This window comes from Mobula birostris, chromosome 26, assembly GCF_030028105.1.
Source record: "Mobula birostris isolate sMobBir1 chromosome 26, sMobBir1.hap1, whole genome shotgun sequence".
Classification (NCBI taxonomy): domain Eukaryota; kingdom Metazoa; phylum Chordata; class Chondrichthyes; order Myliobatiformes; family Myliobatidae; genus Mobula; species Mobula birostris.
Window position 1 is genome coordinate 51,394,439 of NC_092395.1, and position 72,089 is coordinate 51,466,527.

General features: G+C 43.9%; 1 protein-coding gene across 1 annotated transcript; it reads left to right on the top strand.

The window, feature by feature from the left end:
- The first annotated feature begins 29,834 nt into the window (after positions 1-29,834).
- LOC140188114 (solute carrier family 46 member 2-like) lies at positions 29,835-52,647 on the top strand. The gene is made up of 4 exons (XM_072244075.1): positions 29,835-31,035; positions 44,836-44,919; positions 48,528-48,684; positions 49,162-52,647. The coding sequence occupies exons 1-4, from the start codon at positions 30,072-30,074 to the stop codon at positions 49,280-49,282; spliced, it is 1,326 nt and encodes a 441-aa protein (XP_072100176.1). The 5' UTR covers positions 29,835-30,071; the 3' UTR covers positions 49,283-52,647.
- The last annotated feature ends 19,442 nt before the right edge of the window (positions 52,648-72,089 follow it).

Consider the following 72,089-nt stretch of genomic DNA (forward strand, 5'->3'; position numbering starts at 1 on the left):
CCCCCTCCCCCTTTTCTTTCTCCCTGGGCCTCCTGTCCCGTGATCCTGTCATGTCCCTTTTGCCGATCAACTGTCCAGCTCTCGGCTCCATCTCTCCCCCTCCTGTCTTCTATCATTTTCGATCTCCCCCTCACCCTCCCACTTTCAAATCTCTTACTAGCTGTTCTTTCAGTTAGTCCTGACGAAGGGTCTCGGCCCGAAACGTCGACTGTACCTCTTCCTAGAGATGCTGCCTGGCCTGCTGCGTTCACCAGCAACTTTGATGACTGTTGCTTCAATCATGTCGTGATCACTGGCTCTAAGGGTTCCTTTACTTTAAGCTCTCTAATCACCTCCTGTTCATTACATAACACCCAGTCCAGTATAGCTGATCCCCTAGTAGTCTCAACGACAAACTGCGCTAAAAAGTCATCTCATAGGCATTCAACAAATTCACTCTCTTGAGATTCATTAACAACCAATTTTTCCAATCTAACTGCATGTTAAAATCTCCCATGACGATCATAATATTGCCCTTTTGATACGACTTTTCTATTTCCCATTGTAATCTGTGGTCCATATCCTAGCTACTGTGGGGAGGCCTGTATATAACTGCCATCAGGGTCCTGTTACCCTTGTAGTTTCTTAATTCAACCCACAAGGATTCAACATCTTCCAATCCTATGTCACATCTTTTTAATGATTTGATGCCATTCTTTACCAGCAGTGCCACGCCACCCCCTCTGCCTACCTTCCTACTCCTCTGATACAATGTGTAACCTTGGACATTCTACTTCCACAGTCATCCTTCAGCCACAACATCATGCCTGTCAATCTGTAAAAGTGCAACAGGATATCCACCTTATTTCTTATACTTCATGCACTGAGATATAACATGTTGAGCATTATATTTGCTACCCTTTTTGATTCTGCATCCCTAATATACTGAGACTCATCCTGCTCTCTGCAATTTTATCCTATCATCTGCCTGCCCTTCCTATCAGTCTGGCTGCACACTATCTTTGCTATTTTACCATCTGTCCTATCCTGTGTCCCTTCATTCCTGTTTCCATCCCCCTGCCAAATTAGACTTATTGGAATACGAATGGGGAAAGGAATTAAGCTGGCTGGTCACTGGGAAATTCTACTTCTGGCCGATGGAATGGAGGTGCTTGACAAAACAGACTCCAAATTTATGTCGGATCTCACCAATGTAGAGGAGGCCTTATCGGGAGCACTGGATACAATAGACGACTCCAACGGACTTGCAGGTGCAGTGTTGCTTCATCTGGAAGATCTATTTTGGGCCCTGAATGGAGGTGAGGGAGGAGGTGAATGGGTAGGTGTAGCATTTTCTCTGCTTGCAAGGGTAAGTCCCTGGAGGGAGATCAGTGGGGAAGATAAATGGATTAGGAAACCACGGGGAGAGTAATTCCAACTGAAGGCACAGAGTGGTGGGGAAGTAAAGATGTGTTCAGCGATAGGATCCCATTGAAGATGGTGGAAGTTGCAAAGAATGAAGTTTTGGATGCGGGGGCTCATGGGGTGGTAGGTGAGGATGAGAGGAACTCTATCCCTGTTAGGCATGGAAAAATGGGGTAAGTGTGGATGTCCTGGAGATGCAGCTGAGGGCAGCCACACTACCAGTTTTAAGAACAGCTACTTCCCTTCAACCATTCAGTAACTGAACCAACCAGCACAACCCTATTTAATAGTTTAGCAACACTTTTCTTTTGCTTTTTCCAAAGGAGATTTATTCAGTGATTACAGAATCACATCATACAATATTATTTCACTTTGTAGGTTCAAATTTAGACATGGTCATGAGACATAGGAGCAGAATCAGGCCTTTCAGCCCATCAAGTCTGCTCCGTCATTCCATCATGGCCGATCCCAGATCCCACTCAACCCCATATACCTCCCCTCTCACTATATCCTTTGATGCCCCAACCGATCAGAAAAGTATCAACTTCTGCCTTAAATACACCCATGGACTTGGCCTCCACCACAGTCTGTGGCGGAGCATCCCACACATTCACTACTCTCTGGCTAAAAAATTCTTCTTTACTTCTGTTCTAAAAGGTCACCCCACAATTTTGAGACTGTGCCCTCTAGTTCTGGATACCCCCACTGTAGGAAATATCCTCTCCCCAGCCACCCTATCTAGTCCTTTCATTATTCAGGAGGTTTCAATGAGATCCCCCATACTTTCTTCTAAATTCCAGTGAGTACAGGACCAAAGCTGCCAAAAGCTCCTCATATGTTAACCGCTTCATACCCAGAATCATCCTTATGAACCTCCTCTGGACTCTCTCCAATGACAACACATCCTTTTTGAGATATGGGACCCAAGACTGTTGACAATACTCTAAGCGAGGCCTGACTAGTGTCTTATAAAGCTTCAGCACTATCTCCTTGTTTTTATATTCTATTCACGTTGAAATAAATGCCAACATTACCACAGACTCAACCTGCAAATGAATCTTCTGGGAGTCTTGCATGAGGACTCCTAAGTCCCTCTGCCCCTCTGATGTTTGAATCTTCTCCCCATTTAGATAATAATCCACACTATTACTTCTTTTACTAAAATGCATTATCATTATCATATTTACTAAAATGCACTCACGCCAGCCGTGCCCCCTGACACTCCTTCTCTGCCACCTATCGGGAGGAGAAGATGGCAGCACGACGCAGTGCACGCAGCTCTCCAGTGAAATGATATCGTATCTGTTAAATAAGGGCCGTGGACAATTCTGATTTGATGGAGACAGATGTGAAAGCACAGAGGAACATCTGGAGAAATTTCCGAAATGCCGGTTCGCTGCCGCTGCTACTGTGCAATCAAGAATCTCCAGAGGGAAGGACCCAAAATCCCCGGCTTTGCCTGCTGCTGGCAACCGAGGCTGAGGTCGAAGTGTTCAGATAGAGATAGCGCTCGGTACTCGGTGTCGGAGGGCTGATCAGAGCTCGAAGTTTTCGGACGACTCAGAGTCGGACTGTGGTCGGGCATGGCAGGTAGAGTTTTCTTCCTTCTCCCGTCTGCGTGAGATGTGGGACTTTCGAGAGACTTTGAACTTTTTTACTGTGCCATGGCCTGTTCTTAATCAAGTTATGGTACTGTTGCACTGTTGTAACTATATGTTATAATTATATGGTTTCTGTTAGTTTTTCAGTCTTGGTCTGTCCTGTGATATCAGGACAGACCAAGACTTGTTTCTGTGATATCACACTGGAGGAATATTGTATCATTTCTTAATGCATGCATTACTAAATGACAATAAAAGAGGACTGCGTGTCCTCATAATCTAATCTAATCTAATACATTTTCCAACACTGTATTCCATCTGCAACTTTTTTGCCCATTCTTCCAATTTGTCTAAATCCTGCTGCAATCACAATGCTTCCTCAGCACTACCTATCCTTCCACTTATCTTCGTATCATCCACAAACGTTGCCACTAAGCCATCAGTTTTATTATCCAAATCAGTGACAAACAATGTGAAAAGTAGCGGTCCCAATGCTGACCCCCAAGGAGCAGTACTACTAGTCACTGGCAGCCAACCAGAAAAGTCTCCTGCCTCTCAGCCATTCCTATCCGTGCCGGCATCTTTCCTGTAACACCATAGAATTTTATCTTGTTAAGTAGCCTCATGTATAGCACCTTATCAAATGTTGTCTGAAAATCCAAGTAAATGACATCCACTGCCTCTCCTTTGTTCACCCTGATTGTTACTTCGTCGAAGAACTCTAACAGATTTGTCAGGTAAGATTTCTCTTTTCAGAAACCATGCTGACTTTCACTTATTTTATCATTAGTTTCCAAGTACCCCAAACCTCATCCTTAATAATAGACTCCAACACTTTCCCAACCACTGAGGTTAGGCTAACTGCCCTATAATTTCATTTCTTTTGCCTTCCACCATTCTTAAAGAATGGAGTGATATTTGAAATCTTCCAGTCCTACAGGACCATGCCAGAATCAAGTGATTCTTGAAAGATCATGACCAATGCATCTGTTATCTCTTCAGCATCTCTCTTAGGTCTCTGGGATGTAGTCCATCTGGTCCAGGTGATTTATCCACTTTTAGACCTTTGAGTTTGCCCAGCACTTTTTCCTTTATAATAGTGATGGCACTCACTCCTGCTCCCTGACACTCACAGACCTCTGGCACATTGCCAGTGTCTTCCACAGTGAAACCAGATGCAAAGTACCCATTAAGTTCATCTGCCATTTCTTTGCTCCCTGTTATTATCTCACCAGCATGATTTTCCAGTGGTGCAATATCAACTCTCACCTCCCTTTGACTCTTTATATAACTGAAAAAACTTTAAATATCCTACTTTATATTATTGTCTAGTTTGCCCTCATATTTCATCTTTTCCCTTCTTATAACATTTTAGTTGCCTTTTGTTGGATTTTCAAAGCTTCCCAATCATCCAACTTCCCACTCACTTTTGCTACCTTATATGTCCTTTCCTTGGATTTTATGCAGTCCTTGACTTCCCTTGTCAGCCACAGTGACCTACCCCTGTCATTTGAGAACTTCCTCTTCTGTGGAACATATCTATCCTGCGCCTTGTGAACTATTCCCAGAAACTTTAGCCACCTCTACTCTGCCATCACGCCTACCAGTCTCCTCCTCCAATTCACCTGGACAAGCTCCTCTCTCATACCTCTGTAATTCCCTTTATTCCATTGTGATACTGATACATATGACTTATGCTTCTCCTTCTGAAACTGCAGTATGAATTTAATCATATGGTGATCACTGCATCCTGACGTCAATACTCGGCTCTTTAACTTTGTTGGCTTTAGTTGTTGTTGCGGCACCATGCAGCCAGATGTTCTATCCCGCTCCAGTAGGCTGACCCACCAGCGTGGTGTTGTCAGTGAACTTGTATATGGCATTACAGCTGTGCTTAGCCTCACAGTCAAGCAGTGGGGTAAGCATGCGGTCTTGAGGTGTTGATGATCAATGAGTTAGCAATCCTCAATGACTGAAGTCCGCTGATGAGAAAGTCGTGGATCCAATTTCAAAGGGAGCTACAGAGGACCAGGACATGAAGATCGATGAATCCGGGAAATTATAGGCCGGTGAGTTTAACGTCAGTAGTAGGTAAGTTATTGGAGGGAGTACTAAGAGACAGAATCTACAAGCATTTGGATAGACAGGGGCTTATTAGGGAGAGTCAACATGGCTTTGTGCGTGGTAGGTCATGTTTGACCAATCTGTTGAAGTTTTTCGAGGAGGTTACCAGGAAAGTGGATGAAGGGAAGGCAGTGGATATTGTCTACATGGATTTCAGTAAGGCCTTTGACAAGGTCCCGCATGGGAGGTTAGTTAGGAAAATTCAGTCGCTAGGTATACATGGAGAGGTGATAAATTGGATTAGACATTGGCTCGATGGAAGAAGCCAAAGAGTGCTAGAGAGCCAAAGAGTAGAGAATTGCTCCTCTGAGTGGAGGCCTGTGACTAGTGGTGTGCCACAGGGATCAGTGCTGGGTCCATTGTTATTTGTCATCTATATCAATGATCTGGATGATAATGTGGTAAATTGGACCAGCAAATTTGCTGATGATACAAAGATTGGGGGTGTAGTGGGCAGAGAGGAAGGTTTTCAAAGCTTGCAGAGGGATTTGGACCAGCTGGACAAATGGGCTGAAAAATGGCAGATGGAGTTTAATATAGACAAGTGTGAGGTATTGCACTTTGGAAGGACAAACCAAGATAGAACATGCAGGGTAAATGATAAGGCACTGAGGAGTGCAGTAGAACGGATAGATCTGGGAATACAGACACAAAATTCCTTAAAAGTGGCGTCACAGCTAGATAGGGTCATAAAGAGAGCTTTTGGTACATTGGCCTTTATAAATCAAAGTATTAAGTATAAGAGTTGGAATGTTATGGTGAGGTTGTATAAGGCATTGGTGAGGCCGAATTTGGAGTATTGTGTTCAGTTTTGGTCACCAAATTACAGGAAGGATATAAATAAGGTTGAAAGAGTGCAGAGAAGATTTACAAGGATGTTGCAGGGACTTGAGAAACTCAGTTACAGAGAAAGGTTGAATAGGTTAGGACTTTATTCCCTGGAGCGTAGAAGAATGAGGGGAGATTTGATAGAGGTATATAAAATTATGATAGGTACAGATAGAGTGAATGCAAGCAGGCTTTTTCCACTGAGGCAAGGGGAGAAAAAAACCAGAGGACATGGGTTAAGGGTGAGGGGGGAAAAGTTTAAAGGGAACATTAGGGGGGGCTTCTTCACACAGAGAGTGGTGGGAGTATGGAATGAGCTGCCAGACGAGGTGGTAAATGCGGGTTCTTTTTTAACATTTAAGAATAAATGGGACAGATACATGGATGGGAGGTGTATGGAGGGATATGGTCCGTGTGCAGGTCAGTGGGACTAGGCAGAAAATGGTTCGGCACAGCCAAGAAGGGCCAAAAGGTCTGTTTCTGTGCTGTAGTTTCTATGGTTTCTATGGAATGAGTTTGGACGGGGTAATGGTGCTGAACTCCAAACTGTAGTCAGTGAGCAGCAACCTCACATGTGAGTTCCCATTGTCCAGCTGGTCCAAGATATAGCAAAGAGCCAGAGAGATCATATCTGCTGTTGACCTGTTGTGACAGTAAGCAAATTGGAATGGATCCATGAGACGCAACATGCTCAACCTTTTGATTTCTGACTTTGTCTGAGGTTTTAACAACACCTGTCTCCACAACTTCTCTGTTCTGGTACTCGGGTTCCCATTCCCCGGCAGATCTAGTTTAACCAACTCCACCCCCTCCCCTCCCCCTCCAGTACAGCACTAGCAAACCTTCCTGCTAGGATATTAGTCCCCCTCCAATTCAGTTACAGATCCCACCTTCCCTGGAAGAGAGCCTGATGATCCAAAAATGTTATGCCTTCTCTCCTACACCAACTCCTTAACCATGATTACTGTATGATCTTCCTGTTCCTGGTCTCATTAGCACATGGCATGTGTAGTGATCACGAGATCACAACCCTGCAGATCCTGCCCTTAATTCCCTGAGCTCATTTTGCAGAAACTTCATCACTCTTCCTGGTTACGTCATTGGTACCTACATGGACCATGACTTCTGGCTGTTCACCCTCCACTTCGGAATGCTGAGGACTTGATCCAAAATGTACCGGACCCTAGCACCCAGGAAGCAACATATCATCCAAGAATCTCGTACCCATCCACAGAACCTTCTTTCTGTTCCCCAGCAATCACAAGAAAAACATAAATAATACATATTTTTTATGAGAGAGAACGCAATTGGAACAAATAAAAAGTCCATTTTAGAGCAAAGTGGTCATAGTGTTGCTAGTCTAGTAAGTGATTAGGGTTGTACTGATTATTTCAAGAACCAAACACTCTTCATGATCTTTGAGTTGTGAGATTTCAGACTTCTTTAACTCCTGTCTGATGGGAGCTGCAGACATCAATCTGCCTGTGTGTTGTCCATCCCCCTTAGAAGCACCAGCACACAGCTGGGTTTTTACTCTTTGCTCCCGACCTTGCTGTGTCCTCCACTGGCACGGGAGAAAGAGGAGGAGGATGAAACCCTTTATACTGGTGCAGCTGACACCACCATGTGAGAAATCACAATAAGGGCAGAACAACACTGGTGAGTGGGCTGATGAAAAGCCAGTATGGGAACTCAGGGGCACAGAGAGTCAGACTACTGCTAGTGATGGCACTGAGGGATATCATCCTACTTTGGAATTAAATCTGAGACAGAATCTTCTGAAAACCCAGGATCGTGAAAAGAAACGTAGGTCGATCCACATTACCACAGTAGTCATGGTCTCAGATACAGCAAGAAAACAGGCCTTTTGGCCCAACTTTTCCATACCAAACATGGTATCCATCAAATTAGTCCCACTTGCCCATGTATGGCCCATATCCTTCTTAATTCATCCTATCATGTAATGTACTTATTCAAATGTCTTTTAAGTGTTGTTATTGAACCTGCCTCCACCGTTTCCTCTGGCTGCTTGTTTACTGACCACATAACGGCTAAAGATGAAGCAAATATCTCCACAATTTCTCCCCAAGTTTCCCACAAGGTCCAACCAAGGATGCATTTGGTTAGGTCCAGAGGGATTTATCTTCTCCAATTTACTTTAGCTCCACCAGTATCTCCTACATGGTAATTTGTATGTAGTCCAAGACATTCATTTCTCTTACTTCTTTAGCATGCATCAACTTCTCCACTGTACTGTAGAAACAGATGAGGAATATTCATTACAATTCAAGCCCATCTCCAAATATATCTCTCCCCAAATTTATAATTATGTACAGATACATGGAAGAGGCACTCAGCTGAGCACCATCTGGTCTGCCAGTTCTACTTGCATGATTGTGATGTGGGGAACTGGTTGAGGAGCCCAAGAGGGTGACAGTAATCTGCCTCAATGCACCTTCAATAACTCTAAAAGACTGAAGTTGGGTAAAATACTGAAAGGCTTTTATTCGCTGTACAATACGACCTCCACGGTGAGTGTCTGCCCCGGACTGAGGGGGAGGAGCAAGGCGAAATCACCTTTATACAGGAACTGTGGGAGGAGCCACAGGGTCAGTCAGCAGAGGGGCGTCTCCAGACAGTTAACCCAGTTACAACATATATATGGTTTACCACATTCACCCCTCCTTTTTAAAAAAGGAGTCCCACGGGGTGAAGTGACTGACAGTATTTAAAATAAGTATATTTACAGTTCTAGTCTATCAGGCGGTCGAGTCTGTCGCTGTGATCTACGTAGCACCAGTGGTGATTGCATTGGCAACGGCGGTTGTGCTGGCTCCAGCCTGACTTGAGGTGCCAGCACGTTAGGCGTTGTTAATCCCTCGTGCGTGTGCGTCGCGCCCGGTATGGGAGTGTCGTGTGGTGTTTGTGTAGGGCTTGGAGTGCGCGGTGACTGGTGGGTATACATACCAGTGGATACGGTGTTAATAGTCACCACGGAGTGTTCAGGGTAGGAACCCGGTGCTCCTGCGGGCGTCGCGACCGTGTCCTCCCGCCCATCAGGTAAAACCACATAGGCATGCTGAGGGTTCGCATGAAGTAAGTGAACCCTCTTGACCATCAGGGAGTATTTATCGCTCCTCGCATGTTTCTGGAGCAGCACTGGCCCTGGGGACGTCAGCCAAGTTGGTAGGGTGGACCCAGTGGTCGACTTTCTGGGAAAAGAAAAGAGCCGCTCATGAGGGGTGGCATTGGTGGCTGTGCATAACAGGGAGCGGATGGAGTGGAGTGCCTCGGGAACGACCTCCTGCCAGCGGGATACCGGCAGTCCCTTTGACCTGAAGGCTAAGAGTGTGGCTTTCCACACCGTGCTATTTTCCTTCTCCATCTGTCCATTCCCCCGGGGATTATACCTCGTGGTACTACCAGTTGCAATTCCCCTAGCCAGTAGATATTGGCGCAGCTCGTCACTCATAAACGAGGACCCTCTGTCACTGTGGATATAGCATGGGTATCCGAGCAGAGTGAAGAGCTTTTATAACTGACGTGGTAGTGGTGTTGGGGCAGGGGATGGCGAAGGGGAGCCGCGAGTACTCGTCGATAACGTTAAGAAAGTACACATTGCGGTCGGTGGAGGGAAGGGGGCCCTTAAAGTCAACACTCAGTCGCTCAAAGGGGCGGGTGGCCTTGATTAGTTGTGCCTTTTCGGGTCAGTAGAAGTGCGGTTTGCACTCTGCGCAGACTTGGCAGTCCCTGGTCATCGTCCTGATCTCCTCAAGGGACTAAGGCAGGTTCCGGGCTTTCACGAAGTGGAAAAGCAGGGTGACCCCCGGGTTGCAAGGATCTACATGTAGGACGTACAGCCGGTCGATCTGCGCGCTGGCGCACGTTCCCCGGGATAGGGCATCAGAGGGCTCGTTGAGCTTCCCAGGCCTGTACATAATGTCATAGTTGTAGGTGGAGAGTTCGATTCTCCACCTCAGAATTTTATCATTTTTGATTTTGCCCCACTGTGGTTATTAAACATGAATGCGACTGAGCGTTGGTCAGTTAGCAGGGTGAACCTTTTGCTCGCAAGATAGTGCCTCCAGTGCCTTATAGCTTCCACTATGGCCTGGGCCTCTTTCTCCACCGCGGAGTGCCGAATTTCAGGGCCTTGAAGGGTACGGGAGAAGAACGCCACCAGTCTTCCCGCCTGGTTGAGGGTAGCAGCCAGGGCGAAGTCGGAGGCGTCACTCTCTACTTGGAAGGGAATGGCCTCATCCACCGCATGCATTGCTGCTTTGGTAATGTCCCCTTTAATGCAGCTGAAGGCGGCGTGGGCCTCGGCTGAGAGGGGGAATGTGGTGGACTTGAGCAGGGGCAGGCTTTGTCTGCGTAGTTAGAGACCCATTGGGCGTAATATGAAAAGAAGCCCAGGCACCTTTTGAGGGCTCTGAGGGTGTTGTGAAGAGGGAGTTCCAACATACGGTCGGGATCAGGGCCAATGACTCCATTCTCCATGACACACCCAAGGATAGCAAGTCGGGTGGTCCTGAACACACACTTGTCCTTGTTATAGGTGAGATTGAAAGCTTTGGCCACCTGGAGAAATATTTGGAGGTTGTTGTCGTGATCTTGCTGGTCGTGACCACAGATGGTGATGTTATCCAGATATGGGAACATGGCCTTCAGTTGGCACTGGTCCACCATCCGGTCCATTACCCTCTGGAAGACAGATACACCATTCGTGACACCGAAGGGGACGCGCAGGAATTGATAAAGCCTGCCGTCCGCCTCGAAGGCAGTGTAGGGCAGTCCTCCCGGCAGATGGAGAGCTGATGGTAAGCGGATTTTAGGTCTATGGTCGAGTACACTTTGTACTGTGCTATCTGATTGACCATATCCGCGATGTGGGGTAGAGGGTACGTGTTGAGCTGCGTGAACCTATTGATGGTCTGGCTATAGTCCACGACCATCCTATTCTTCTCTCCGTTCCGAACAACGACCACCTGCACCCTCCAAGGACTTGTGCCTGCCTTAATGACTCCCTCCCTGAGCAGCCGCTGCACCTCCGACTTAATGAAAGCTCTGTCCCCCGCGCTGTACCTCCTGCTTTTAGTTGCCACAGGTTTACAGTCGGGGGGTCAGGATGGCAAACAGCGGTGGGGGAGGGATCCTGAGGGTGGAGAGGCCGCAACTGGTGTTGGTAGTGCGGCAGTTGGCATGGTGTTGGGTGGGATGTGCGGGTTGGTGCGTGTGTGTGTGGTCAGTAGCGGGGTATGTGACGTATCCCCACAAAACTGGGGATTTACGACAGTAGTTGGTGGGATGGGCCCATCATACTTCATTGTCACGCTTTTCAGGTGGCTCTGGAAGTCGAGCCCCAATAGCACAGGGGCACACAGTTGAGGCATGACCAGTAACGTAAAGTCTCGATATTCTGTGCCCTGTACCACTAGCGTCGCTACACAACCGCCCCCCCCCCCCCCCGGATGTCTGTTGTATGCGACCCGGAAGCCATGGTGACCCTCTGACTTACCGTCCATATCACGAGTTCACAATGCTGCACCGTGTCCGGGTGGATAAAACTCTCCGTGCTGCCCGTGTCAAACAGGCCGCTTGTCCTGCGCCCCTCCACCAGGATGTCCATCATTGACCTTGCAAGCTGGTGGGGAGCACTTTGGTCGAGGGTCACGGAGGCCAGGGTTGAGTCGCTGTCTTGGTCCGGCGCGGTGGGGTGGCCCGTGAGCACCCGTTGGTCTTAGGCGGTGGGAGGTGGAGCCAACCAAGATGGCCGCCCCCATGTCTCGCACGTGGTGGCAGCGTGCAGGGAAGATGGCGGCAGGCGAGATGGGGACCCCCATGTTTCGCACGCGGCACTGTTTGATCCCGCTCGCGGTTTGGACTTACAGACCTTGGCGAAGTGGCCCTCCTTTCCGCAGCTAGTGTTTCCGGGGGTGCTTCTCAAGTCCGCAGAAGTAGCACTTCACAGACTCGCGACTGGCAGCAGCCGTAGTCGATTCGTAGCGGGTTGCAAGGTCTGCGGCGCCCACGAGGCCATCTGGGGATCGCGTGCCTGGAGAGCCTCAGAGTTGTGCAGAGCGGCCTCTAGCGTATCAGCCAGCTCGATCACCGAACGTAAGGCAAGGTCAGCTTCTTCCAGCAGCCGTTGGCGCACGTACACTGACCTGGTCCCCGTAACGAAGGCGTCTCTCACTAGGAGCTCTGCATGCTGCACCGCCGTCAGCTCCTGGCAATTGCAGGCTCGCACAAGGGTTTGTAGGGTTCGGATGAACTCAGCACTTGATTCCCCGGGCCGCTGTTGCCGTGTCGCTAAGCGATGCCGTGCATAGACGCTGTTTACTGGCTCATCGCGCCATCGTAGCTCAACTGGTCTCTGATCAGTGAATAGTCCCGTGGACTGACCCTGGAGAGTAAAACTCTGCGCTTCGCTGTGGGGTCGGTCGCTTTAATCCCTTCTAGGAGATTAACCTACATCCTGAATGCTCTTTTAACTGTATCCTATAACATGCCCTTCCTCTTGTACACAATTACCCATAAGACCATAAAATATAGGAGCAGAATATGGCCTTTTGGCTCACTGAGTCTGCCCCACCATTTAATCTTGACTGATTTTTTCCAATCCCATTCTCCCCACTCCCACTCTCCTGTAACCCCTAACTCTTAACAAATCAAGAATCTATTAATCTCTTCCTTAAATACACAAAATGATTTGACCTCCACTGCCCTCTGTGGCAATGAATTCCACAGATTTACCACTCTCCTCCTCATCTCAGTCTTGAGGCTGTGCCCTCGGCTCCTGGCCTCTGCTACTGATGGAAACACTCTCTCTACATCCACTCTATCCAGACGATTGAGTCCTTCAGTAACTGCACCATTTGTAGAACTCCATAGTCTTCCCTCATTCTTGCCAACAAATTCTGTTTCCTCGTATTATCTCTGCAGTGAATCTCAGCTGCCAGGTTTCTGTGCTCTCCATTGGTCTGTCTGTTTCCTATGACCCTCCCTCACAGTGCTGACAAGTTTGATGATAATTAGAAACCTACAAATTATGGCCTCTATCCCAACAAGGTCAGTAGTTCAACAACGACATTAGGGAAAACCCCACACAAATCACTGGGAAACACTTCTACTTACATCTTCTTCCGGTCCATCAAACATGTGGTTCCATTCTTTAAAAGGGGTTTTAAGAGTAAACTTAACAATTATCGGCCTATGAGTTTGACGTCAGTGGTGGGTAAATTGATGGAAAGTATTCTTAGAGATGGTATATATAATTATCTGGATAGACTAGACAGGGTCTGATTAGGAACAGTCAACATGGATTTGTGCGTGGAAGGTCATGTTTGACAAATCTTATTGAATTTTTTGAAGAGGTTACTAGGAAAGTTGATGAGGGTAAAATGGTGGATGTTGTCTATATGGACTTCAGTAAGGCCTTTGACAAGGTTCCACATGGAAGGTTAGTTAGGAAGGTTCAATTGTTAGGCATTAATATCGAAGTAGTAAAATGGATTCAACAGTGGCTGGATGGGAGACGCCAGAGATTAGTGGTGGATAACTGTGTGTCAGATTGGAGGACGGTGTGTAGCGGTGTGCCTCAGGGATCTGTACCGGGTCCAATGTTGTTTGTCATATATATTAATGATCTGGATGATGGGGTGGTAAATTGGATTAGTAAGTATACAGATGATACTAAGATAGGTGGCATTGTGGATAATGAAGTAGGTTTTCAAAGCTTGCAGAGATTTAGGCCAGTTAGAAGAGTGGGCTGAAAGATGGCAGATGGAGTTTAATGCTGAAAAATGTGAGGTGCTACATTTTGGTAGGACTAATCAAAATAGTACATACATGGTAAATGGTAGGGCATTGAAGAATGCTGTAGAACAGAGGGATCTAGGAATACTGGTGCATAGTTCCCTGAAGGTGGAATCTCATGTGGATAGGCTGTTGAAGAGAGCTTTTGGTATGTTGGCCTTTATTAATCAGAGCATTGAGTATAGGAGTTGGGATATAATATTGAAATTGTATAAGGCATTGGTAAGGCCAGATTTGGAGTATTGTGTACAGTTCTGGTCACCGAATTATAGGAAAGATGTCAATAAAATTGAGAGAGTACAGAGGAGATTTACTAAACTGTTGCCTGGGTTTCATCTCCTAAGTTACAGAGAAAGGTTGACAAAGTTAGGTCTTTATTCTTTGGAGCGTAGAAGGTTGAGAGGGGACTTGATAGAGGTGTTTAAAATTATGAAGGGGATTGATAGAGTTGATGTGGATGGGCTTTTTCCATTGGGGGGAAGATTCAAACAAGAGGACATGAGTTGAGAGTTAAAGGACAAAAGTTTAGGGGCAACATGAGGTGGAAATTCTTTACTCAGAGAGTGGTAGCTGTGTGGAACAAGCTTCCAGCAGAAGTGGTTGAGGCAGGTTCGATGTCATTTAAAGTTAAATTGAATAGATATATAGACAGGAAAGGAATGGAGGGTTATGGGCTGAGTGCAGGTCGGTGGGACTAGGTGAGAGTAAGGGTTCGGCTTGGACTAGAAGGGCCGAGATGGCCTGTTTCCATGCTGTAATTGTTATATTGTTTATATGGTTCTAAGAAATAAACTCCTGACCTAGGTACAGAGGAGATGTCAGGAGTAAGTTTTTTTACGCAGAGAGAGGTAAGTGCATGGAATGGGCTGCCAGCGACGGTAGTGGAGGAGCATACAATACGGTCTTTGAAGAGACCCTTGTATAGGTACATGCTCAGAAAAATAGAGGGCTATGGGTAGCCACAGGAATTTCTAAAGTAAGGACATGTTTGGCACAGCATTGCAGGCCGAATGGCCTGTATTGTGCTGTAGGTTTTCTATGTTTCTATGTTTCTATGTTCAGCTTTCCCCTATAACTCAGATCCTCAAGTCCAGGCAACATCCTTGTAGAATTTTCTCTGCACTCTTTCAATCATATTTACATCTTTCCTGTAGGTAGTTGACAAAAACTGCAAACAATACTCCAAATTAGGTCTCACCAACATAACTTCCCAACTCCTATACTTAGTACATTGATTTATGAAGGCCAATGTGCCAAAAGCTTTCTTTGCAACCTTATCTAATTGTGCAGCCACTTTCAAGGAAATATGAACATGCATTCCCAGATCCCTCTGTTCTACCACACTCTTCAGTGCCCGACCACTCACCATGCAAGACCTATCCTGGCTGGTCCTCCCAAAATGCAACACCTCACACTTGTCTGCATTAAGTTCCATTTGCCATTTTTAAGCCTATTTTTCCAGCTGTTCCAAATCCCAATGCAGCCTTAGATAGTCTTCCTTACTGTCTACTCCACTCCCAATCTTGGTGTCATCCACAAATTTGCTGATCCAGTTAACCACATTATCATCCAGATCGTTAACAACGGTGACAAACAGCAGACCCAGCACCGATCACAGTGGCACTCCACTGGTCACAGGTCTCCAGTCAGAGAGGCAACAATCTACAACTACTCGCTCACTTTCTTCGTGAAGCCAATGTCCAATTCAATTGACTACCTCATCTTAAGTACCAAGCCACTGAACCTTCTTAACCAACCTCCCAAGTGGGACCTTGTCAAAGGCCTTGCTAAAGTCCCGATTAACAACATCCACTGCCTTGTCTTTAACAATTTTCCTGGTAAGTTACTCAAAAACAATCTCTAAGGTTGGCTAGACATGACTTACCGCACACAAAGCCGTGTTGACTATCCCTGTCAGTCCCTGTCTATCCAAATACTTGTATATCTGGTCCCTTAGAATACCTTCCATTAATTTTCCACTACTGATGCCAGGCTCAGGGGCCTATAATTTCCTGGCTTATTCTTAGAGCCCTTCTTAATCAATGGAATATCATTAGCTATCTTCCAATCCTCTGGCAACTCACTTGTGGCTAAGGATATTTTAAATATCTCTGGTGAGGCCCTACAATTTCTGCACTAGCCGCCCACAGGTCTGAGGAAACACCTTGTCAGGCCCTGGGGATTTATCCACCTAATTTGCCTCAAGACAGCAAACACCTCCTCCTGTCATGGTCCGGTCCGTGAAGTCCGTATTCTGGTTCACGGTCCGGTCCATCGACCCTTGCTCCATGTTTTCCTGTCTACCCTGTTTCTGTTCTTGTTGAGCTCTAATTGAGGCAGCTGATGCTTGTTGGGGCTGGCTGCGTAAATACCTTCAGAGACCAGGGTGTGGCTGCTGGATTGTTCTTGTCCTTACTCCTTGTATCCCTTCCTCTGCCTTCTGTTTCCTCGCCTGAAGCCTTGCCTTGTCTTGCCGGTAACTCGCCTCACCTGAAGTTCTTGTTTCACCTTGCATTGCCTGAAGCCTTGCCTGGTCTTGCTGGTAACTTTCGCCTCGTCTCGCCTTCAGTCTTGTCCTGAAGCCACCACGTACCTATCTCCATTCCTGTCCCTTGCCTCCACCGGGTAAGCCAGGCTGTCTTGCCATTACCCTGCAGCTGGTTCTGTCCCTTCCTGTCCCTTGCCTCTGTCGGGTAAGCCAGGCCGAATTGCTGTTACCTGCGGTTGGTTATGTCCCTTCCTGTCCCATGCCTCCGTCGGGTGGTGTTCCGCGCCCTGCCCAGGAGGAGCCTGCCTAGCTTCAAGCCTGAAGACTCCAGCCTCCTGCCTCCTGCCAAGTCTCGCCTCAAGTCTCTAGCCTCTAGCCTCAAGCCTGAAGACTCCAGCCTCCTGCCTCCTGCCAAGCCTTGCCTCGTCTCTAGCCTTTAGCCTCAAGCCTGAAGACCCCAGCCTCCTGCTTCCTGCTAAGCCTCGTCTCTTGCCTCTAGCCTCAAGCCTGAAGACTCTAGCCTCGTCCTGCCTGCCTGCCAAGCCTCGTCCTTGCCTAGTTCTGGGGTCCGAGCCAGAGGCAAGACCCAGGTACTTGCCAAGCCACCGCCTTATGACACCTCATCTGAAATCTGCATAGGCACCATGACCTCAATCCTGCATTGCCTCACATCTATAGACTCTCTGTCCATCTCCTGAGTAAATACAGATGCAAAAAGTCCATTTAAGATTTTCCCCATCTCTTTCATCTCCATGAATAGATTACCACTGATCTTCCAGAGGACCAATATTGACCCTTGCTATCCTTTTCTCCTTAATATATTGGTAAAATCTCTTAGGATTCTCCTTCACCTTGTCTTCTAGACCAACCTCAAGTCTTCTCTTAACCTTCCTGATTTCCTTCTTAAGTATTCTCTTGCATTTCTTATACTCCTCAAGTACCTATACCTGCAAAGCACCTCCTTCTTTTCCTTAACCAAGGCCTCAATAGCTCTTGAAACCCAATGTTCCTAAGACTTATTTTCCTTGCCTTTTATTCTGACAGGGCCATACAAACTCTGTACTCTCAAAATTTCACTTTTGAAGGCCTCCAACTTACCAAGTTCACTTTTGTCAGAAAACAACCTGTCCCAATCCACACTTGCCAGATCCTTTCTGATTCCATCAAAATTGGCCTGTCTCCAATGTAGAATCTTTCCATTTCAATAATTACCTTGAAACAAATAGCTTATGATTACTTGATGCAAAGTGTTCCCCTACACAAACTTCTGTTACCTGCCCTGTCTGATTACCCAATAGGAGATCTGGTATCATAGTCTCTCTAGTTGGGATTTCTATGTTCTGATTAAAGAAACATTCCTGAACACATTTAACAAACTCTTTCCCAACCAGCCCTTTTACAGTACAGGAGTCCCAGTCAATATGTGAAAAGTTAAAATCACCTACTATCACTACCTTATGTTTCTTGCAACAGTCTGTGATCTCTCTCTAAATCTGCATCTCTAAGTCTTGCAGACTGTTAGATAGTCTATAATATTATACCATTAATGTGATCATACCTTTCTTATTCCTCAGTTCTACCCATAAAGCCTCATGAGACAAGCTCTCAAGGATGTCCTGACTGAGCACTGCTGTGACATTTTCCCTGACTAGTAATGCCACCTCTCCTTCTTTAATCCTTCCCACTCTATCATGTCTAAACATTGGAACCCCAGAACACTGAGCTATTAGTCCTGCCCCTCCTGCAACACAGTCTCACTAATGGCTACAATATCATAATTCCACGTGCTGAACCATACCATAAGCTCATCCGCCTTTCTTACAGTACTCCTTGCATTGAAATATTTGCAGCTCAGGACATCAGTCCCACCTTTCAATTCCTGACTCTGTATGTAGGCTTAATATCTTTCTCGATAATGACTTCACTATTTGTTCTGGTTCTCTGGTTCCCATTCCCTTGCAACTCTAGTTTAAACCTTCCCGTGCAGCACTAGCAAACCTTCCCACTAGGATAATCGTCCCCTCCAGTTCAGGTGCAAACCATCCCTTCTGTACAGGTCCCACCTTCCTTGGAAAAGAACCCAGTGATCAAAAAATCTGAAGCCCTCCCTCCTGCACCAACTCTTTAGCCCTATGTATGATCTTCTGGCTTCACTAGCATGTGTTGTGGGGAGCAATCCTGAGACGACAACCCTGGAGGTCCTGCCCTTTAACTTACTCCCTAAATTCACTTTGGACCTGGGAGGCAGCATACCATCTGGGAATCCCGTTCTCATTCACAGAATCACCTTTCTGTTCCCCGAACCAATGAGTCGCATATCACTATACCTCACCTCTTTTCTCCCCTTCCCTTCTGAGACACAGGGCTAGACTCAGTGTCAGAAACCTGATTGCTGTGGCTTTCCTCTGCTAAGTCAGCCCCCACTCAAAAGTATCCAAGGTGGTATACCTATTGTTGAGGCAATGGCCACAGGGGTACTCTGCACTGGCTGCCTATCCCTTTTCCTGCTCCTAATGGTCACCCAGTTTCCTTGGGTGTAACTACCTCTCTGTATGCCCTATCTATCAACTCCTCAGCCTCCCGAATTCATCCAGTTTCAGCTCCAAATCCTTAACACAGTGTGTTAGAAGCTGCATTTCCTGCAGGTGTAGTCATCAGGGACACTGGAGGTCTCCCAGTCTTTCCACATCACACAGAAGGAGCATCCCCACTGCTCTCAATGTGCAATCAGAAATAAAAGAATAAATAAGAAAAAGAATCTACCCATGGCCTACGCCCAATGTTCTCTGCAAGGTTTGGGTGCATGTGCGCACACATCTTTTGTTACCAGCGCACAAAGGAATTTAAAAGGTTGTCACCCTCTACCTTGTTGACATGCTAAATATATTTCATGATCGTACAGAATTGCATCTCCTTTTCTGGTTTCAGATGCGGATGGTGTTGATAACATGGAGTTTGCGATGATTTGTCTGCAGCCTTTAGAACTGGCTTGTTGATACTGTTTTTATTGAAGAATAAAATGCACACACACACACATCTTTTACTACTACTACACAGGAATTTAAACAGTGCGCATTGGTCATTACAAATTAGAGAGAATATTGCCTACACCCTCTCCTCATTGAAGCCTCGATGGGCCAAACACTGAACTCCCCACCCTAACACTGGCCCACTCACACAATGGTCACTCTGATTAAACCTAACTTCTTTTTATTGACCTTTATAAAGTGCCTGTTCATTCCCAATCCAATCTCTCCTCGGGAACTGCTCTGCGCAAAATGTGCCAATTGTCCTTGCTTACTTCTTTAAGCTCTCTCTCTCTCCCTCCACGCAATCCTGTGTCTCCTAGCGACTGTGGTGCACAAAATGTGCTGACAGCCCTTGCTTACTTATTTTAAACTGTCTCTCTGGCTCAACACAATCCTGTGTATTGGGACAACATTGATACATTGTTGTCATTGTCCCTCTCAAACCGGCTTTACTGATAAACCTGTTAGGAGGTACTTTACCAAAAGATTGCTGGAAATACATGTCACATAGAAACATAAAAAACAGAAAACCTACAGCACAATACAGGCCCTTCGGCCCACAATGCTGTGCCAGACATGTACTTACTTTAGAAATTATACAGGGTTACCCATAGCCCTCTATTTTTCTAAGCTCCATGTACCTATCCAAAAGTCTCTTAAAAGACCCTATTGTATCTGTCTTCACCACAGTCGCTGGCAGCCCATTCTACGCACTCACCACTCTCTGTGTAAAAAAACTTACCACTGACATCTCCTTTGTACCTACTTCCAAGCACCTTAAAACTGTGCCCTCTTGCGTTAGCCATTTCAGCCCTGGGAAAAAGCCTCTGTCTATCCACACGATCAATGCCTCTCATCATCTTATTCACCTCTATCAGGTCACCTCTCATCCTCCATCACTCCAAGGAGAAAAGGCCAAGTTCACTCAACCTATTCTCAGAAGGCATGCTCCCCAATCCGGGCAACATCCTTGTAAATCTCCTCTGCACCCTTTCTATACTTTTCACATCCTTCCAGTAGTGAGGTGACCAGAACTGACAGCAGTACTCCAAGTGGGGTCACACCAGGGTACTATTCAGCTGTAACATTACCTCTCAGCTCTTGAACTCAATCTCGCGGTTGATGAAAGCCAATGTACTGTACGCCTTCTTAACCACACAGACAACCTGCACAGCTGCTTTGAGTGTCCTATGGACTCGGACCCCAAGATCCCTCTGATCCTCCACACTGCCAAAAGTCTCACCACATCAAATTCTTTACCCTCATCAACTCTGAATATTACTTCATCAAAGCATTCTTAGATTGGTTTCAAGAACAGAAGTTATCTCAAAGCTATGCTGGCATCGTTAATTGGTCCATTCTCCACCAGTTAATCATAAATCCTGTTATGGATCAACACCTCAAAAGATGTAGTCTAACACTGGGGTACGGTACCAGTGGGAACGGGTCTGTCACTGTATAACACTGGGGTACAGTACCACTGGGGGTGGGTCTGTTACTGTATAACACTGGGGTACAGTACCACTGGGGATGGGTCTGCCACTGTATAACACTGGAGTACGGTACCAGTGGGGATGGGTCTGTCACTGTATAAAACTGGGGTACGGTACCGGTGGGGACGGGTCTATCACTGTATAACACTGGGGTACAGTACCTCTGGGGATGGGTCGGTCACTGTATAACACTGGGGTACGGTACCGGTGGGGACAGGTCTGTTACTGTAGAACACTGGGGTACAGTACCACTGGGGATGGGTCTGCCACTATATAACACTGGGGTACAGTACTACTGGGGATGGGTCTGTTACTGTGTAACACTGGGGTACGGTACCGGTGGGGATGGATCTGTTACTGTATAACACTGGGTTGCAGAACCAGTGGGGATGTTTCTGTCACCGTATAACACTTTGGTACACACCAGTATGGATGGGTCTGTCACACAATAATTCTGGGGTACAGTACCAGTGTGGATGCTTCTATAACAGTGTAACACTGGGGTACGGTAACACTGGGGTACGGTAACACTGGGTCTGAACACTGGGGTTCAGTATCAGTGTGGACTGATCTATCACAGTGTAATACTGGGTCTGAACACTGGGGTTCAGTATCAGTGTGGACTGATCTATCACAGTGTAACACTGGGTCTGAACACTGGGGTTCAGTATTGGTGTGGACTGATCTATCACAGTGTAACACTGGGTTACAGTACCTGTCTGGATGGTTCTGTCACTGTATAACGCTGGGGTACAAAACTGGTGGGGATGGGTTTGTTACTGTATAACACTGGGATACAGTGTGGGCACATGGCCAAGTGGTTAAGGCATTGGACTAGTGATCTGAAGGTCGTGAGTTCGAGCCCCAGTCGAGGGAATGTGTTGTGTCCTTGAGCAAGGCACTTAATCACACATTGCTCTGCAACGACACTGGTGCCAAGCTGTATGGGTCCCAATAACATGGGGGATACAGTACCGGTGGGGATGGGTCTGTCACTGTATAACACTGGGCTACAGTACCAGGGCGGATGGGTCCTGTCACTGTATAACACTGGGTTACAGTACTGGTGGGGATGTTTCTGTCACTGTATAACACTCTGGTACAGTACCAATGGAGATGGGTCTGTCACAGTATAACACTGGGGTACTGTACTGGTCAGGACGGGTCTGTCACTGTACAACTCTGGGGTATAGTCCTGGTGGGTACGGGTCTGTCACAGTATATCACTGGGGTACAGTACCGGTGGGGATGTTTCTGTCACCGTATAACACTGTGGTACAGTACCAGTGGGGATGGGTCTGTCACACAATAATTCTGGGGTACAGTACCAGTATAGATGTTTCTGTCATAGTATTACACTGGTGTACTGTACCACTTGGGGATGGGTCTGTCACTGTATAACACTGGGGTTCAGTATCGGTGTGGACTGATCTATCGCAGTGTAACACTGGGGTACAGTACCTGTCTGGATGGTTCTGTCACTGTATGACACCAGGGTACTGTACCATTGGGTCTGTCACACAATAACCCTAGGGTACAATATCAGTGTGGATGTTTCTGTGACAGTAAGCTGTTGAAAATTTAGTCAAGAAGAAAAGAAAAGTTGTATATGCCTCCCGGTTTTTTTGCACTACCTTACTTTCCCTTTTCTATTTTCTATTTATGATTCATAATTTAAATTTTTAACATTTACTATCAATTTGTACTCCAGGGAGCGTGAAGCACAGAATCAAATATCATTATGATGATTGTACGCTCTAGTATCAATTGTTTGGCGCCAATAAAGTATAAAGTATAAAAGTATAGTATAACACAGGGGTACAGTATCAGTGGGATGTTTCTGTAACAGTATTACACTGGGGTACATTACCAACGGGGATGGGTCAGTCACTGTATATCACTGGGGTACTGTAACAGTGGTGAGGGGTTTCCCCTGTATAATACTGTGACACCATACAATTGGTGATGGGTCTGTCACTACATAATCACTGGGTTACAGTACCAGTGTGGATGGGTCTGTCACTGTATAACATGGGGGAGGGGGTACAGTACCAGTGGGGAAAGGGTCTGTCACAGTATACCACTGGAGTACAGTACCAGTGGGGATGGACCTGTCACTGTATAACACTGGAGTACAGTACCAGTGGGGATGGACCTGTCACTGTATAACACTGGGGTACGGTACCAGTGGGGATGGACCTGTCACTGTATAACACTGGGGTACGGTACCAGTGGGGATGGACCTGTCACTGTATAACACTGGGGTACGGTACCAGTGGGGATGGACCTGTCACTGTATAACACTGGAGTACGGTACCAGTGGGGATGGACCTGTCACTGTATAACACTGGGGTACGGTACCAGTGGGGATGGACCTGTCACTGTATAACACTAGGGTACAGTACCAGTGGGGATGGACCTGTCACTGTATAACACTAGGGTACGGTACCAGTGGGGATGGACCTGTCACTGTATAACACTGGGGTACGGTACCAGTGGGGATGGACCTGTCACTGTATAACACTGGGGTACGGTACCAGTGGGGATGGCTCTGTCACTGTATAACACTAGGGTACAGTACCAGTGGGGATGGACCTGTCACTGTATAACACTGGGGTACGGTACCAGTGGGGATGGCTCTGTCACTGTATAACACTGGGGTACGGTACCAGTGGGGATGGACCTGTCACTGTATAACACTGGGGTACGGTACCAGTGGGGATGGCTCTGTCACTGTATAACACTAGGGTACAGTACCAGTGGGGATGGACCTGTCACTGTATAACACTGGGGTACGGTACCAGTGGGGATGGCTCTGTCACTGTATAACACTGGGGTACGGTACCAGTGGGGATGGATTTGTCACTATATAACACTGGGGTTCTAGGATAAGGATGGGATGCAAAGGATGAGGTCCTTAATGAGTACTTTACATCAGTAGTTACCAAGGAGAAGGACATGGAGGATAGGGAGGTTGATGCCGACAGTATTAGTATGTTGGGGCATGTGAAAGTGAAGGGGGAGGTAATGTGGTGTCTCTTACAGCATTAAGGTAGATAAGTTGCCAGGCTGTGTTGTGATATACCCCAGGTTAGTATGAGAGGCAAGTGAAGAGATTGATGGGGCTTTGACCAATACCTTTGTGCCCTCTTGTGTCACAGGTGAGGTCCCAAGGGAGTAGCAAGAAGCTAATGTTGCCCCATTGTTCAAGCAGAGAACCCAGGATAATCCTTGAAACTGTAATGAGTCTCACGTCAGTGGTAGGGAAGTTACTGTAGACACTTCCTAGAGATAGAATTTATAAGCATTTGGAAAATCAGAGCCTAATTAGGGAGAGCCTGCATGGCTTTTTTGCAGGGCAGGTAGCATCTTACCAACTTGATTGTGTTTTTCAACAAGGTGTTGAGGGTGATTGATGAAGATGTTGTCTTCATGGAATTTAGTCAGAGATTTGATAAGGTATCTCATGGGAGGCTCATCCAGAAGATTAAAATATATGGGATCAATGGTCAATTGGCCATTTGGAACAAGAATTAGTTGACCATAGAAGATAGAGAGTGGTGGTCAAAGGGATTTATTCCAGCTGGAGTTCTGCGATTAGTAGTGTTCTGCAGGGATTTGTACTGAGCCCTCTACTGCTTGTGATGTATATAAATGACCTGTATAGAAACACAGATGGATAGGTTAACAAGTTTGCAGATGATACAAATATTGATGTTGTTGTGGGTAGCGTAGATGGCTGGCGAAGATATATGCAACCGGGTGACCATCGGATCTTATTCAGCATCGTTCAAAGTGTACTTAGGCAGCCATCCGGGTAATGCTAGAATAGTTGTCTGTGCCTTTAAGGGGAGACGGTGATGTCATTACGCACGCGCGGGATAGTGGGGAAACCATTTTGCTTTCTGCTGAAGACGTCGTAGGGTGTTGGAATTAGGTTCCTCCCAGAGTGTGCTGGGCATGGTGAGGAAAGGTGAGCATTAATTGACAATATCCATGTGAATTTATTTATGCCTGTTGGCAGATCGAGAATATCGGTAATTTGACATGTTTTACATGTGGATGCTTTAGGTTTCCATGAGTGAAGGAATTGACGCTGGGTAGCGTGGCTTATACCAAGTTCCTCACCATCCAAGTAGGTCAGTCTTCCTGTAATTTAACTACCAGGCAATACCTTGTAAAAGTTGTGCCAAAGTCTACCTTTTGTCTAACTTTATTGTATCAGGACTGATTGTGCGTGTAACCGCGTATTATTTAGTCTCTGTTTGGAAGTTCAGCACGTGTGTACGTCTTAGACGAGATGTATTCGCTTAGATTTTTCGCTGTTATGTATAAGATGCAGGGTGGGTGGGATTCTAATGTTGTTTGTATTGCATTCCTTCAGGATTGCCACGACCGTATTAGTACCGTATTCTTTCTGGTATTTTTACACTGCAAGCGCAATTCTGTCCATAGACAAGGGTGTGAATCGAAAGTTAAACTGAGATTGTAACGGCAAGAACTGGTTGTAAATTCATTCGTTTTGTCTCGCGACCCTGTTTTGGCACTTAAACATCTAAAACAGATAAAGGAATTAAAACCCGAAAAAGTCTTTGTGGTCCTGCATTTGTACTTTTCCCCAGGCTACATATAGATCAGTAGCAGATATGGATGGCAGATGGAGTTTAACCCGGCCAAATGTGAAGTGTTGCACCTTGGTATATCAAATGTAAGGAGGCAATACACTATGCAAGATCGTTAACAGTCTTGATGTGGGGATGGAGCTGCACTCTCTAACAGTGGTGTCTGAAAAGAGGATGCTGTCCAAGCTGCATGCCATCTTGGACAATGTCTCCCATCCACTACATAACGTATTGGGTGGGCACAGGAGTACATTCAGCCAGAGACTCATTCCACCGAGATGCAACACAGAGCGTCATAGGAAGTCATTCCTGCCTGTGGCCATCAAACTTTACAGCTCCTCCCTTGAAGGGTCAGACACCCTGAGCCAATAGGCTGGTCCTGGACTTATTTCCTCGCATAATCTACATATTACTATTTAACTATTTATGGTTTTATTACTATTTAATTATTTATGGTGCAACTGTAACGAAAACCAATTTCCCCCGGGATCAATAAAGTATGACTATGACTATGAGCAGAGGGATCTTGGAGTCCAAGTTCATAACTCCATGAAAGTAGCTACACAGATTGATAGGGTGGTTAAGAAGCCTTATGACATGCTTGTCTTCGATAGTCGAGGCATTGAGTTCAAAAGTCAGGAAGTTATGCTGCATAACTCTATTTAGACCACATCTGGAGTATTACATATAGTTTGGGTCATCCCATTATAGGAACAATGTCAAGGCTTTAGAGAGGATGCAGAAGAGATGTTCCCTGGATTAGAGGGCATGTGATATTAAGAGAGGTTGGACAAGCTTTGGTTGTTTTCTCTGGGACAGCAGACACTGAGGGGAGATCTGATAGATCTGATGACAAGCATACATAGAGTATACAGACAGCATCTTTTCCCAGAGCTGAGATGTCTAATACCAGTGTGCATGCATTTAAGGTGAGAGATGGGGTAATTTTAAAGGAGAAGTGAGAGACAAATTTTCACACATAGAGGGCTGGGTACCTGTAATGCGCTGCATGGGATGGTGGTAGAGGGAGATACATCAGGGACTTCTAAGAGACATTTAGATAGGCAGAGGAATGTGGGGAAAATAAAGGGATATGGACATTGTGTAGGCATAAAGGATTGGTTTAGCTGGCCAATTGAATACTCATTTAGTTGGTTTGGCACAGCATTGTGGGCTGAAGGGCCTGTTCCTGTACTATGTACTGTTTGGGGCAGGCAACTGATCTGTCACCATATCAGACTACAGTACAGTACTGGTGGGGATGGGTACTGTACCGATGGCAGAGGAGACTGGCCTGTCACTGTATCAACCAGTGTGGACAGTTATGCCAAATTCTTCAGGTACAATCAGTATAACAGAGGTGTACTGGTCATGAGAGACTGGATAAACTTGGGGTGCTTTCTCTGGAGCATTTGGGCCTGAGGGGAGATCTGACAGAGGTTTACAAGATTATGAGAGGCTTAGATAGAGTGGACAGGGAGTATCTTTTTCAATAGACAATAGACAATAGGTGCAGGATTAGGCCATTCGGTCCTTCGAGCCAGCACAGCCATTCACTGTGATTATGGCTGATCATCCACTATCAGTACCCCGTTCCTGCCTTCTCCCCATATCCCTTCACTCCGCTATCATTAAGAGCTCTATCTAACTCTTTCTTGAAAGCATCCAGAGAATTGGCCTCCACTGCCTTCTCAGGCAGAGCATTCCACAGATCCACTACCCTCTGAGTGAAAAAATTTTTCCTCAACTCCATTCTAAATTGTCTACACCTTATTCTTAAACTGTGGCCTCTGGTTCTGGACTCCCCCAACATCGGGAACATGTTTCCTGCCTCTATAGTGTCCAATCCCTTAATAATCTTATACGTTTCAATCAGATCCCCTCTCATCCTTCTAAATTCCAGTGTATACAAGCCCAGTCGCTCCAATCTTTCAACATATGACAGTCCCGCCATCCCGAGAATTAACCATGTGACCTACGCTGCACTCCCTTAGTAGCAAGGATTTCCCAGGGTTGAAATGTCTTATACCAGAGGGCATGCATTGAAGGTGAGAGGAGGTAGGTTCAAGGGGGATAGAAACATAGAAACATAGAAAATAGGTGCAGGAGTAGGCCATTCGGCCCTTCGAGCCTGCACCGCCATTTATTATGATCATGGCTGATCATCCAACTCAGAACCCCGCCCCAGCCTTCCCTCCATACCCCCTGACCCCCGTAGCCACAAGGGCCATATCTAACTCCCTCTTAAATATAGCCAATGAACTGGCCTCAACTGCTTCCTGTGGCAGAGAATTCCACAGATTCACCACTCTCTGTGTGAAGAAGTTTTTCCTAATCTCGGTCCTAAAAGGCTTCCCCTCTATCCTCAAACTGTGGCCCCTCGTTCTGGACTTCCCCAACATCGGGAACAATCTTCCTGCATCTAGCCTGTCCAATCCCTTTAGGATCTTATACGTTTCAATCAGATCCCCCCTCAATCTTCTAAATTCCAACGAGTACAAGCCCAGTTCATCCAGTCTTTCTTCATATGAAAGTCCTGCCATCCCAGGAATCAATCTGGTGAACCTTCTTTGTACTCCCTCTATGGCAAGGATGTCTTACCTCAGATTAGGGGACCAAAACTGCACACAATACTCCAGGTGTGGTCTCACCAAGGCCTTGTACAATTGCAGTAGTACCTCCCTGCTCCTGTACTCGAATCCTCTCGCTATAAATGCCAGCATACTATTCGCCTTTTTCATCGCCTGCTGTACCTGCATGCCCACTTTCAATGACTGGTGTATAATGACACCCAGGTCTCGTTGCACCTCCCCTTTTCCTAATCGGCCACCATTCAGATAATAATCTGTTTTCCTATTTTTGCCACCAAAGTGGATAACTTCACATTTATCCACATTAAATTGCATCTGCCATGAATTTGCCCACTCACCCAACCTATCCAAGTCACCCTGCATCCTCTTAGCATCCTCCTCACAGCTAACACTGCCCCCCAGCTTCGTGTCATCCGCAAACTTGGAGATGCTGCATTTAATTCCCTCATCCAAGTCATTAATATATATTAATATATGTGAGGGGTAAGTTTTCTACTCAGAGTCATGATTGCCTGGAAAATGCTGCCTGTTATGGTGGTAGAGAGAAATACATTAGAGACTTTTAAGAGATGTTTGGATAGACACATGGATGTAAGGAAGATGGAGGGATATTGTGTATGTAGGAGGGATTAGCATTTGGGTGCTTGGGATTTGTTTTTACCTGGTTCGGTACAGCAATGTAGGCTGAGTGGCCTGTCCCTGGGCTGTATGTTCCATGTACAATCATGGGAAAGACCATGATACATCTCCTCATGATCTGGCCGTTTGCCGTAAACTTGCAGAAAGTGATGGAGAGGAGTTGGTTGAAGTTCATCAGGGGCAAATGAATAACTCAGGAATCTGCGTTTTGCAAGCTATTGTCAAGGACACAAACAGAGACAAGCGTCATCTACTGGGGAAGATCATGAACACCGTGATAGGCAAAACTATTGCTCTTCCAATACAAGGAGAAGTCCCTGAAGGATTCCTTTCTGACTGTGGCATTCTGAGTGCAGGAAGACATACGGAGAGACACACTGAGATACAATGTGGGCACTGAAAAGTCTGTGTGAGGAGGGACCACAATCTTAGCCCCTTTCACCACTGCACACCGAGCCTTGTGTAAAATCCTCTCAGACAAAATATTTGTAACTGAAATATTTGTGACAACTGACAGGTTATAAAGATTGTAAACAAATAATGTGCCCCGAGCTGTCAAAGCATCGCGCTAACCACTACGCTCCTGTGGCACCCTTATCAATATGACCTGCTGCCTTAGAGGATTTGAGGGCACTCTCTCCCTGTTATTCAATATACTCCCAGTTCTTATACAACCCCTTACCTTGTCTCACTTCTCAAAATTACACTTCTCTGGATGAAGGTTCATTCCTCACTTTTGTGTCCTGGACAGCCTGACCTTCTGCCACTGAACCAGTTCCATATCCAACACATTACTTCCTCCTCTTTCCCTCGTAACCAGATTCTAACGTTGGGACCTTGCCAAAAGCCATCCAGAACACTTGGTGACTTTTCTCAGTCAAGCATCGATGAATCCAGCCCACAGTAACATGATTCTCTCGTGAGTGATCATAAGGGGTGAGTGAAATTCCTAAGTTACAGAAAAACCTTACCAGCAGCAGAAACGACTACTAACTTTTCACAGCAATGAATAAAGAGCTTCATGGTCAGCCTTGGCCAGCACTGTTTAATCCCTTCCTTAACAGAAAACAGATGTGCCCAGCACTCAGTGGTTTAATAAATTAGAACACAGTTGGGAAAGGTCTGTTTTAACTAAGTATTCAACAGTTAGTTCCTTTTTCTTTATCCCAGTTCCTCATACCAACCTTGTTCCTCATCAGTGACAACCATTGCAACATTAGCTTTTATTGGCCAGAGGAAGCTTTCCGGCAGAATCCGACAAAACTGAGCATATGAAATTTAAAAATCTCATAAGAGGTACCTTCAGCACGTTGCAGAGCCTGCTCCAGAATAGTGTCTAGTCCAAACAGATTAGACTCCTCTGCCGCTCCAGCTATCTGTACTGAGGAAGTGAGCAGTGATTGAGATACTGTTGTAATAGTTCCTGTGTGTGATATGAATATGCTGCTCAGCTGTGTGGAGCCAGTGGTTTTTGTTACCAACGTAGCTAATTCTCTCTTTGATACGGCACTTCTGATGGACGTATACAATCGGCTAAATGGGACAACACCTGAGAACAGTGACATGGCCCAGAAGGAGGTGGCTCAGTTCTACATGATTTATGACATGATCTACTCTCTGGCCCCCATGCTGACAACGGTGCTGCTGGGACGGTGGGCTGATAGTCAAGGCCAGAAGGTGCTGCTGGTTGTGCCTTTACTGGGGTACCTGCTAGGAAGGAGCTTGCTGCTATTCACTCATGTCTTCCACTGGCCAATCAGTGTGATGTATGGATCAGCTGTGATCAATGGACTTACAGGAGGGTTCCCTGCTTACTGGAGTGGAATTAATGCAATTGCTGCCTTGAATTCAGGAGAGGCAAGACGCAGTCTGCGGCTAAATTTGCTGGTGGTGACAGCGGGAGTGGCAGGACTGCTGGGCAGTGTGGTATCTGGTCACTTCTTCCTGATCAAAATCAATAACGAGCATGGTCTCCTGCTAATCTGCCTGTGTCTGTCCCTGTACTTCCTACTTCTATTGTATTCGGCAATCTTCCTCAGATACCCTGCTATGCCTTCACAAGGACAGGTGCCTGTGGGGATATGCAATCCCTTGCAGAGGAAATTCAGCAGAGAAATTATTCTTTTCTTTATCTGCTACATCCTGTACGATTTTGGAATGACTGGTGGTGAAAATATAATCTCAATCTACGTTCTGAAGCCCCCACTGAACTGGGACCCAGTCTTTGTTGGTTATGGCAAGGCAGCCACCTTTGTTATGTTTCTGACCAGCTTCTTTGGCGTTCTGATTTTTTCTGGGCATCTGAGTGATAGCTCTCTGATATTAATGGGCATCATCTCCAACACAGCTGGGCTTATCACCATGGCCTTTGTGAGAAGCACCGCCTGGTATTTCATTGGTAAGTGAACAACTCTGCTGTAACTACTTTGAAATAAAATCCTCAAGCCACCTCCTGTGTGAGAGCAGAGCACCTGCACCAACTTCAAGTACCCATTCAAAAGTTAGAATAGAAGATATGTATCACTGGGCCATTGAATGGATCTTTGAGTTTTGAATCCTGTGGGGTTTGACAATGAATGTGAGAGTATAGTCTAGAGATGAGATACTGGACCACATGTTCCAATGTTATGAATTCACTACCACAAAATGTGAAACTAACACTGGAGAGTCTTGTAAGCTGTGGGATTTTAAGAGACAGTAAGCATGAAGAACTACCAGATTGTTACGAAGATCCAATTTGTGTCCCTCAGTGGAAATTAATTATAAATGGTATGAGCCTCATGTCCTGCAGTACACCTTCTTATAGTTATCTCAAATACAATACCTATAAGAAGTATTCACCCCCGCTTCCCCCAGAAGTTTTTATGTTTTATTGTTTTACAACTTTGAATCACAATGGATTTAATTTAGCTTTTTTGACACTGATCAACAGAAAAAGACTCTTTCATATCAAAGTGAAAACTACTCTCTACAAAGTGATCTAAATTACTTACAAATACAACACAAAATAATTGAATGCATAAGTATTCACCCCCTTCAATTCAGTATTGAGCAGTTGTACCCTTGACAGCAATTACAGCCTTGAGCCTGTGTGGGTAGGTCTCTATCGGCTTTGCACATCTGGACACTGCAATTTTTCCCCATTCTTCTTTACAAAACTGTTCAAGCTCTGTCAGATTGCATGGGAATCGTGAGTGAATAGCCCTTTTCAAGTACAGCCACCAATTCTCAATTGGATTGAGGTCTGGACTCCAACTTAGCCACTCCAGGACATTAACTTCATTGTTTTAAGTCATATCTGTGTAGCTTTGGCTTTAAGCTTGGTGTTATTGTCTTGCTGGAAAGCAAATCTTCTCCCAAGTCGTAGTTCTCTTGCAGGCTATATCAGGTTTTCCTCTGTGATTTCTCTATATTTTGCTGCATTCATTTTTGCCTTCAGGGCCTGCAACAGTGAAGCATCCCCACAGCATGATGCAGCCACCACCATGCTTCACAGTAGGGATGGTGTGTGTTTGATGATGTGTGGTGCTTGGCTTACGCCAAACATAGTCTGATGGCCAAAATGCTCAATTTTGGTTTTATCAGACCATAGAACCTTCTTCCATCTGATCTCAGAGACTCCTGCGTTCCTTCTGGCAAACTCTAGCAAGATTTCATATGAGTTTTTTTTCAAAGTGGCTTTTTCTTTGCCACTGTCCCATAAGGCTGCGAATGGTGACTAACAGTTAGTCCTGACGAAGGGTCTCGGCCTGAAACTTCGACTGTACCTCTTCCTAGAGATGCTGCCTGGCCTGCTGCGTTCACCAGCAACTTTGATGTGTGTCACTTGATTCAATGTGTTAAAATAAAACATGAAAATTTCTGGGGGGGTGGGGTGAATACTTTTTATAGGCACTGTACCTATCACAAGACATAGGGGCAGAATTAGGCCACTTGGCTCTGCAATCCATCATGATTGATTTATTATCCTTCTCAACTCCATTCTCCTGTCTTCTCCCTTTAACCTAAGATGCTCTTGCTAATCAAGAATATATCAACCTCCACTTTAAATGTACTCAATGACCTGGCCTCCACAGCCATGTGTGGCAATGAATTCCACAGATTCACCATGCCCTGGCTAAAGAAATTCCTCCTCATCTCTGCTCTCCTTGCATTCTGAAGCTGTGTCCCTGGTCCTAGAGTGTTCCAGCTTTGGACATTCCTCTCAACAACCCTTCTATTGTGACCTTTCAATATTCGATGTTTCAATGAGATTCCCCTTCATTCTTCTAACTCCAGTGAGTAAATGCCCAGAGCCATCCAACACCCTTCATATATTAAATCTTTCATTCCCAGTGTCATTCTTATAAACCTCCTCCGAAACCCAGCATATCCTTTCTTAGGTAAGGGGCCCAAAATTGCTCACAATACTCCAAATGTGGGCAGACCAATGCCATATAAAACCTTAGCATAACATCTTGCTTTTTTATCCTCTCAAAATTAATGTTAACGTGGCATTTGCTTTCCTTACCATTGACCAAAATACAATCACAGAAATTGTATTTTAGCTGAAGTTTATTCCTTCCCCCATGGGAATTCTCACATCTGCTGAGTTTTTCCAGCATTTTCTGTTTTTATTCCAGCATCTGTAACTTCCTCCTTTCCTTATAAGACTATAACTGTTCTGTGGCCTGTGAGAAATATCTGGAGTTGTGAAAGGGGTGAGATTTGAGTTGTTGGTTATGAGTGACTATTGAATTCCGAGGGCAGGTCAGATTGGGAAATATGTGTGTGAGTATTGACAGCAACATGTACATCTTGACAGTGACTTCCATCCAAAAACAACAAATGCTCACAACTCAGTAACCACATGTGGCGTGGAAACCTGGATAAAAAAATTCAAAATCCTGCCTGGTTTCAGTTGGCATTTTTAGCTATCTTCAGTCTAAATACTAACCTTGACCTCACAGATCCTAAACTTTTCCTACTGTGTAAATCTGTCACATGACATCTCTCTCCAGACTGTATAATGGGCCAATCCCAGCCAGTCCTGTATCCCCTCTCCCAACCACCAGAGATCGGGCTTCTCACATTCAGTATCTGTGGAAAATTTCCCCGTGGTGGTCCTGGACCTTGAAACAGCCGGATGCAACACCTGGAGGTGGAAAACAGCTCTCGTTTTAAGAGGCTTCAGGAGATTGGGAGGGCACCTTTCACTGCGACAGTGGTTCCCAGCTGCAGCTGTTGGTGGAGCTAGCACTGTCCTGCAGCCCCTGAAGTGAATCTCGACAAATACCCCTGCATCTGACCTCAGACCCCCCCTGACAGAGGTGTACACATCATCCCATTGCAAGTGGGAGGCCTCACGAGGGCAATGTGTGATAGGAATGTGGGATGTGGTTGATAGGAAGGGACGTTTCTCTCCACTGACCAAGATCATGGTGGTGGTGTGAAAGCTTTGCAGTTGGGTCGTGCTGCCAATTGACGCAGGTGGTCTGTGGGGGGGGCCAACTGTCAGAACCCACTGTCGCTTGCCACTATAGGGCCTGGGTGATGTTTTGTGCAGACCAGTGCCGGGTATCTAATATTCAGAAGTTGTTTTCTGGATAAGCTGTTCTACCAGGAACAGTCCAACTGAAAGGGACATTCCAAGGTAGCACAGTCAGAACTGTCCGTGGCTGCTCCCAGCTCTATCCCTGGTGACAGGGAAAACCTCAGCTGGTAATGACTCTGTGACCATACACAGAATTAGCCACCAGGTGAGCAACACATCCTCTAACTACTACATTTGGTCTTGCAGTCTCTGTTTGGCCTCATTTCCGCCCCCCCCCCCACCTCTCCCATCTCCCCCATCTACCAATCTTCTCTACTCTAATTTGCTTTCACTCCTTGTCTGTTCTAAAGGGGGTTCTCGAACCTGAAACACTCATCTCCAACAAAAGAAAATAAAACCAAATCAAGTTTAGTTATCATTCAGGTCATACATGGATCATCGAATGAAAGAGTGTTCCTCTGGGGCCAAGGTGCAAAATATACATTCAAAATAGTGAGAGGTAGAAAAACACACACGTTGGTACACAAGAAAACACATGTATAGTCCGCGTCCCTGAGCAACATGCAAATTGATGGTACAGCTCCTGGCAATCCAGCCTGTTATCCTGCCAGTCAAACACTGACAGGAGAGGCTAGCTCCCAAATGAGAATGGACTCCACACAACAGCTTCCAGCGTTGTCTCACCTGGACTGCAGCAGCAGGCAAGCCCTCTTGAGGCCTTGTTCTCGCTACAACCGAGGCCACGCTGCTGCCTCATCGCCTTTCTCACCATCAAACAAGGGAAACAGGCCTACAGCATCTCACAATTGTAAGAGAAACTTCCAAGACAGTCACTGATAGTTACACAACACACTCCTTTTGTACACCAACTCCGATGTCTTTGAGTAGCGGGCAGCAGCACGGTCTGCACCCAGGTCAGTTCCTCTGAACCTTCTCCGGCCCATCCACCAGTTTCTGTTTCTCTGGCCCATCCACCAGTTTCTCCTTCTCCAGCCCATCCACCAGTTTCTCTTTCTCCAGCCCATACACCAGTTTCTCTTTCTCCAGTCCATCCACTAGTTTCTCCTTCTCCTGCCCAACCACCAGTCCCTCCTTCTTCTGCCCAACCACCAGTTCCTCCTTCTCCTGCCCAACCACCAGTTCCTCCTTCTCCTGCCCATCCACCAGTTTCTCCTTCTCCCAGCACAGCACCAGCTTCTCCTTCTCTGGCCCAACCACCAGTCCCTCCTTCTCCTGCCCAACCACCAGTTTCTCCTTCTCCTGGCTGAGAACTAGCCTCTCTTTCTCCCACCTTGAGTGCCAGCTTCTCCTCTTCCGACTTGTCCACCGGGTCCTTTGACACCCCAGCCAGCAGCTCCAAACAATGAACAGGTCACTGATGCGGTGGACTTACTGTACCCATTGTTCTTGGAGTCCAGTATAGTCTTGCATTCATAAAAAAAACAAATGCTAAAAAGAAAAGTGCACCTTTGGTTGTTCCCCGAGAAGCTGCTGAACTCGAACATGCTACCATCTCATAAGAAGTCTAGCATTCTAGCATGTTATGTTTTTATTTCAGAGTTCCAGCATCTGCAGTATTTTATTGATTTCCAGAAGAACATAATTGGCTCTGAAGTACCATGTCCTCCACTACTGAAGGTCAGATGTACTTTCTAATGTAAAGAGTACGTTGAAATCCCAAGTGCACCAACAAACCAAGCCCCTCTGGACTAATTCAGGAAGGGTTATAGACCCCAGCTGTAAAACAGATGCAATCTGCTGGGGACAGCTAGATGTTGTGTTGAAGGTTGTCCAACATTTGGGCCAATTCTCAGGTTCACATTTCTGCAAATTTCCCTATCTAAAAATATCAATAAGAACTCCAATTATGCAGCCCTTAGTGGGTTAAAAATCCAAATAATTTTTTAGGAACATTTTTAATGTACTGTATCACTTCTGGAGCTTGGTAAAAGAGGCAGCTTGAGTAAAAGAAGAAAAAGTGTGTTGGAACGGAAATTCGCCTTCCAAGCCTTGACAGCTGAGCAGAGAACCACACTGATACTAAAGAGATAGGAAGAGCCCAGGCTGGAAAGGAGAGAGGGAAAACATCGGCTTCAGAGAGAGGGAGATGGGAAAGAAGCCAAGGTGGGAACTGGAAAACAGAATTCTGTAATGTAACCATTGCAGGAGCGGAAGCTGTTTAACAAAAGGGCAAACTTGGTCGGAAATGAGGCAACAGGCCTTTGGATGACCTCAGACTGTGGCGGACTGGCCACCACTGCTGGATTCGTCATGTCTCTGGTCTAATCAGCAAAAGTAAATTTCAAAATCTGGTGAAAATAATGTTGTTGGAATTCAGTATTGGAGATGGGTCATTGCTAGATACATGCTTGGTGTGAATGTTATTCTCTGTATGAGTGAGTGTGTGTGTGTGTGTGTGTGTGTGTGTGTGTGTATGTGTGAGTGAGTGTGTGTGTGTGTGTGTGAGAGTGTGTGTGTGAGTGTGTGTGTGTGTGAGTGTGTGAGAGAGTGTGTGTGTGTGTGAGAGTGTGTGTGTGTGAGTGTGTGTGTGTGTGTGAGAGAGTGTGAGAGAGTGTGTGTGTGTGTGTGTGTGTGTGTGTGAGAGAGTGTGTGTGTGTGTGTGTGTGTGTGTGTGTGTGTATGTGTGAGAGAGAGTGTGTGTGTGTGAGAGAGTGTGTGAGTGAGAGAGAGTGCTGGAGTCCAGATTAAGGTGCAATGAGAATGGGTGTGTGAGTTGTTTTTTTGTGCGGACAGAGTGCTGGAATGTTTGAGGTGTGGTGGAATGTATCCAATCAAAAGTCTGCAGTTACTGCTTTCATCATTTCCCTGCACCTAAGGTCGGGTTGTTGCTGTGGTTACTGGTGAAGTCAGTGTAACCGTGGTGCCAAGGAATGCAAAGAGTGGGGCTGCTGCTACGTCAATGCATTCCTACACACAGACCCGTTGCACCACTTCTCGGCAGGGGCATGGAAAATGAGGTTCTTTGTGAACGTCTTTCCTCTACAGTGCAATAACTAACCTCACGACACTGGTGTCTGGACTCAGTTAGCTGTAATAACCGGGAAACAGACATGGCCAGCTCATACAGTGAGACTGACACTGAATTCACAACAATGAGTCACAACACTAGTTTTACGTGTGCGTCAGTGGCTTTGCATATGTGTGTGTGCGAGAGAGAGATAGAGAGGCTCCATGTGTGAGTCCGTGCCTGTCTGTCCGTGCATGTCTGAATATGTTTCTGTCTGTCTCCCTCATTGGCCTCTGTTCCCAAGAACCCCATTTTGAGTGCAATTCTTCCCTTTTACTTCATTAAGATATCACAATCAAAGATCTTGTTATCTGGATATTGTCCCCTCTGACTTCCAAATAGTAGCAAAGATGTGGGCTACAAATTACAATGGGAGATAGAAAATGTATGCCAAAAGGACCATGTTACGATAGTCATGGGAGATTTCAATATGCTGGTAGATTGGGAAATCCAGGCCGCTGCTGGATCCCAAAAAAGGGAATTTATAGAATGCCTGTAAGATGGCTTTTTAGAGCAGCTCATGGTTGCACCCACGAAGGGATCAGCTATTCTGGATTGATTGTTGCGCAACGAACCAATTGATTAGAGAGCTTAAGGTAAAGGAACACTTAATGATCATAATATGATAGAATTCACCCAGCAGTTTGAGAGGAAAAAGCTAAGGTCAGATGTATCAGGATTACAATGGAGTAAGGAGAATTACAGGGGCATGAGGGAGGAGCTGCCAAAGTTAGTTAGAAGGGAACACTAGCAAAGGTGAGGGCAGAGCAGCAATGGTTAGAATTTCTAGAAGCAATTCAGAAGCACAGGATAAATACATCCCAAGGAAGAAGCATTATAAAGGCAGGATTATGCAACTATGACTGACAAGGGCAGTCAAAGCCAACATAAAAGCCAAAGAGAGGCCATATAATAAAACAAAAGTTAGTGGGAAGTTAGGGAATTGGAAAGCCAACAGATAGCAACTAAAAGAGTCATAAAGAGGGAAAAGATGGAATACGCTAGTTAATAATATTAAAGAGGATACAAAAATTTTAGTCAGATATCCTGTATAAAGAGTCAAAGAGAGGTGAAAGCAGAAATCAGGCTACTAGAAAGCGATACTTGAAAGGTAGTAATTGGGGACAAGGAAATGGCGGAAAACTGAATAAATGTTTTACACCAGTCTTCACAGTGGAAGTCACTAGCAATATGCCAGAAGTTCAAAAGTGTCAGGGGGAAAAATTGTGTGAAGTTTCCATTACTAGGGAGAAGGTGGTTGGGAAACTGAAAGGTCTGAAGGTAGATAAGTCACTCGGACCAGGTGGTGTACACCCCAGAGTTCTGAAAGAGATCATTGAAGAGATTATGGAGGCATTGGACTTTATTTGAAAATGAGAGTATATCAAGGTATTCTGGGTATTATGTTACAATTGATAATTATGTTACATTGGTAATAATCTTTCAAGAATCAATAGATTCTGACATGGATCCAGAGGACTGGAAAATTGCAGAAGAGGCAGAAGAAATGAAATTATAGGCCAGTTAGTCTGACCTCAGTGGTTGGGAAGATGTTGGAGTCGATCGTTATGGCTGTGGTTTCGGGGTACTTGGAGGCACATCATAAAATAGGCAGAAGTCAGCTTGGTTTCTTGAAGGGAAAAATCTTGCCTGACCAATCTGTTGGAATTCTTTGAAGAAATAACAAGCAGGATAGACAAAGGAGAATTGGTGGATGTTGTGTGCTGGGATTTTCATAAGGCCCTTGACAAGGTGTCACACATGAGACTGCTTAACAAGCAAGGTATTATAAGAAGGATGTTAGTATGGATAGATTGTTTGGAGGCAAAGAGTGGGATTAAAGGGAGCCTTTTCTGGCAGGCTGCCAGCGACTATTGGTGTTCTACAGGGGTCTGTGGTGTGTTGGGACCGATTCTTTTTAAGTTATATGTCTATCATTTGGATGATGGAATTGATGGCTTTGTGGCCAAGTTTACGGATGACATGAAGACAGGTGGAGGGGTAGGTAATATTGAGGAAGCTGAGAGGTTGCAGAAGGACTTAGGCAGATTAGTAGAATGAACAGATCAAATACAATGTCAAGAAGTTTATGGTCATGCACTTTAGTGGAAGATATAAAAGTGTAGACTATTTCCTAAGTGGAGAGAAAATTTTAAAATCTGAGGTGCAAAGTGCTTGGGATCCCTGCGCAGGATTCCCTAAAGGTTAAGGTGCAGATTGAGTCTGTGGTAGGGAAGGCAAATACAATGTTAGCTTTCATTTCAAGACTAGAATATAATAGCAAAGCATTTGATGGCTCTGAGCTTGCACTCAATGGAATTCAAAAGGATGAGGGGGGATCTCATTGAAACCTATCGAAAATTGAAAGACCTTGATAGTGTAGATGTGGAGAGAATGGTTCTTATGGTGGGAGAGTCTAGGACTAGAAAGCACAGTCTCAGAATAGAGGGGCGTCCAATGGAGATGAGGAGGAATTTCTTCAGGCAGGAAGTGACAAATCTGTGTGACAAGTGACAAATCGTTGCTACAGGTGGCTAAGGAGGCCAGGTAACTGGGTAAATTTAAGGCAGAGGTTGATAGATTCTTGATTAGTCAGGGCATGAATGTTATGGAGAGAATGTAGGAGATTGGGGGTTAGAGGGAAATGGATCAGTCATGAGGAAATGCAGGAGCAGACTGTATGGGCCAAAATAGCCTAGTTTTGCTGCTATGTCTTATGGTCTTATAGACTCGATTAAACTTTAGTTCCTCAGTGCCAGCCTCTCCAGTGAACCATTGGTCCCAGAAATTGGACCAACAAGGAGGTTGTTTGGTACCTTACCCAAACAAAGATCAGGCTCATGGGGTTGAAGTGCACTAGAGCGGAGCCTGACCACCCACATCCCATGGAGTAAAGGGGACGAGAGAAGAGGTGGCCAAAGTTGATTGGAAAGGGACAATATAGAGATGATGGCAGAATAGCAATTGCTGGAGTTTCTGGGGGCAGTTCATTAGGCACAGAATAGATACATCCCAAAGATGAAGAAGTATTCTAAATGAGGCAACTGTGGCTGACAAAGAAATTCAAACACAGCATAAAAGCAAAAGAGAGGGCATGTAATAGAACAAAAATAATGGGCAGCTAGAGGGTTGGGAAGCTTTTCTAAAACCAGCAAAGGGCAAATAAAAAAGCAATAGGGAGAGAAAAGATGAATCATGAAGATGAAATAGCCAATGATATAAAAGCATACAAGAACCTTTCTTCAGATACATAAAGAGTAAAAGAGAGGTGAGAGCAGATATTGGACTGCTGGAAAATGTTGCCGGAGAGGTAATAACAGGGGACAAAGAAATGCAGGTGAACTTAAGAGTATTTTGTTTGAGTCTTCACTATGGAAGACAGTAGCCACTAACAGAATGCCAGAAATATGAGAGTGTTAGGGGACAGAAGTGAGTATAGTTGCTATTATTAAAGAAAAAGTGCTTGGGAAGCTGAAAGGTTTGAAGGTAGATAAATCATCTGAATCAGATGGACTACACCTCATGGTTTTGAAAGAGGTATCTGAAGAGATTGTGGAGGCACTACTTATAAGCTTTCAAGAATCACTAGATTTTGGAATGGTTCTGGAGTACTAGAAGATTGCAAGTGTCACTCAACTCTTTAAGCAGAGAGGCAGGCAGAAAAAAGGAAATTATAGGCCAGTCATCCTGACTTCAGTGGTTGGGAAGATGTTGGAGTCAATTATTAAGGATGAGGTATTAGGGTACTTGAAGGCACCTGATAAAGTAGGCCAAGGTCAGCATATTTTCCTTAAGGGGAAGTCTTGTCTTACAAATCTGCTGGAATTCTTTGAGGAAATTACAGGCAGAATAGACAATGGAGAGTCAGTGGATGTTGTTTACTTGGATTTTCAGACGGCCTCTCACGAGAGGGTGCTCAGCAAGATAAGAGCCTATGGTATCACAGGAAAGATATTCTCATGGATAGAAGTTTATCTGGTTGGCAGGAGGTAAAAGTGGAAATAAAGGAGTCCTATCGTGATTGGCTTCCAGTGATGAGGTGTTCCATAGGGGTGGGTATTGGGGTACTTCTTTTCATTATACATGTCAATAATTTAGGTGACGGAATTGATGGCTTTCTGTCCAAATTTGCAGATTATACATAGAAACATAGAAAACCAACAGCACAATACAGGCCCTTCAGCCCACAATGCTGTGCTGAACATGTACTTACTTTAGAAATTACCTAGGGTTACCCATAGCCCTCTATTTTCTAAGCTCCATCTACTTATCCAGGCATCTCTTAAAAGACCCTATCGTATCCACCGCCACCACAGCTGTTGGCAGCCCATTCCACGCACTCACCACTCTCTGCAAAATAAACTTACCCCTGACATCTCCTCTGTACCTACTTCCAAGCACCTTAAAACTGTGCCCTCTCGTGTTGGCCATTTCAGCCCTGGGAAAAAGCCTCTGGCTATCCACATGATCAATGTCTCTCATCATCTTATACACCTCTGTCAGGTCACCTCTCATCCTCTGCCACTCCAAGGAAAAACGGCTGGGTTCACTCAACCTATTCTCATAAGGCATGCTCCCCAATCCAGGCAACATCTCTTCGGCACCTTTTCTACAGTTTCCACATCCTTCCTGTAGTGAGGTGACCAGAAGTGAGCACAGTACTCCAAGTGGGGTCTGACCAGGTCCTATATAATTGCAACATTACCTCTTGGCTCTTGAACTCAGTCCCACGGTTGATTAAGGCCAATGCACCATATGCCTTCTTAACCACACAGTCAACCTGCTCAGTAGCTTTGAATGTCCTATGGAATCGGACACCAAGGTCCCTCTGATCCTCCACACTGCCAAGAGTCTTACCATTAGTACTATATTCTGCAATCATATTTGACCTACTAAAATGAACCACCTCACACTTACCTGGGTTAAACTCTATCTACCACTTCACAGCCCAGTTTTGCAACCTAACCATGTCCCGCTGTAACCTCTGACAACCCTCCACATTATTCACAACAGCCCCAATCTTTGTGTCATCAGCAAATTTACTAACCCATCCCTCCACTTCCTCATCCAGGTCATTTATAAAAATCACAAAGAGAAGGGGTCCCAGAACAGATCCCTGAGGCACACCACTGGTCACCGACCTCCATGCAGAATATGACCCGTCTACAACTTCTCTTTGCCTTCTGTGGGCAAGCCAATTCTGGACCCACAAAGCAATGTCCCCTTGGATCCCATGCCTCCTTATTTTCTCAATAAGCCTTGCATGGGGTACCTTGTCAAATGCCTTGCTGAAATTCATATACACCTCATCTACTGCTCTATCTTCATCAATGTGTTTAGTCACATCCTCAAAAAAAATCAATCAGGCTCGTAAGGCACGACCTGCCTTTGACAAAGCCATGCTGACTAGTCCTAATCATATTGCCTCTCCAAATGTTCATAAGTACTGCCTGTCAGGATCTGCTCCATCAACTTACCAACCACTGAAGTAAGACTTCACTGGTCTATAATTTCCAGAGCTATCTCTACTCCCTTTTTTGAATAAAAGAACAACATCTGCAACCCTCCAATCCTCCGGAACCTCTCCCGTCCCCATTGATGATGCAAAGATCATCGCCAGAGGCTCAGCAAACTCCTCCCTCGACTCCCTCAGTAGCCTGGGATACATCTCCTCTGGTCCCAGTGACTTATCCGACTTGATGCTTTCCAAAACTCCTGCACATCCTATTTCTTAATATCTATATTCTCAAGCTTTTCAGTCCACTGTAAGTTATCCCTACAATCGTCAAGGTCCTTTTCCGTAGTGAATACTGAAGCAAAGTATTCATTAAGTACCTCCCTTACCTCCTCCGGTTCCATGCACACTTTTCCACTGTCACACTTGATAGGTCCTATTCACTCACGTCTTATCCTCTTCCTCTTCACATACTTGTAGAATGCCTTGGGGTTTTCCTTAATCCTGCCTACCAAGGCCTCCTCATGACCCTTCTGGCTCTCCTAATTTCATTTTTAAGCTCCTTCCTGCTAATTTTCTAGATCTCTATCATTACCTTTTTTTTAACCTTTCATGAGCTTTTCTTTTCTTCTTGACTAGATTTTCAACAGCCTTTGTACACCATGGTTCCTGTATCCTACCATCCTTTCCTCGTCTCACTGAAACGTACCTATGCAGAACACCACACATATATTCCCTGAAAATTTGCCACATTTCTGCCGTACATTTCCCTGAGAACATTCGCTCCCAATTTATACTTCCAAGTTCCTGCCTGATGGCCTCATCGTTCCCCTTACTCCAATTAGACATTTTCCTAACTTGTCTGTTCCTATCCTTCTCCAATGCTATGGTAAAGGAGATAGAATTGTGATCACTATCTCCAAAATACTCTCCCACTGAGAGACCTGACACCTGACCAGGTTAATTTCCCAGTACCAGATCAAGTACAGCTTCTCCACCTATACAAAGATAGGTGGAAGAGCAGGTAGCGTTGAGGAAGCAGGGAGTCTGCAGAAGGACTTGGACAGATTGGGAGAATTGTCAAACAAGTGGCAAATGGAATATAGTGTGGGGAAGCATATGGTCATGCATTTTGGTAGAAGGAATAAACGCTTAGACTATTTTCTAAATAGGGAAATAATTCAAAAACTAGAGGTGCAAAGGGACTTGGGAATCCTCATGCAGGATTCCCTAAAGGTTAAATTGCAGGTTGAGTCGGTGGTAAGGAAGGCAAATGCAATGTTAGCATTCATTTTGAGAGGACAAGAATATAAGAGCAAGGATGTAATGTTGATGTTTTATAAGACATTGATAAGACCTCATTTGGAATACCATGAGCAGTTTTGGTCCCCTTACCTAAGAAGACGTGTTGGCATTGGAGAGGGTTCAATGGAGTACATAAGAATGATTCCAGGGATGAAAGGGTTTGATTATTCTGGGCCTGTACTCACTGGAGTTTGAAGACTGAGCAGGGATCTGATTGAAACCTATTCAATATTGAAAGGCCCAGATATAATGGACGTGGAGAGGATGTTTCCTATATAGTGGAGGAGTCTAGGACCAGAAGGCATAACCTCAGAATAGAGGCACATCCATTTAGAATGGAGATGAGAAGGCATTGCTACAGACAGCTGTGGAGGCCAGGTCATTGAGTATATTTAAAGTAGAGATTAATAGGTTCTTGATTAGTCATGGTGTCAAAAGTTATGAAGAAAAGGGAGGAGAATAGGGTTGAGAGGGATAATAAATCAGCCATGATGGATGCGCTGAGTGGCCTAATTCTACTCCTATGTCTTATGCCATGGACTTTAGATTGACTTAGGCAGCAGAAGTGACGATCAGCCTAGAGGGGTGTGACCTGCTGCAGGGCACTCTCCCCACCCAAGGGATGTCTCTGTGGGAAACTCCAACCAGAGGGTGTCTGTGGGGCACTCCTCACCCATGGGATGTTTCTGTCACAATTGCCCATCCAAGGCGGAGTCTCTGAATATTTCCTACCCCGGGAGGGGGAGTACCTGTGGGACATTCCCCATCCCAGGGATGTTTCTGCAGAACACTGTCTGAAGTACCAAGCAGACTGGTATGCCAAGTGCCCGTGCCCTTGGATGTGCCTGCCGTCATGTTGTGGTCTTGTGTTTTGCAGCGCGGGCCATGATGCTGTTTTCCTGTATTCCACTGCCGACAATCCGGGCTCAGCTGTCCAAGCTAACCGACCGAGCTTCCTACGGTAAGAATGTGTTCTCTAGCTTTGTGAGATTCATCTCATGGATGCATTATTTCCTTGCAACAGTGATAGAAGCTATTCAGCTTATCAGGTGGAATCTCAGCCATCCTATTTCCCACTCTAATACATTCATTCTATTCTCCCCCTCCCCATTCACCCGCCACTGTCCAACACACATGCAGCTGGAGGAGCCTCTCAGGGAGTGTGTGCAAAACTCCACACAGCCAGCAGCCGAAAACTCATCACTAACATTCCTCTGAGGTCTCTGGTTCAATCATGACAGTATCTGATGGAGTCCCACAGTCCCATCAACCATCTGGACCATGACCTCCACATCCACCCACTCAACAGACTACCTTCTCTTCCAATCAGCTCCTGGAGACGAAGCCCTGTATCTTGTCCACTGCATTCCCAATGCCAGCCAGTCCACTGACGGATTGGCCCTCCTGTCACATCAACAAACAGAGCAGACCCTGTCCTGCTGTTTCTTCCAGAAATGCTGTCAACCCTTTCATTCCCTCCTCATCATATCAGCCAAAGGCTGTCCCACCTTCCGAATGCATCATAAACACAAGAGATTTTGCACATGGTGGAAATCCTGAGGAACACGTACAAAATGTTGGAGGAACTCAGCAAATCAGGCAGCATCTATGCAGGGAATAAACATATCAAGCTGTGGCCCATTGTTAGGACTGGAAAAGAAGGGGGCAGACCAGAATACGATGGTGGGAGGAGGGTGAAGAGTACAACCAGACAGGTGACAGGGAAGACTAGGTGAGGGGGAAGATCTCTTTTTCCAATGCCCTATCTGGTTACTCTCTCACCCCTTCTCATCTGCACACACATCCCTTCCTAGCTTCTTATTTCATCCCCCTCAGGTAGCCTCACCTATCACCTGCCAGCTTGTACTCCTTACCATTTTATTCTGGCTTCTGCCCCCTTCCTTTCCAGTCCTAATGAAGGGTCTCAACCCAAGATGTTGCCAGTTTATTTCCCTTCACAGGTGCTGCCTGACTTGCTGAGCCGATCCAGCATTTTGTGTCTGCTCTAATTGCATCATGCAATGGCCATCCCTCCTCCCATCCCATGAACTACACTGCAGCTGGTGGTTCTGAACTGGCTTTCCCTTCATCCTTGACTAACCACCCCACCCCCCCAAACCCCAAGGTTACTCTATGTACTCTAGAGATGATTTCAGCACCACATCTGGCCAGGGACGCTAGGGTAACATCAGATTTCAGATTTCAATTCTCTGTAAGAAAGTTTGTACATTCTTCCTGTGAGTCCCTGTGTTTCCTCCGGGTGCTCCAGTTTCCTCCCACAGTCCAAAGACACACTGGTTAGTAGGTTAATTGGTTATTGTAAATTGTTTTGTCATTAGGCTAGGGTTAAGTCGGTAAGTTGCTGGGTGATGTGGCTCATTGGGGCGGAAGGTCCAGTTCTACACTGTATCTCTAAATAAATAAATAGCTAGATAAATCGTTTTCCCTGACCTGAGTGGTCCAGGGTACTGCCTCCAGATCAGAGCCCCATACACGCTGTGCTCCAGGGACAGGAAAGTAGCCTGATGGTAATGCCTCAAAGTTTAAAGTCAATTTATTATCAAAGTACATATATGTCACCATATACAACTTTCTTGCAGGCATTCACAGCATAATAAAGAAATACAATAGAATCAATTAAAACTACTCTCACAGAATGACAAATAACCAATTTGCAAAAGAAGGTAAACTGTGCAAATAAAAAAAAACAAATAACAATAATAAACAAACAGTAAATAAATAAGACTGAGGACAAGAGTTGTAGTGAGTCCATAGGCTGTGGAATCAGTTCAGTGTTGAGGTGAGTGGAGTTATCCACGCTTGCTCAGGAGCTGGATGGTTGATGGGTAATAACTGTTCTTGAACTTGGTGGTGTGGGACCTAAGACTCCTGTACCTCTTTCCAGATGGCAGCAGCAAGAAGAGAGCATAGCCTGGAGGAGTGGCGTCCTTAATGATGGATGCTGTTTTCCTGCGGTAAAGCTCCTTGTTGATAGAAAAGAAAAAAACATAGAAAAGCCTACAACACAATACAGGCCCTTCGGCCCACAAAGCTGTGCTGAGCATGTCCTTACCTTAGAAATTACCTAGGGTGAATCATCGTCCTCTATTTTTCTAATCACCATGCACCTGTCCAGGAGTCTCTTAAAAGACCCTATCGTATCTGCTTCCACCACCATCGCCGGCAGCCCATTCCACACGCTCACCACTCTCTGTGTAAAAAAACTTGCCCCTGACATCTCCTCTATACCTGCTTCCAAGCACCTTAAAACTGTGCCTTCTCATGTTAGCCATTTCAGCTCTGGGAAAAAGACTCTGACTATCCACACGATCAATGCCTCTCATCATCTTGTACACCTCTATCAGGTCACCTCTCATCCTCCGTCGCTCCAAGGAGAAAAGGCCAAGTTCACTCAACCTATTCTCATAAGGCATGTTCCCCAATCCAGGCAACATCCTTGTAAATCTCCTCTGCACCCTTTCTATAGTTTCCACATTCCTTCCTGTAGTGAGGCAACCAGAACTGAGCACATGTGCACAACAGTGGGGAGGGCTTTGTCTTTCATTGAATGGTCTGTATCTACTAATTTTATAGGCTTTTCTGTTCTTGGGCATTGGTGTTTCCACACCAGACTGTGAGGCAGCCAGTCAAATACTCTCCACTGTGCATTTATAGAAGTTTGTCAAAGTTTCGGATGACATCCCTAATCAGCACAGTTTTCTAAGGAAGTAGAGGCACTGCAATGCCTTCTTTGTAATGGCGCATGCTGGCCCCAGAACAAATCCTCTGGTATGATAATGCCAAGGAATTTAAAGTTACTGACCTCCACCTCCAATCCTGTAAGAGGACTGGCTCATGGACCTTCCTATAGTCAGCTTTGGTTATGCTGATGTTGAGTGAAAGGTTGTTCTTGCGGCACCACTCAACCAGATTTTCAATCTCCCTCCTAAATGTCAATTCATTGCCACCATTGATTCAGCCAACAACAGTGGTATCATCAGCAAACTTACAGTAAATATGGTATTGAAGCTGTACTTAGCCTCACAGTCAGAAATATAAAGGGAGTAGAGCAGGGGACTGAGCACACAGGCCTGCAGTGCTTCTGTGATGAGCTGGAGTACCGGCAGGTCCCCCTATGTAGAATGTCAATGGGAGGTCAGCTGGAGCTTCACTCACGACCTGGAGTCAGAAGACTATAAGATATGGGAACAAAATTAGGCCATTTGGCCCATTGAGTCTGCTTCACCATTCAATCATGGCTGTTTTAGCCCCATTTTCCTGCCTTCTGCCCTGGACCCAACCTCGTCCAACAGCAGTGCTGAGCTCTGACACGTGGCATCTCAACAGGTGAGCTTAAGCTTTGCTTGTTGCCCATAGAGGCACCCATGGTTCCAGATGTCAGTGGTCCAGAGGCTGTGTGTGGATGGGGGGAGTGGTAGGGGAAATGAGCAAGAACATTCTAGTCCCTCTACTACCTCTGCATACAGTGGAAAAGTGTACTTGGATCAGTAGTATTATTAATTTTACTCACTCCATGTTCTATTTTCAATGCCTTTGACTTTCCCTCAGGTTCCATTTTTGCCTGGCTTCAGACTGCCATGACCCTGACGGATGCGCTAACTGCACTCACCTTCAACAGCCTTTACATTGCTTTCCTGGAGTGGTATAGTGGCTTCTCTCTGCTCCTGGCTGCTGCAGTCTGTTGGCTCAGTACTGTCCCAATTGTGTAAGTACACATCTCATACTGTAAACAGTCCTGAGGCTGCTAAGGGTCTCATCTACTGTCCATTTCCTCTGTAAATGCTGTCTGAGTTGCTCCTGTGCTCTGTGTATCTGCTGTCTCTCTTGTATCTCAGTAGCAGGGATAAGGCAGCCAAGCCCTGTGGTTCCAGAGACCATGGCCGATCCTGTACTTTGGTACAGCTGCCATGTCCTCTGACAGCCCATGAGCCCGGGACCGGACCTACGATTGTACACTCCTTCGTGTTCAGTGAATCCTGATCTGTAAGGACATTGTGGATTTTGCTTTGACTGATGCAAGGCGATGGGGAAGGGGGCATTGGGACTGATTCACATCGATAGAGTGGAGAGAGACAAGGGGTGGAATAGGTGATTTACTCTGGCACCGATGATGGACAGATTGCTGCCATTTGCTGCTAGAGTTATGACATTTAACCCTTTAGTGTCTATGCTTCTACTGCAGGATATACAGCTACACTCTGAGGAAGAGAGATGACAGCGAGGGCTCTCACACAAACTCCACTCAAAGAATGGCCATCGATAACTTCTCTGATGAATTCTCTACTGCCTCATCCTCACAGTGAGATGATGGATTGAAAACACCACTGGATCTGTCAACCACCGTATTAAAATGTCTCAGTGGATAATGAGGCATTCTGAAATTGTTAATAAAGTTTAAAGTTCTCTATTACTGTGCTATAGAATCAACTCTAGGCTTTAGGTGTGGAGCCCCCTCCTAACAATTCTGTTGATTACAGTAATAAATTGCATTGGAATACTGGACAGCAATGGTATACTGGATCCCCAGATGACAGTAATAATCAGGATTATCAAATCATGGTAATATACTGGATTATCAGTGCAAAGGATTACATTTCAATTACCACATAGATGAATCTCAAGCGTGAGATACTGCACTTTGGGAGGTGGAATGAAATGGGAAGAGGCAAGACCCTCAACAGTGTCAATGTACAGAGGGATGTTGGAGTCCAAATCCATAGCTCCCTGAAAGAGCCTACACACGTTGATAAGGTGGTGAAGAAACTTCCTTTATTAGTTGAGGCACTGAGTTCAAGAGTCACATTCACAGCAAGCTGGAGGAACTCAGCAGGTCGGGCAGCATCAGTGGAAAAGATCGGTCGATGTTCCGGGGTCCACGGATGCTGCCCAACCTGCTGAGTTCCTCCAGCGTGTTGTGAGTGTTGCTTTGACCCCAGCATCTGCAGAGTATTTTGTGTTTACGAGTTCAAGAACCAGTAAGTTATGCTGCAGGCTTATGAAACTCTGGTTAGTTCACATCTGGAGTATTGCTTTCAATTCTGCTTGCTCATGATAAAAAAGATGTGGAGGCTTTGGAAAGGGTGTAGAAAAGGTTTACTGGTGTGCTGCCTGGATAAGAGAACATGTTGGACAAATATGGGTTGCTTTCTCTGGAGCAGCGGAGGCTAAGGGGAATTCTGACAGAAGTTTATAAAATTATGAGAGGCATGGATAGAGCAGACGGATGGTATTTTTTCCCAGGACTGAAATCTCTAATACCAAAGGGTATGTATTTAAAGTGAGAGGGCAAGTGTGGGCTGTATGTTTCTTTACACAGAGTGGTGGATGCCTGGAATTGGTTACTTAGGGTGATGTGGAGGCTCATGAATTTGCAGAGAATGGAGGGATATGGGCATTGTGTAATCAAAAGGGATTGGTTTAGTTAGACATTCGGTTAGTTTACCACAACATCATGGGCTGCAGGGACTGTTCCTATGCCACAGTGTTTTACATAGAACATAGAACATAGAGCATAGAATAGTACAACACAGTACAGGCCCTTCAGCCCACAATGTTGCGCTGACCCTCAAACCCTGCCTCCCATATAACCCTCCACTGTAAGTTCTTCCATATACCTGTCTAGTAGTCTCTTAAACTTCACTAGTGTATCTGCCTCCACCACTGACTCAGGCAGTGCAATCCACGCACCAACCACTCTCTGAGTAAAAAACCTTCCTCATTTTATGTACATTGTTGAACAGTTGAATACTAAGATACCCTAAAAGAATGGTATCATTAAAAGTGAACATATCATGGAGTCATATAACACAGAAACAGATCCTACTAAACTAGCTCACCTACACTAGTCCCATTTCTCACCACTATAACCAAATACTTCTTGGCCTTGCCTAATTAGTTTTTGAGTGTCTCCTAAATGTATCTGATTCCACCAGGTCTTCTGATAGTGTGTACCACATATTGATCACTCTCTATGTAAAAGATATTTATGCCTCAAATCCCCTTTAAAATTCCTTCTTCTTTCTTTAAACATCAGTATGTCCTTTTGTTTTGTGATATACCTATCACAATAAAAAGGTTCTGACTATCTACCTTATTTATCTCGTAACTTTCTACACCTCTATCAGGTCATCGCTCAGCCTCCCTCATTCCAGGAGAAAAACACTCAGCCTATCCAATCTCGCCCATCAACCACAGTCCTCCAAATCCAGTCAACTTCCCAGTGAATCTCCTCTCCATTCATATCCTGCCTATAATACAGTAGTGCCAGAACAGCATACAAAATTCCCAGTGCTATTATAGAGTCATAGAAAAGAACAGAACAAAAACAGGCCATTCGGCCTTTCTAGTCTATGCTGAACCATTTAAACTGCCTAGTCGCATCAACCTACACCTGGACCATAACCTTCCATAACCCTGCCATCCATGTACCTATCCAAACTCCTCTTCAGAGTTGAAATTGAGCGCCCATGCATCACTTGCACCGCCAGCTCCTTCCGCGCTCTCACAGCTAAAGTCCACATTGACAACCTCCACTACCTTGCCTTCAACATTCCAGGTAACTTCCTCAAAAACCTCTATGAGATTGGTTACGATGACCTGCCACACATAAAGCCATGCTGACTGTCCCTAATCAGTCCCTGTCTAAACAAATATTCATACATCTGGTCCCTTAGAATATCTTCCAATTGCTTTCCCACTACTGATATCAGGCTCACCAGCCTACAATTTCCTGGTATCTGTTTACAGCCTTTCTTAACAGTGGAACAACATTAGCTATCCTCCAATCCTCCGGTAGCTCACCTGTTGCTAAAGGATGGTATAAATATCCCTGCAACTTGTGCACTTGCCATCCACAGGGTCAAGGGAATACCTTGTCAGATCCTGGGTGTTATGTTTTGTAACTTCAAAGCATTAAACTAATTCAAATGAAGACACTGGAGTCAATGTGGGTCTAACTTCAGTTTTACTTTAAGCAAGGCTCACATATCACATGGTAATGTGATGATGTATGCTATTCATGTATTAATACATATAACCTATAATGAATTATTTTATTGCTTAATCTAACTAAATATATATATATATACGAGATTACAAAATATTAAATACACAACATAGCTACCTGCTTAGCTATAAACTTCAACTCAATAAAGAATGCATCTCATGTTTAAGATTTTTACTGCTATGCTGTAGGTATTTCATTTTAGCAGTTCTGTAAGAGAAGTCTGTTCTGCTTTCAGCCTGTTTGGGTATGAGCTGAGATAAGGGGCCTTGTTGTTCAACTTCAGAATGTGATGTCAGCCAGTCAGGGTGATGGAATTGGGAGAAGGGTTTGGAGAACACTGGGTGGTATTTTTTGTGAGGGACTCTGTTGTGGTTGAGGTGTTTGTTGGTGGGAGCTGGGTGAAGACAGAAGGGTGAGGATGCTATCCCTGTTGCACAAGGCGCTTTGTGCAGATGAATGGCTTCAAGGAGGAAGGACTTATGCTCTGGTAGAAGAGCCCATTTGTTCGAGATGGATTTTGAGCGACACTCGGAAAATGCAGTGTGTATATTGAAAACAATAGCTACTTGAAGATTTGAACTCCATTGTGTATATGTGACTGTTTAAGTATAATGGGCCATGTCTGCTTAAGTTAATATTCTTAAATATACTTCTTTATAATTGTATGCAGTGTATGATCTGTTATTTCCTGCCAATGGGCAATTGTAGGGGAGCAGTAAAACACACAGCATTCACACAAGCCAGGGTTCGGGTGGGCGAGACATCCCCACCTCACGGGTTTGGCGGGACCAAAGTTGTATACACCCTAGGTGTACGAAGCCCGAGAAAGGTGGGTTTCTCGCCACGAAGTCCTGTGGCAAGGGGTTAACAAGCTGGATTTCCAGAGATGCCTCTTTTTGCATTTTGTTACTTGTAAAAACACCATCCCCTTCTCTCAATTCCTCCGTCTCCATCGCATCTGCTCTCAGGATGAGGCTTTTCATTCCAGAATGAAGGAGATGTCCTCCTTCTTCAAAGAAAGGGGCTTCCCTTCCTCCACCATCAACACTTCCCTCAACCACATCTCTTCCACTTCATGCATGTCTGCTCACACCCCATTCTCCTGCCACCTTACCAGGATAGGGTTCCTCTTATCCTCGTCTACCACCCCACCAGCCTCCATGTCCAGCAAATAATTCTCTGTAACTTCTGTCATCTCCAACAGGATCCCACCACCAAGCACCTTTCCTTCCCCTCACTTTTTGCTTTCCACAGGGACCACTCTCTATGTTCTCCTTTGTCCATTCATCCCTCCTCATTGATCTCCCTCCTGGTACTTATCATTACAAACAGAACAAGTGCCTACCTGCCCCTACACCACCTCCCTCACTACCGTTCAGGGCCTCAAACAGTCCTTCCAGTTGAGGCGACAAAAAACTTATCCCTGACATCTCCTCTGTACCTACTTCCAAGCACCTTAAAACTGTGCCCCCTCATGTTAGCCATTTCAGCCCTGGGAAAAAGCCTCTGACTATCCACACGATCAATGCCTCTCATCATCTTATGCACGTCTATCAGGTCACCTCTCATCCTCTGTCACTCCAAGGAGAAAAGGCCGAGTTCACTCAACCTATTCCCATAAGGCATGCTCCCCAATCCAGGCAACACCCTTGTAACTCTCCTCTGCACCCTTTCTATGGTTTCCATATCCTTCCTGTAGTGAGGCGATCAGAACTGAGCGCAGTACTCCAAGTGGAGTCTGACCAGGGTCCTATATAGCTGCAACATTACCTTTCAGCTCCTAAACTCAATCCCATGATTGATGAAGGCCAATGCAGCGTATACTTTCTTAACCACAGAGTCAACCTGCGCAGCAGCTTTGCGTGTCCAATGAACTCGGACCCCAAGATCCCTCTGATCATCCACACTGCCAAGAGTCTAACCATTAATACTATATTCTGCCAACGTATTTGACCTACCAAAATGAACTACCTCACACTTATCTGGGTTGAACTCCATCTGCCACTTCTCAGTCCAGTTTTTTATTCTATCAATGTCCCGCTGTAACCTCTGACAGCCCTCCACACTATCTACAACACACCGAACCTTTGTGTCATCGGCAAATTTATTAACCCATCCTTCCACTTCCTCATCCAGGTCATTTATAAATATCACGAAGAGTAGGGGTCCCAGAACAGATCCCTGAGGCACACCACTGGTCACCGACCTCCATGCAGAATATGACCCGTCTACAACCACTCTTTGCCTTCTGTGGGCAAGTCAGTTCTGGATCCACAAAGCAATGTCCCCTTGGATCCCATGCCTTCTTACTTTCTCAATAAGCCTTGCATGGGGAACCTTGTCAAATGTCTTGCTGAAATCCATATACACTACACCTTCAACAATGTGTTTAGTCACATCCTCAAAAAATTCCATAAGGCACGACCTGCCTTTCACATATTGACTCTTCCTAATCATATTATGCTTCTCCAAATGTTCAGAGGTCCTGCCTCTCAGGATCTTCTCCATCAACTTACCAACCACTGAAGTAAGACTCCCTGGTCTATAATCTCTACTCCCTTTTTTGAATAAGGGAACAACATCTGCAACCCTCCAATCCTCAGGAACCTCTCCCATCCCCATTGATGATGCAAAGATCAATGCCAGAGGCTCAGCAATCTCTTCCCTCGCCTCCCACAGTAGCCTGGGGTACATCTCGTTCAGTCCTGGTGACTGATCCAACTTGACGCTTTAAAAAGCTCCAGCTTTAGGGAGCGTATACCGGAAGTCATGGGGGTAGTTTTAGTGCTTGCTTCTTTCGGGCTGGTCTGCGTTAGATTTAGCCTTGGGGTTATGGGTGGGGGGTGGTGGGAGGGGCTTCATGTTTTAGTTTCTTTCTTCTTGGGCTATGTACACTATTGAAGTATTGGTTGCGTTCTTCTTCCCGGTATTTCTTATTTGTTCTGTTCCCTTTCCGGGTTTGTGGGTCGAGCCTATCGTCAATCCTCCTTGTTGCGGGTTGACTTTAGGGTTTATGGAGTCTATTATTAATTTTGTCTCCTGGAATACTAATGGTCTTAATCATCCTATTAAAAGGAAAAAAGTTTTTAAAGTGTTCCGGAGACTTAAAGCACAAATTTTATTTTTACCAGAGACCCATGTGCGGAGGGGGGACAGACTATGCTTTTTTAAATTCTGGAAGGAACAACAGTTTCATTCGAACGCCAATGCTAAGATTCGAGGCATCTCTATTTTTATAGACTCCTCAGTTACTTTTATACAACATGATATTATTTCTGATCCGAATGGTAGATTTCTACTGGTTAGTGGTCTACTATTTAATAAAAAGGTAGTTTTGGTTAATGTTTATGCTCCTAATATGGACTGTCCAGAATTTTATAAATCATTATTCAATCAGTTCCCGAATTTGAATGAGTTTTCATTGATCTGGGGCGGAGACCTTAATATCTGTTTATCTCCAGCTTTGGACCATTCGGCTCCTCTACGGACCTTACCTAATAAATCTGCAACTTTGATTAATTCATTCCTCTCTGATTCTGGGTCGACGGACATTTGGCGATTTTTGCATCCTCAGGAAAAAGATTTTTCTTTTTTTTCACATGTTCACCATTCCTATTCAAGAATTGATTATTTCTTTATTGATTCTCGTCTTATTTCTTCAGTGATTAAATGTGATTATGACTCTATAACCATTTCGGATCATGCTCCACTTAAGCTTTCTATTAAAATTAAGGCCAATACACAAAATAATAGAGAATGGCATTTTAATTCGCTGCTGCTTCAGGACTCGGACTTTGTTAACTTTATGAATGAACAGATCGATCTTTTTTTTACAATTAACTATACAGAGGATATTTCTGTGAACATTCTTTGGGATACTTTTAAAGCTTATATTCGTGGTCAGATTATCTCGTATTCTGCTGCTTTGAGGAAGAAGCTGAAGCAGAAGGAGTTGGCAATAGTGGACAAGATTAAGGAAATTGATAAGAAATATGTTATAGCTCCTTCTGAGGAGTTATATAAACAAAGAACTGAACTTCAAATGGAAAACAGTTTATTACTTTCATCCTCGATTGTAAACCAATTAAAGAAAACAAGAAGTGAATTTTATGTACACAGTGACAAAATTGGCAAACTGTTGGCTAATCAACTGAAGTCTAATAATGCTAAATCTCAAATTAATCAGATTTATAACCAAAATGACCGACTGATACTTGATCATGTGGGGATTAATCAAACTTTCTGTGATTTTTATTCTTCCTTATATCAATCAGAGTCTCCTCGAGATTCTAAATATATGAATGATTTTTTAAATAATCTAGACTTCCCTGAGATTTCACAGGATATGTCTTCTATGTTAGATACTCCCATTACCACGGATGAGATTAAGAATGTTATTTTCTCTATGAATTTGGGGAAAGCTCCTGGCCCTGATGGGTTTACCGTAGAATTTTATAAATGTTTCGCACCTTCATTAATCCCTTGGCTCTGTAGGGTTTTTGAGGCTTCATTAAAACTTGGTAAACTTCCTGAATCTTTCAATAGAGCGTCAATCTCTCTAACATTAAAGAAGGATAAAGATCCTGCTCAATGTGCATCTTATAGACCAATATCTTTATTAAATGTTGATTCTAAAGTTTTTTCTAAGTTATTAGCAAATAGATTAGAAAAAGTACTTCCTTTTATTATTTCGGAAGACCAAACGGGTTTTATTAAAGGTCGTTACTCTTTTTATAACATTCGCACACTGTTAAATATTGTTTATACCCCCTCACAAAATGTTCCTGAAAGTGTTATCTCTTTAGATGCTGAGAAAGCTTTTGATAGAGTAGAATGACCTTATTTATTTAAGGTGCTTGAAATGTTTAATTTTAGCTCGAAATTTATATCCTGGATTAAATTGTTATATCATTCTCCTGTGGCCTCGGTCCGTACTGACTCTCTAAGCTCACCTTTTTTCCCTCTTTTTCGAGGTACTCGACAAGGGTGTCCTCTTAGTCCTTTATTATTTGATATTGCATTAGAACCTCTTGCAATTGCCATTCGAGAAGCTCCAAATATTACTGGGATAACTCGGGGCTTAAAGTCCCATAAAATATCACTCTATGCTGATGACTTACTTTTATATATTTCTAATCCTCAAAAATCCATCCCTGCTGTTTTAGAGTTATTAGCACAATTTAGTCTCTTTTCAGGTTATAAATTAAATCTTAGTAAGAGTGAACTTTTCCTGATTAATAAACAACTTCCCTTATATCATAACTTTCCATTTAAATTGATTAATAATTATTTTTCATATCTTGGGATTAAAATTACTTGTAAATACAAAGATTTATTTAAGATTAACTTTTTACCCTTAATTGACCATATTATTCAACTTTCATCTAAATGGTTTCCTTTATATTCAACTTTGATTGGTCGTATCAATGCAGTTAAGATGTTTTTTTTGCCAAAATTTTTATATATATTTCAGGCATTACCAATTTTCATTCCAAAATCTTTTTTTGATAAAGTTGACTCCAAAATTTCTTCATTTATTTGGCAAAATAAAAACCCGAGACTGGGTAAAATACATTTACAGAAAGCTAAGAGAGATGGAGGCTTAGCATTACCTAACTTTAGATTTTATTATTGGGCAATTAATATTCGACATATGAAATTTTGGTTACTTGACCAGGATATACTACCCATTCCTAAATGGGTAGCATTGGAATTACAATCTGTTCAGGGCTATACACTTGGCTCTATTTTAGGTTCCTCTCTTCCTTTTGATTTGAAACGCCTTAAACAGGTGTCTAACCCGATAGTTAAATATACCTTACGTATTTGGTTTCAATTCAGAAAATTTTTTGATCTTAACCAATTTGGGCTAGCGATTCCTATTTTAGGTAACATATTTTTTCCTCCCTCTTTTATGGATCGTGCTTTTCAAATTTGGAAGACTAAGGGTATTTCATGGTTTTTGGATTTATTTTTAGATGGTTCCCTTATGTCTTTTGAACAATTATCTAATAAATATAATTTATCAAGAATACATTTTTTTAGATATCTACAAGTTAGAAATTTCCTAAGTACTATACTTTCTTCCTTTCCAATGCTTCCTCCTACATACATTTTAGATACTATAATTAACCTTAACCCATGTCAGAAAGGTGCATCGGCTATTATTTATAATATTATTATGAAACTTAGGAAAGCTCCATTTGATAAGATTAGGTCAGATTGGGAACAAGAATTGGGATCTATTATTTCCGTGGATGACCGGGGGCAGATTTTACAATTAGTCAATACTTCCTCTATCTGTGCTAAACATTCCCTAATTCAATTTAAAGTTGTTCATAGAGCACATATGTCCAAAGATAAATTAGCTCGCTTTTATTCTCATATTAATCCTTTTTGTGATAGATGTCTGGGGCAGATAGCCTCTTTAACTCATATGTTTTGGTCTTGTCCTACTCTGGAAACTTTTTGGAGAGACATTTTTAATATTATCTCCAAGGTATTGAATGCTATCTTTGGACTACCTAAAATTTCCAGTAATCTTTCTCCTTCAGCCCGTAGAATGATTGCATTTCTTACTTTAATGGCGAAAAGATGTATCTTACAACATTGGAAAGAGCTTAATGCTCCAACTACCTTTTTTTGGTTTTCTCAGACGATATTATGCTTGAATTTGGTGAAAATTAGAAGCAATCTTTATGATTCCTCATTTAAATTTGAACAGACCTGGAGATCTTTTATTCAATATTTTCATTTAATATAATATATACCCTTCTTGTTTTTTTTTTCTGTTTTTAATGGAGGTCGGGATTGAGGACGTGATTTTAAGTTCTTTAACTCTGTTTGGTTTCAAGTTAGCCCATTGCTTTGCTGTGCTTTTAGTTAGTTGCACGGTGGGTTTTTTATTTTGGGTTTTTTTTTTTCCTTTTCTCTATTGATATATATATATAAATTAGTATGCTATTATGTTACCTTGGTACGTTATGTTTAAATTACATTGTTTGTATCTTTTTTTTGTATTAATATCTCCTGTAATTTTATTATATTCTAACAGTGTATTAGTGCCTATATGGCTTACCTTTTTGTATACTTATTCAATAAAAAGATTTAAAAGAAAAAGCTCCAGCACATCCTCTTTCATAATACATACTCAACTTTTTCAGTCCACTGTAAGTCATCCCTACAATCGCCAAGATCCTTTTCCATAGTGAATACTGAAGCAAAGTATTCATTAAGTACTTCTGCTATCTCCTCTGGTTCCATACACACTTTTCCACTACCACACTTGATTGGTCCTGTTCTCTCATGTCTTATCCTCTTGCTCTTCACATACTTGTAGAATGCCTTGGGGTTTTCCTTAATCCTGTCCACCAAGGCCTTCTCATGGCCCCTTCTGGCTCTCCTAATTTCTTTCTTAAGCTCCTTCCTGCTAGCCTTATAAGCTTCTAGATCTCTATTATTACCTAGTTTTTTGAACCTTTCGTAAGCTCTTCTTTTCTTCTTGACTAGACTTACAACAGCCTTTGTACACGAGAGTAAAAGAGAGGAGCAATCCAAGTACAGAGCCCTCCAACAGCTGAACCGCTGTTTGCAGTATTCCACTGTTTCGTGCAACACTTCAGTCAGCAGCACCGGCTTAGAAACAGCTCATCCCCAGGCCAGCAAAAGCTCCAGCACCCCAGAGGTGCACTCATCTTCTAGCATTCCTCTCTCTCCTCCCACCCCCCCCCCCTTTTAGATCTACTCCTCAGCTTTTTCTGTCCCAAGTCCTGCTGCAGGGTTTCGACCCAAAACATCATCTGTACTCTTTTCCATCAATGCTGCCTGGCCTGCTGAGTTCCTCCAGCATTTTCTGTGTCTTTGCTCTGTCTGCAGTTCTGTTCTTTTTGCAATTTATTTTTTATTGAATTTCATCAACAAACAAACATTTCCATAAGATGTATTTCAGATACTGTACATATATATCATATAATCATATTTGTCACAAATCTCCACATAATATTTATCTGAGATATACGCTTATAGAAAGGAGAGGAAAGAAAGAACAATCGAAAGAAGAAAACTATATACGAAGTAGGGAGTGATCTTTCTTTTTACAACATATTCATTGACTTCTGAGAATAAAATCAGGCCTATGAGGTGTTATGTAGTTAAACCATTTTCCCCAGTATGAATCATTGTTCCAACTTATGATTAACAGATGCTGTTATCTTCTCCATGTTGTAAATGTCCATTGTAATTTCCATCCATACATTTAAAGTTGGGCTCTCCTGTGATAACCATTTCCTGGTAAGGGTCTTTTTACCAGCCACCAGCAGTACATTCATTAAATATTTATCTCTTTTCAACCATTCATGAGGTATATACTATAGAAACATAGAAACATAGAAAATAGGTGCAGGAGTAGGCCATTCGGCCTTTCGAGCCTGCACCGCCATTTATTATGATCATGGTTGATCATCCAACTCAGAACCCTGCACCAGCCTTCCCTCCATACTCCCTGATCCCCGTAGCCACAAGGGCCATATCCAACTCCCTCTTAAATATAGCCAATGAACTGGCCTCAACTGTTTCCTGTGGCAGAGAATTCCACAGATTCACCACTCTCTGTGTGAAGAAGTTTTTCCTCATCTCGGTCCTAAAAGGCTTCCCCTTTATCCTCAAACTGTGACCCCTCATTCTGGACTTCCCCAACATCGGGAACAATCTTCTTGCATCTAGCCTGTCTAATCCCTTTAGGATTTTATACGTTTCAATCAGATCCCCCCTCAATCTTCTAAATTCCAACGAGTACAAGCCCAGTTCATCCAGTCTTTCATCATATGAAAGTCCTGCCATCCCAGGAATCAATCTGGTGAACCTTCTTTGTACTCCCTCTATGGCAAGGATGTCTTTCCTCAGATTAGGGGACCAAAACTGCACACAATATTCCAGGTGTGGTCTCACCAAGGCCTTGTACAACTGCAAAAGTGCCTCCCTGCTCCTGCACTTGAATCCTCTCGCTATAAGTGCCAGCATACCATTCGCCTTTTTCATCGCCTGCTGTACCTGCATGCCCACTTTCAATGACTGGTGTATAATGACACCCAGTTCTCATTGCACCTCCCCTTCTCCTAACCGGCCACCATTCAGATAATAATCTGTTTTCCTATTTTTGCCACCAAAGTGGATAACTTCACATTTATCCACATTAAATTGCATCTGCCATGAATTTGCCCACTCACCTAACCTATCCAAGTCACCCTGCATCCTCTTAGCATCCTCCCCACAGCTAACACTGCCGCCTAGCTTTGTGTCATCCGCAAACTTGGAGATGCTGCATTTAATTCCCTCATCCAACTCATTAATATATATTGTAAACAACTGGGGTCCCAGCACTGAGCCTTGCGGTACCCCACTAGTCACTGCCTGCCATTCTGAAAAGGTCCCGTTTATTCCCACTCTTTGTTTCCTGTCTGCTAACCAATTCTCTATCCACATCAATACCTTACCCCCAATACTGTGTGCTTTAAGTTTGCACACTAATCTCCTGTGTGGGACCTTGTCAAAAGCTTTTGAAAATCCAAATATACCACATCCACTGGTTCTCCCCTATCCACTCTACTAGTTACATCCTCAAAAAATTCTATGAGATTCGTCAGACATGATTTTCCTTTCACAAATCCATGCTGACTTTGTCCGATGATTTCACCACTTTCCAAATGTGCTGTTATCACATCTTTGATAATTGACTCCAGCAGTTTCCCCACCACCGACATTAGGCTAACCGGTCTATAGTTCCCCAGTTTCTCTCTCCCTCCTTTTTTAAAAAGTAGGTTTACATTAGCCACCCTCCAATCCTCAGGAACTAGTCCAGAATCTAACGAGTTTTGAAAAATTATCACTAATGCATCCACTATTTCTTGGGCTACTTCCTTAAGCACTCTGGGATGCAGACCATCTGGCCCTGGGGATTTATCTGCCTTTAATCCCTTCAATTTACCTAACACCACTTCCCTACTAACATGTATTTCCCTCAGTTCCTTCATCTCACTGGACCCTCTGTCCCCTACTATTTCCGGAAGATTATTTATGTCCTCCTTAGTGAAGACAGAACCAAAGTAGTTATTCAATTGGTCTGCCATGTCCTTGCTCCCCATAATCAATTCACCTGTTTCTGTCTATAGGGGACCTACATTTGTCTTAACCAATCTTTTTCTTTTCACATATCTATAAAAGCTTTTACAGTCAGTTTTTATGATCCCTGCCAGTTTTAGAAACATAGAAACATAGAAAATAGGTGCAGGAGTAGGCCATTCGGCCCTTCAAGCCTGCACCGCCATTTATTATGATCATGGCTGATCATCCAACTCAGAACACCGCCCCAGCCTTCCCTCCATATCCCCTGACCCCCATAGCCACAAGGGCCATATCTAACTCATAATTTTCTCTCATAATCTTTTTTCCCCTTCCTAAATAAGCCCTTTGTCCTCCTCTGCTGGGCTCTGAATTTCTCCCTGTACTCAGGTGAGCCACTTTTTCTGTCTAATTTGTATGCTTCTTCTTTGGAATTGATACTATCCCTAATTTCCCTTGTCAGCCACGGGTGCACTATCTTCCTTGATTTATTCTTTTGCCAAACTGGGATGAACAATTGTTGTAGTTCATCCATGCGATCCTTAAATGCTTGCCATTGCATATCCACCGTCAATCCTTTAAGTGTCATTTGCCAGTCTATCTTAGCTAATTCATGTCTCATACCTTCAAAGTTACCCCTCTTTAAGTTCAGAACCTTTGTTTCTGAATTAACTATGTCACTCTCCATCTTAATGAAGAATTCCACCATATTATGCTCACTCTTACCCAAGGGGCCTCTCACGACAAGATTGCTAATTAACCCTTCCTCATTGCTCAAAACCCAGTCTAGAATAGCCTACTCTCTAGTTGGTTCCTCGACATGTTGGTTCAAAAAACCATCCTGCATACATTCCAAGAAATCCTCTTCCTCAGCACCTTTACCAATTTGGTTCACCCAATCTACATGTAGATTGAAGTCACCCATTATAACTGCTGTTCCTTTATTGCACACCTTTCTAATTACCCAAAATATATAGTCTTATTCTCTAAGGGTATTTCACATTTAAAGATGTCTTGTAGGGCATTATGTATCCCACTCCAATAGTCTTTGATAACGTGGCATTCCTAGAAAATATGATAGTTGTTTGCATCTTAATTTCCACAAATTCTCCAGCAAACAGGGAGGTTACTATCATAATAGGATTTCTGAGGGGGTGTCATAAAATATCTTTGTTTTAATGTATGAAGTCGAATGTGCTTTAAGATTTGACAAACCCTTATACACGCTTGAAATGATTTTACTACCATTGTCTGAATTATATGCTTTTCTAAATAGCTCTATCAGACATGCACTTGCCTTGGTTACATTTTTAACCATCCTATTAACATACTGTCACATCTGTAAATACCGGTAAAAGTCTTGCTTTTCTAATAAGTATTTCTCTTTGAGCATTTCAAAACTGAACAGTTTTCCTTCTTTCATTATATTGCAAATAGCTGTTATTCCTCTAGCTGTCCAGTCCTTAGATAGATAGATAGATAGATAGATAGATATACTTTATTAATCCCAAGGGAAAGTTGGTTTCGAAATCTAGCATCCAGTTTATTCAGCGTAAAATCCAAGTCATACGCACACCATTTAAGAATTGCAATGTTTCTCTCTAGTTTATATTCCTTTATAATAGTTTTCCTATTTTAAGAGTCCATCTCACCCACAGGTTATCAATAGCAGGGGTCTCCAACCTTTTTTGCAACGTGGACCGATTTATTGTTGACAATATTCTTGCAGACCGGCCAACCCGGGGGCGTGGGGGGTGGGGTACGGTTGCCAACGGACATGAGTAGCAGTCAAATACGTTGTGTTTAGCCCGAAAAGACTAGAATGACCATGAAGACTTATGCGGGCACCAGTGTGCATGCGTGTACTGGTTGATTTTTTGTAATGCATGATTTTTTTTCCTCAAATTGTTTTTGGCGATTCTGTTTGGAGTGGGGAGGTGTTAATCACAAGTGGAATATAGGTGATAAGTGGCTAATACATTCAATTTCATTTCTAAAAGGGTTTACCTAATGAATTTAATATTAAACACACAGCACATATTTTCCTCGCATGAATATAGTGATAAGTCGATTATCAGGGGAGGACAGGGGAGCTTGAAGTAAGTGTTGAACAAACTTCCAGTAGAAGTGGTAGAGCCAGGTTCGATATTATCATTTAAAGAAAAATTGGATAGGTATATGGACAGGAAAGGAATGGAGGGTAATGGGCTGAGTGCAGGTTGGTGGGACTAGGTGAGAGTAGCGTTCGGCACGGACTAGAGGGGCAGAGATGGCCTGTTTCCATGCTGTAATTGTTATATGGTTATGTAAGTCACTTATAAGTCAATAGTATCACAACATTTTAAATAACATTTGGATATTAAACACACAGCACATATTTTCCTCGTATGAACATATAAAATCATTGCAACACACCAATATTGCTGAATCAGTGGGAGCCCTGGGCTTGTTTCCCTGCAACAAGACGGTGCATCGAAGGGTGTTGGGAGACAGCGATACTCGAAGGGGATTCCTTATGTCCAGTCTATTCCGCAATTTAGTTTTCGTTGCATTCATTGCAGAGATATGTTGGAAATGGAAGCAACGTTTTCAGTGCTTACATGGCTATCTCAATATATTTAGCCTTGTCTTTGATCCAGAATGCCGGCAGAGATGTTATGTCAAACATACTTTTCAGTCCGCTGTCATTTGCAAGCTCGAGGAGTTGATTTCCTTCCCGCGCTGACATGGATGACGCGCGGGTAATGACCTCGCATGCGTTCAAGCTCAACAGTGGGCGTCACAGGGAACGAGGAAAAGTGCAGCTGACTCCTATCGCCAAATCATATCGTTTCCTCACGGCCCGGCACCGGTCCGCGGCCCGGTGGTTGGGGACCGCTGATCAATAGTATTTATGTAACTTTGTAGGTTGTTATAAGCCAAAATTGCTTGTATGGAAATTCTCCCCTCAATGTTTTTCCATTAAGCATCATATGATGGGTTGCACCAGCATATCACAGCTCTCAACTGTGCTGCAAAATAATAGCCTCTAAGAGAAGGTAGGACCCATCCCCCCCTTTTCCTTGGCTAATTGCAAAGTTTTGAGATGAACCCTAGGCCTTGATCACATCTTATTCCATTCATTGAATTGATTTTGGTTAATTTCTATTGTGTGTCAATGCAAGGAGCAGTCATAACAAGGTGGATGAATTAGAAGTGCAGATTGTTATTAATGAATATGATATAGTTGGGATCACAGAGACATCGCTCCAGGGTGACCAAGGATGGGAGCTCAACATCCAGGGATATTCAATATTCAGGAGGGATAGACATGAAAGAAAAGGAGGTGGGGTAGCATTGCTGGTTAGAGAGGAGATTAACGCAATAGAAAGGATGGACATTAGCCGGAAGGATGTGGAATCGACATGGGTAGAGCTGCATAACACTAAGGGGCAGATAACGCTGGTGGGAGCTGTGTACAGGCCACCTAACAGTAGTAGTGAGGTTGGAGATGGTATTAAACAGGAAATTAGAAATGCGTGCAATAAAGGAGCAGCAGTTATAGTGGGTGACTTCAATCTACATGTAGATTGGGTGAACCAAATTAGTAAGGATGCTGAGGAAGAGGATTTCTTGGAATGTATGCGGGATGGTTTTTTGAACCAACATGTCGAGGAACCAACTAAAGAGCAGGCTATTCTAGACTGGGTTTTGAGCAATGAGGAAGGGTTAATTAGCAATCTTGTCGTAAGAGGCCCTTTGGGTAAGAGTGACCATAATATGGTAGAATTCTTCATTAAGATGGAGAGTGACATAGTTAATTCAGAAACAAAGGTTCTGAACTTAAAGAAGGGTAACTTTGAAGGTATGAGATGTGAATTAGTTAAGATAGACTGGCAAGTGACACTTAAAGGGTTGACGGTGGATATGCAATGGCAAGCATTTAAAGATCGCATGGATGAACTACAACAATAGTTCATCCCAGTTTGGCAAAAGAATAAATCAAGGAAGGTAGTGCACCCATGGCTGATAAGGGAAATTAGGGATAGTATCAATTCCAAACAAGAAGCATACAAATTAGACAGAAAAAGTGGCTCACCTGAGGACTGGGAGAAATTCAGAGTCCAGCAGAGGAGGACAAAGGGCTTATTTAGGAAGGGGAAAAAAGATTATGAGAGAAAACTGGCAGGGAACATAAAAACTGACTGTAAAAGCTTTTATAGATATGTGAAAAGAAAAAGATTGGTTAAGACAAATGTAGGTCCCCTACAGACAGAAACAGGTGAATTGATTATGGGGAGCAAGGACATGGCAGACCAATTAAATAACTACTTTGGTTCTGTCTTCACTAAGGAGGACATAAATAATCTTCCGGAAATAGTAGGGGACAGAGGGTCCAGTGAGATGAAGGAACTGAGGGAAATACATGTTAGTAGGGAAGTGGTGTTAGGTAAATTGAAGGGATTAAAGGCAGATGAATCCCCAGGGCCAGATGGTCTGCATCCCAGAGTGCTTAAGGAAGTAGCCCAAGAAATAGTGGATGCATTAGTGATAATTTTTCAAAACTCGTTAGATTCTGGACTAGTTCCTGAGGATTGGAGGGTGGCTAATGTAAACCCACTTTTTAAGAAAGGAGGGAGATGTGGATAGAGAATTGGTTGGCAGACAGGAAGCAAAGAGTGGGAATAAACGGGATCTTTTCAGAATGGCAGGCAGTGACTAGTGGGGTACCGCAAGGCTCAGTGCTGGGACCCCAGTTGTTTACAATATATATTAATGACTTGGATGAGGGAATTAAATGCAGCATCTCCAAGTTTGCGAATGACACGAAGCTGGGCGGCAGTGTTAGCTGTGAGGAGGATGCTAAGAGGATGCAGGGTGACTTGGATAGGTTAAGTGAGTGGGCACATTCATGGTAGATGCAATTTAATGTGGATAAATGTGAGGTTATCCACTTTGGTGGCAAGAACAGGAAAACAGATTATTAAAAGGGGCGGTGCAATGAGACCTGGTGTCATTATACACCAGTCATTGAAAGTGGGCATGCAGGTACAGCAGGCGGTGAAAAAGGCAAATGGTATGCTGGCATTCATAGCAAGAGGATTCGAGTACAGGAGCAGGGAGGTACTTTTGCAGTTGTACAAGGCCTTGGTGAGACCACACCTGGAGTATTGTGTGCAGTTTTGGTCCCCTAATCTGAGGAAAGACATCCTTGCCATAGAGGGAGTACAAAGAAGGTTCACCAGATTGATTCCTGGGATGGCAGGACTTTCATATGATGAAAGACTGGATCGACTAGGCTTATACTTGTTGGAAGTTAGAAGATTGAGGGGGGATCTTATTGAAACGTATAAAATCCTAAAGGGATTGGACAGGCTAGATGCAGGAAGATTGTTCCCGATGTTGGGGAAGTCCAGAACGAGGGGTCACAGTTTGAGAATAAAGGGGAAGCCTTTTAGGACCGAGATGAGGAAAAACTTCTTCACACAGAGAGTGGTGAATCTGTGGAATTCTCTGCCACAGGAAACAGTTGAGGCCAGTTCATTGGCTATATTTAAGAGAGAGTTAGATATGACCCTTGTGGCTACGGGGATCAGGGGGTACGGAGGGAAGGCTGGTGCAGGGTTCTGAGTTGGATGATCAACCATGATCATACTGAATGGCGGTGCAGGCTCGAAGGGCTGAATGGCCTACTCCTGCACCTATTTTCTATGTTTCTATGTTTCTATTGGTGGAGTCTGAAAGAGATATAGTAGTCTGGGCAGTATATTCATTTTAATAGATTCAATCCTTGAACTGAGACCAAGAAAAGAAATTAGGTTCCATCTTGTTATATCTTCCTTAATTTTTTTATATATAGGCTGATAATTGCATTCTGATAATTTTGCCAAATCTTTTGGCATAATGATGCCCAAATATTTGACGGACTCTGTTTACCATGCCCAAGGATATTTACTGTCAATTTCTCTTGGTGGGCTATAGTAATATGAAAGTAGTTGGGTTTAATCTATGTTGATCTTGTATCCTGATAATTGGCCATATTGTTCAAAGGATTGCATCAATTTAGGTAAAGAGTATGTTGATAGATCAAAATGTCATCTGCGTAACAGGCCAATTTATGATCTGTCCATTTAATAGTAATTCCCCTGATATCTTCATTTTATCTGATGTGTTGAGCTAATGGTTCCAAATATAATGCGAAGAGTAGCACAACCCTGCCTTGTGCTCCTTTCTAGGGTAAAACTATTAGATAAAAATCCATTGATTTTAAATCTAGCAGTAGGATTAACACATAGTGCCTGTACAGTTTTAATAATTGTGTCATGTAGACCAAATCTATGTAAAACTCTGTAAAGAAAATTCCAATTAACCAAATCAAATGCCTTCTCAGCATCCATGCTTATCACTATTGCTTCAATTTCATTTTTTTATATGATCCATAATGTGAAGTGTCCTTCATATATTGTCTTGTGTTTGGCGTTGTATGAAACCTGTCTGATCATTATGTATCAGTGTGGGTAGAAACTCTTCTAATCGTTTGGCCATGATGGAGGTAAATATTCTATAATCCACATTAAGAACAGATATTGGTCTAAATGACCCACATTTCCACTTTATCCTTGCCTTCTTTCGGTATAGCTGAGATTATCGCCTCCTTCCGGCTGGGTGGCATTTGCGCCTTTCTTAGAGCCCAGTTCAGTGTGGGGAGTAAAACAGGAATTAACTCATTTCTAAATTCTTTTTCCCACTCTGCCATATATCCATCTGATCCTGGTGGCTTGCTTAATTTAAGCCTACTAATTGCAGTATTTAGTTCAGCTTTAGTTATGTCAGCAGTCACCATTCTATTTTGTTCTTTGCTTAAAGTGGGTAACTCTAAAGAATTCAGGAAGGTGTCAATTTTGGTTATGCTTCCCCCTGGAACTTTGGAATATAGAGTTTTGTAAAACATTTCAAAAGCTTCCTGAATTTCACTTAGCTTATTTTTTTTTATCACTTTTGTTCTTGGATCCCTGAGTTGGATGATCAGCCACTGAGTTGGATGATCAGCCATGATCATAATAAATGGCGGTGCAGGCTCGAAGGGCCGAATGGCCTACTCCTGCACCTATTTTCTATGTTTCTATGTTTCTAATTCTATGAATTGTATTTTCTGCTATCTTTTTTTTTCAGTTTCCACTCCAGTATTTTCATTGATTTACAGCCACTTTCATAGCGTCTCTGTTTCAGAAACATTACATTTTTTCTAATTTCTTGTGTAGCCAAACTATTAATTTCATTCCTATTTTTTCAAATTTCCTCTAGTGTATCCTGTGTCAAACTCAATTTGTGTTTTTTTTCTAGTTCTTTCAGCTTATTTTGTAATTCCTCTGATGTTTTATTCCTTTTTTTTTCTTATATGAAGATATTGCTATAATTTTCCCTCTTAAGACAGCCTTCAGAGTATCCCATAGAATAGGAGGTGAAACCTCTCCATTATCATTGAAATCTAAGTAAAGACCAATTTCTTTTTTAATTTGTTCCTTAAAATAGGGATCATTGAGTAGACTTGAATTTAGTTTCCAAATTGTATTCTTTGGTTGTAGGTCAAAATCAACAGTTAAATATATAGGTGCATGGTCGCTTACATCTATTGTCCCAATTCCACAGGTGATTATTTTGTCTATCTTTTCCAAATGTTATGAAATAGTCTGTTCTTGTATATATGGAATGGGAGGCAGAATAATGAGTGTAATCCCTACTGTCGGGGAAAAGGTCCCTCCATATATCAATTAGACCAACATCCTCAAAAAGAGTGTTAACTTTCTTATGTAACGACTTTGCTTCATAAGTTTTTCTATTGGAAGCGTCTAACTTTGGTTGTAATTGTAAATTTAAGTCTCCCCCACATATCAAGACACCTTCTGTTTCCGTTACCATAATATTAGTAATTTTCTGGAAGAAAGTAATATCACTTTCTGGGGGTGCGTACATATTCAATAAAGTAACTGGATTTCTGTCTATATTCCCCCTCACCAGAATATATCTGCCCTCCTTATCTCCCATTTTGAATACTTTTTCAAAATGTAGCTTGCCTGAGATGAAAATAGCAACTCCTCTTCTATGCCCTTGCTCATTATCACTTAAGTGAGTTTTGTGTTAGAAATTTGCAGACTATAATTTAATCGATCTACTCCCTGAACAAATAAGAGCCAAGAAACGCGAATAACTTAAAAAAAGGTAACAAAGGTGTGATTCCAAGGCTGGGGTCTCTAGATGAACCTGGGTTGAGCTAGAAGAAACGTCTAGCCGTGGGGGATAGCCCCTCCTACCTGTGAGTTGAGGGCCCCCACTGCAGTACCTATAAAATTAAGTAAAAAAATCTATGTCCGTTACACAGAAATGATTTCCCTGTGTGTTCCTCCCATATATATATTCTCATTTAGGTGGGGAAAAAGGAGTGAATGAATGAATAAAAAAGATTGAGTAATATAAAGTACACATTATAACATGTATTTCTCGGGATAAGTATATCACCATCTATTTTTGCTTCCGTTTAGTCTATCAACACTTCTAAAGTTAGTCAAACCTTATGGCTCTTCTGGAGGAGGTGAGGGCTGTCCTTGGAGAACTCACAGTCTCTTCCTAATATCCTTCTCTCGTCCTCCTCCCATCCCCTGCTTTCTCTGATCTCTTACTATTTCCCAAGCAGATCGGAATAACTACTCAGCCAGATTTTCCCTTGGTTTGACCACGCTAATGGGCAACCCTCTGTTCTTCATATGTAGTTGCCGCTTCCACCATCTGATATAGCTGTATCCCTCTTTCGGAAACACCCTCAGTTTAGCAACCCTCAATCTTTTCTTGCTTTAATATTCGTTTCGCTTCAGAATATTCCTTCCATTTCTGTAGGACTGCCGGGGGGTAATCTTGATGGAAGTACATTAACTTCCCATTCCAAAACACCCTCTCCTTACCCCAGGCCCTTCGTAGAATCTCCGCCTTGCTCTTGAATCGAAGGAATCTAAGTACTATTGAGCGCGGTTTACTTTCTCTGTCTTCTGGAGGCCTCGGGACGAGTGCACAATGAGCCCTCTCAATTTCAATCTCCATAGTCAGGGGAATCTCCAGCGCGTCCCACAGCAACTTTTCTACAAACTTCATCATCAACAATCCCTCCGCTCCTTCGGGAAAATTATAAATACTGATATTTTTCTGTCGCAATCTTCCCTCCTGGTCAAGCAAATTACTTTCCTGTTGATTTAATATTTTTATCATCTTACTTAGTATCTGTTCCACGTTTTGCACGCGATCTTCCACCTTCTCAACTCGAGTCTCTGCCACCGCTATTTTCTGATTGACGTTGGCCAGCTCTGACTTGATATCATTGAGTTGCTGTTTTATATCTTTTTGGACTTTTCTTATCTCTTCCAAAATCCTTATCATATTTGCCGCTTCGCCTGAACAAGGCCCAGCGTCAGCTTCGCCACCATGCACAAGTGTAGGAGAGCCGCGCGTTGCACTTCTCTCTTCCATAGGCTCCGTAGTGATGCTTTTTTAATCTCCATTCTTTTTCCCCATTCCTGCCCACCTTATCAATTCAGATATTTTCAAAAGATCTTATATTTGATGCATTAATGGGGCAAAATATGCATTTTTCCAGAGGAGTTATTGATTTAATCTGGATGATTATGTCACCTGTGTGCATTGTACCCAATCATTAGCTTGTTCTTCCTTACGTTCATATTACATCATCTACTTGTAAACCTGCTGGCTCTATCATACTGGTTCCCAGCCCCTTGCCATATTAGTTTAAACCACTCCTAGCAGCTCTCACAAACTGCTTAGAAGGATATTGGCCCCCTCAGATTCAGGTGCAACCTACCCCTTTGTACAGGTCACACCTGCTGCAGAAGAGGTCCCAATGATCCAGAAAACTGAATCCCTGCACCCTGCTCCAATTCTTCAGCCACATATTTATCTGCCACCTCATTCTATTCCTATCCTCACTGTCCTCCCAGCACACAGGC

What these genes read in the sequence shown, in the direction of transcription:
- LOC140188114 (XM_072244075.1), top strand. Translation starts at nt 30,072, where the DNA reads ATGAATATGCTGCTCAGCTGTGTGGAGCCAGTGGTTTTTGTTACCAAC. An exon ending in AACCGACCGAGCTTCCTACG is followed by an intron (nt 44,920 to 48,527) that starts GTAAGAATGTGT and finishes ACTTTCCCTCAG; the next exon opens with GTTCCATTTTTGCCTGGCTT. An exon ending in CTCAGTACTGTCCCAATTGT is followed by an intron (nt 48,685 to 49,161) that starts GTAAGTACACAT and finishes CTTCTACTGCAG; the next exon opens with GATATACAGCTACACTCTGA.